This window comes from Procambarus clarkii, chromosome 76 (genome assembly GCF_040958095.1).
Source record: "Procambarus clarkii isolate CNS0578487 chromosome 76, FALCON_Pclarkii_2.0, whole genome shotgun sequence".
NCBI classification, from domain to species: Eukaryota; Metazoa; Arthropoda; class Malacostraca; order Decapoda; family Cambaridae; genus Procambarus; species Procambarus clarkii.
The window spans coordinates 3,677,398-3,749,486 of NC_091225.1; the positions used below are offsets into that span (position 1 = coordinate 3,677,398).

General features: G+C 46.5%; 2 protein-coding genes across 2 annotated transcripts; both read left to right on the forward strand.

Annotated features, from left to right (window-relative positions):
* The first annotated feature begins 4,480 nt into the window (after window positions 1-4,480).
* Window positions 4,481-28,238, forward strand: LOC123771519 (uncharacterized). The gene is made up of 5 exons (XM_069313775.1): window positions 4,481-4,582; window positions 6,264-6,380; window positions 19,778-20,001; window positions 20,112-20,240; window positions 28,082-28,238. Exons 1-5 carry the CDS (start codon window positions 4,481-4,483, stop codon window positions 28,236-28,238), a joined length of 729 nt encoding a protein of 242 aa, XP_069169876.1.
* A 1,397-nt stretch (window positions 28,239-29,635) lies between these two features.
* Window positions 29,636-54,417, forward strand: LOC123771520 (fap1 adhesin-like). Its single transcript, XM_069313777.1, has 3 exons — window positions 29,636-29,677; window positions 41,249-42,787; window positions 54,412-54,417. The coding sequence occupies exons 1-3, from the start codon at window positions 29,636-29,638 to the stop codon at window positions 54,415-54,417; spliced, it is 1,587 nt and encodes a 528-aa protein (XP_069169878.1).
* The last annotated feature ends 17,672 nt before the right edge of the window (window positions 54,418-72,089 follow it).

A 72,089-nucleotide genomic window follows, 5' to 3' on the forward strand; every position in this document is an offset into this window, starting at 1 on the left:
GATGGGCCACCACTGGGGCCCCAGGGGAGTGATGGTGAAGGGCCACCACTGGAGCCCCAGGGGTGTGATGGTGAAGGGCCACCACTGGGGCCCCAGGGGTGTGATGGTGATGGGCCACCACTGGGGCCCCAGGGGTGTGATGGTGATGGGCCACCACTGGGGCCCCAGGGGAGTGATGGTGAAGGGCCACCACTGGAGCCCCAGGGGTGTGATGGTGATGGGCCACCACTGGGGCCCCAGGGGAGTGATGGTGAAGGGCCACCACTGGAGCCCCAGGGGAGTGATGGTGAAGGGCCACCACTGGAGCCCCAGGGGTGTGATGGTGATGGGCCACCACTGGAGCCCCAGGGGTGTGATGGTGATGGGCCACCACTGGAGCCCCAGGGGAGTGATGGTGAAGGGCCACCACTGGAGCCCCAGGGGTGTGATGGTGATGGGCCACCACTGGGGCCCCAGGGGAGTGATGGTGAAGGGCCACCACTGGAGCCCCAGGGGTGTGATGGTGATGGGCCACCACTGGAGCCCCAGGGGTGTGATGGTGATGGGCCACCACTGGAGCCCCAGGGGAGTGATGGTGATGGGCCACCACTGGAGCCCCAGGGGTGTGATGGTGATGGGCCACCACTGGAGCCCCAGGGGAGTGATGGTGATGGGCCACCACTGGGGCCCCAGGGGTGTGATGGTGATGGGCCACCACTGGGGCCCCAGGGGTGTGATAGTGATGGGCCACCACTGGGGCCCCAGGGGTGTGATGGTGATGGGCCACCACTGGGGCCCCAGAGGAGTGATGGTGATGGGCCACCACTGGGGCCCCAGGGGAGTGATGGTGATGGGCCACCACTGGGGCCCCAGGGGTGTGATGGTGATGGGCCACCACTGGAGCCCCAGGGGTGTGATGGTGATGGGCCACCACTGGGGCCCCAGGGGTGTGATGGTGATGGGCCACCACTGGAGCCCCAGGGGTGTGATGGTGATGGGCCACCACTGGGGCCCCAGGGGAGTGATGGTGATGGGCCACCACTGGAGCCCCAGGGGTGTGATGGTGATGGGCCACCACTGGAGCCCCAGGGGAGTGATGGTGATGGGCGACCACTGGAGCCCCAGGGGAGTGATGGTGATGGGCCACCACTGGAGCCCCAGGGGTGTGATGGTGATGGGCCACCACTGGAGCCCCAGGGGTGTGATGGTGATGGGCCACCACTGGAGCCCCAGGGGTGTGATGGTGATGGGCCACCACTGGAGCCCTAGGGGTGTGATGGTGATGGGCCACCACTGGAGCCCCAGGGGTGTGATGGTGATGGGCCACCACTGGGGCCCCAGGGGAGTGATGGTGATGGGCCACCACTGGGGCCCCAGGGGTGTGATGGTGATGGGCCACCACTGGAGCCCCAGGGGTGTGATGGTGATGGGCCACCACTGGGGCCCCAGGGGAGTGATGGTGATGGGCCACCACTGGGGCCCCAGGGGTGTGATGGTGATGGGCCACCACTGGGGCCCCAGGGGAGTGATGGTGATGGGCCACCACTGGGGCCCCAGGGGAGTGATGGTGATGGGCCACCACTGGGGCCCCAGGGGAGTGATGGTGATGGGCCACCATTGGGGCCACAGGGGAGTGATGGTGATGGGCCACCACTGGGGCCCCAGGGGTGTGATGGTGATGGGCCGCCATTGGGGCCACAGGGGAGTGATGGTGATGGGCCACCACTGGGGCCCCAGGGAAGTGATGGTGATGGGCCACCACTGGGGCCCCAGGCGAGTGATGGTGATGGGCCATCACTGGGGTCCCAGGGGAGTGATGGTGATGGGCCACCACTGGAACCCCAAGGGTAGTGATGGTGATGGGCCACCACTGGAACCCCAAGGGTAGTGATGGGCCAAACTGGTGGGACAGGGAAGGGGGCCATTGTAGCAGTTCGATTCCCTGTGAGCTATAAAATTGTAAGAACATCTCAGTTCAGGAGTAAAAAGAACAATTGCCTACGTCACACCCTTGGTGGAGAAGTTGTTAGTGCGTAGTTTTCAATGTTACTTAGATACAGCCAGCTCTCCTGAAGTGCCTGGACGATAACAATGGAAACGGGTGTTTTGCGCCATATTTTATCACAGTTAAGTGCCAGGCATCTCCCAACTGTGCGGCCCCACGACCTCTCCTGCCCCAGGCCAGTTCACCCTCTCCCACCACCGGTCAGCCCCTCTCAGTGTGTGTATATATGTGTACATGTATGTGTACATATATATGTGTGTGTGTGTGTATGTATATGTATGTGTATAAAGTACATATCGAAGCTGATCAGAATTACATTTCACCTTTGTAAATGCACATTAATGACACTATGTAAAAGACACATCGAACACTTTATGTAGGGCAAACGTAAATCTTTGTATCAATGTATTTACGTATGTAAGTTAGCTTAGCATTTTAAAAGCACCGAATCACCTTCTGTGGTTGATTGTTCAATAAACCCTTGAACAATATGTTTAACACATCTCTAACCCTGTCCATGGAGGACCGGAGAAAATGTATATATGCTGGTTAGCATTGTAAATGTGTGGCCACGTCTGTGGTAGAAAATTAAAAAAAAAAAAAAAAAAAAAAGCCCCTCCCACCACCGGTCAGCCCCTCCCACCACCCGTCAGCCTCTCCCACCACCGGTCAGAATCTCCAGTAGAGGAAAGTGTGCATTATCGTTGCAGTTTTGCTTTTTACGACTGCAGGGATATGGTACAATAGTTTTTAGTTACCCCAGTGATATTCGACTGCAACGATATGGCTCTATGTTTTTTCGTTACCCCAGTGAGATTAAACGGCTTCGATCTGGCATACTGATTTTTCGCTACCCCCAGTGAGATTAAACGGCTTCGATCTGGCATACTGATTTTTCGCTACCCACAGTGAGATTAAACGGCCGCGATATGGCTCCATGTTTTTTCGTTGCCTCAGTGGGTGATTGCTCGTCTCCAGGTCTTAGCATTTCATTCAAGGGAATTAAAAACCCGAGGCCAGATTCACGAAAGCACTTACGAACCTGTCCATCTTTTCTCAATTTTTGGCGGCTTTGTTTCCAATTCTTAAACAGTTAATGATCTCCGAAGCACCAGGAGGCTGTTTATAACAATAACAACAGTTGAATGGGAAATTCTCATGCTTGTAACTGTTTAATAAATGTAACCAAAGCCGTCAAAGATTGAGGAAAGATGTACACGTTCGTAAGTGCTTTCATGAATCCGGCCCCCGGTCTATGAGTCGTGTGTTTGGCGTTACAACAGTGACCCTGAAACCTAATGTCGAATAACATCATCCCTGATCTACTTTAAATCTCCTATTTACTTCCAATCTATGTTAAGCAGAACATCAACTCTGTTAGGGCAACGAGCCGTAAAGTACAGTTACGTTACAGAAGTGAAGGAAGGAGAATGGAAGTGAGGGAGAGATACTGAAAGAGACAAAGACCCAGGAACTGGAGGGTAATAAATCTGAAAAAGAGACAATCTACCTGTTTGTCTGATAAAGATTGGAGGGTAATTATCAGGAGAAAGTGCTAAGCCATTACAACTATATAGCATGTGGAAGGGATGGGGATAAGGATTTAGGATTAGGAAATAATAGTGCCCAACCACTTGGATGGTCGGGGACTGAACTCCGACCTTCCAACATTGGAAGCCAGATTCTTTGAGATATCTGGTGTTTTTTGGAGTCTCGTTGTGTAGGCGGGGTAAGCCTCTTAGCCTCCTTTCAGGAGAATTGGCCTACGGACCTACTTCACGAAGAGTCTAGCATTCGTTGAAATATTAATGTTTTCAGATATTGCCATGCAGAAGTAATGTCCAGATGGCAGATCTGCGTTCTGCGAACACCATTTTAATTACAGTGATGTAGATAGTGTGTAGAAAACATGTTCACGTCATTAGGGGGATGGTCAGAGTTTGCGTGAGTGAAGACGGGGAAGGTGTGTGTAAGTGGTATAGTTTAAGCAAGCTTACAGTGACGACATTGTGTTGTGAAAATAGCTAGAGTGATGTGGCGAGGCGGTGAAGGTGAGTTGAGGGAAGGAAGGGCTGACAGAGAGGTGTGTGTTATGAGGGAGACATGGAGAGGGGGAAGTCAGGAGACCTGGGAGCGTGTGTCATGAGGGACATTAGGAGGGAGACCTGGGATAATGTGTGTGATTGGGAAGAGGACCTGGGAGGATGTGTGATGGGGGAGACAGGGTGAGAGACTTGGGAGTAAGTGAGAGACCTGGGCACAGGGTCGCCCTGTTCACCACCGGAGGAGCCATCTAGTTGTTTCATAAATAATACCTTCAAAAGGTATTTCAGTTACATATATTTCTAGTTTCAGACGCCAGGAATCATCCCAAACATTCATATAAAATGACTCGTTTAATAGTTTCTGTAATGGAGGAAATGGTACCGAACGGAGCGGCTGTCTGAAGTTCAAGAAGTAAGGACGACCTTGAAGGAGGTAGCCGGGAGAACAGTCATGACGCCGCTGGTCGTGCTGCTGGTCGCGCTGGCAGCCACCGCCTTCGCTTCACTATTCTCTGCTCGCCTTCATGGTAAGACAGACTCGTACATTACATCGGTAAGACAAGCGCTTGTAATACAATGGTAAGACAGGCTCTTGTCTTACCAATGAGTAGGCTGACTGAGCAGTTCAGCTCAGGTTTCATTTAAAAGATCGAAACTCTCTCTAAAATCTTCAGTTCAAGGCAAGACCAACTCTTTAGGCAAAGATATAATGTTAAACAATATTTTTTCCTTCGTGTATCTAAGAGCATTTCGAATTGTTAGGCCTGAGTTCTTAAGACTTGAGAGCATGAAAATATTGATTCTACTGTGTTCAAGCTTTGCTATCCACTAAGTTTCCTGGAGGCGTGTCATAGCTAAGCTCAACATGTTGTCACGGGGGAAGATAAAGGGCAGAGCTTCGTCGAGCTCCATCAGGAACACTCCGTCACTGCTCTCACTACAGTGATCTTAAAGTCGACCCTGTACTCCCTTTCCCTCGTGCTCAAGTCGGCGCTTAACCCCTGTGTACACCAGCCTCCAAAACACAGGGACCTCAAATCACCTCCGGGGACTCACTAGACTACTTTCTGTCCCTAGAGTGTGGGGGGAGGGGGGGGGAGTAGAGCAGTAGGTGTCAAGGAGTGACAGGTGTCTACCTCGGACACCTGGTTATCCAGCTACTTCTGTGATCATCAGGGTTCTCACCTGCGCCCAGCGCGGAATAAATGACTTCAAATCTCTGCTCTAGTCCTTTTGAACACGAGACTACGTTCCCCAATTTCATTTAATCTTTATTCCTGTACCCAGTGGCTAGTACCCAACTGTCAGGCTTTCACACACACACATTTTATATATATATATATATATATATATATATATATATATATATATATATATATATATATATATATATATATATATATATATATATATATATATATATATATATAGATAGATACTTTACAAATTTAAATAATTATCAGAATATGGAGCTGAGCCAGTACATCAGTATAGGACTTGGATGGGACACGAGGACAGGGAGCTGGATATCGAGCATGGAGTGTAGGAACGAAGCGTACATTAACACAAAATTCAAGTTATTTCTACCCAGCAGGAACTACGGAAACGTTACCTGTAGCAGGAAAGGTTGTGGAAGGCGTGCTGAAGAATGTACCAGAACCAAAGTGCTTTTTTGTGTTCATCACTCATGACAGTACCCATCTGGCGAATTTCTTTGAGGTGAGTGAATGTTATTACAGAAGAATGATTTTTTTATTTTGTCTTCAAGTGAAACTCCTCCTAATGTTACATGTTATACAAAGATATACATAAATGGTGAAAGGTAAATATATGATTTACATGTCAGACAATCATATGAAAATATTAACATAGCTTTAATGACGAATAAAAGAAAGCGGTTTATTCTTAACTCTAAAATAGTTTTTAACAATTTTATGGTATTCGAGTAAGTGGTTTATAAGATAAGAGAAGTTGTTTCTTAACGATGCTATTCGAAGTGTTTATAGCTTGGAGAGAATGAAGCTCTTCATGACTCATACCATCAAACATGCTCAAGTGGAAAGATAAATAATTAAATAATTTGACTAATAAATTGTAAATCTATAGGCCTATTAGTTTCATGATAGTATTTTAATCTGATGTATTTTAAGCTGTTGGATTTCAATCTGTTGTATTTTAAACTGTTGTACACTCGTCATATGTAGCTGTAACTTGAAGACCTTACTCTGCTTCAGGAAGGAAACAGCCTTCGAGTTCCTTTTGGTTTAGTGATGATGGAGGTGTCAGCGGAGGGTCAAGACGCTAACGTGACGCTGACGCAGCTCTCCCGGGTGGCAGCCGAGGCTCGGCGGGTAGGTCACTCTCACATTACTGCTGGTGCTGGTAGGTCACTCTCACATTACTGCTGATGCTGGTAGGTCACTCTCACATTACTGCTGATGCTGGTAGGTCACTCTCACATTACTTGGTTGATACCTGGTTGATGGGGTTCTGGGAGTTCTTCTACTCCCCAAGCCCGGCCCGAGGCCAGGCTTGACTTGTGAGAGTTTGGTCCACCAGGCTGTTGCTTGGAGCGGCCCGCAGGCCCACATACCCACCACAGCCCGGTTGGTCCGGCACTCCTTGCAGGAATAAATCTAGTTTCCTCTTGAAGATGTCCACGGTTGTTCCGGCAATATTTCTTATGCTTGCTGGGAGGACGTTGAACAACCGCGGACCTCTGATGTTTATACAGTGTTCTCTGATTGTGCCTATGGCACCTCTGCTGTTCACTGGTTCTGTTCTGCATTTTCTTCCATATCGTTCACTCCAGTACGTTGTTATTTTACTGTGTAGATTTGGTACTTGGCCCTCCAGTATCTTCCAGGTGTATATTATTTGATATTTCTCTCGTCATTACTGCTCATAGTGGTAGGTCACTCTCACATTACTGCTGATGCTGGTAGGTCACACTCACATTACTGCTGATGCTGGTAGGACACTCCCACATTACTGCTGACGCTGGTAGGTCACTCTCACATTACTGCTGATGCTGGTAGGTCACTCTCACATTACTGCTGACGCTGGTAGGTCACTCTCACATTACTGCTGGTACTGGTAGGTCACTCTCACATTACTGCGGATGCTGGTAGATCACTCTCACATTACTGCTGATGCTGGTAGGTCACTCTAACATTACTGCTGACGCTGGTAGGTCACTCTCACATTACTGCTGACGCTGGTAGGTCACTCTCACATTACTGCTGGTACTGGTAGGTCACACTCACATTACTGCTGATGCTGGTAGGACACTCTCACATTACTGCTGACGCTGGTAGGTCACTCTCACATTACTGCTGATGCTGGTAGGTCACTCTCACATTACTGCTGGTGCTGGTAGGTTACTCTCACATTATTGCTGATGCTGGTAGGTCACTCTCACATTACTGCTGACGCTGGTAGGTCACTCTCACATTACTGCTGATGCTGGTAGGTCACTCTCACATTACTGTTGGTGCTGGTAGGTCACTCTCACATTACTGCTGATGCTGGTAGGTCACTCTCACATTACTGCTGATGCTGGTAGGTCACTCTCACATTACTGCTGGTACTGGTAGGTCACTCTCACATTACTGCTGATGCTGGTAGGTCACTCTCACATTACTGCTGATGCTGGTAGGTCACTTTCACATTACTGCTGACGCTGGTAGGTCACTCTCACATTACTGCTGATGCTGGTAGGTCACTCTCACATTACTGTTGGTGCTGGTAGGTCACTCTCACATTACTGTTGATGCTGGTAGGTCACTCTCACATTACTGCTGATGCTGGTAGGTCACTCTCACATTACTGCTGGTACTGTTAGGTCACTCTCACATTACTGCTGATGCTGGTAGGTCACTCTCACATTACTGCTGATGCTGGTAGGTCACTCTCACATTACTGCTGACGCTGGTAGGTCACTCTCACATTACTGCTGATGCTGGTAGGTCACTCTCACATTACTGCTGGTGCTGGTAGGTCACTCTCACATTACTGCTGTTGCTGGTAGGTCACTCTCACATTACTGCTGATGCTGGTAGGTCACTCTCACATTACTGTTGATGCTGGTAGGTCACTCTCACGTTACTGCTCATAGTGATAGGTCACTCTCACATTACTGCTGATGCTGGTAGGTTACTCTCACATTACTGTTGGTGCTGGTAGGTCACTCACACATTACTGCTGGTACTGGTAGGTTACTCTCACATTACTGCTGGTGCTGGTAGGTTACTCTCACATTACTGTTGGTGCTGGTAGGTCACTCTCACATTACTGCTGATGCTGGTAGGTCACTCTCACATTACTGCTGACGCTAGTAAGTCACTCTCACATTACTGCTGGTGCTGGTAGGTTACTCTCATATTACTGCTCATGGTGGTAGGTCACTCTCACATTACTGCTGATGCTGGTAGGTCACTCTCACATTACTGCTGGTGCTGGTAGGTCACTCTCACATTACTGCTGATGCTGGTAGGTCACTCTCACATTACTGCTGATGCTGATAGGTCACTCTCACATTACTGCTGACGCTGGTAGGTCACTCTCACATCACTGCTGGTGCTGGTAGGTCACTCTCACATTACTGCTGATGCTGATAGGTCACTGTCACATTGCTGCTGATGCTGATAGGTCACTCTCACATTACTGCTGATGCTGATAGGTCACTCTCACATTACTGCTGATGCTGATAGGTCACTCTCACATTACTGCTGATGCTGATAGGTCACTCTCACATTACTGCTGATGCTGATAGGTCACTCTCACATTACTGCTGATGCTGATTGTGGGAACCGACCTGTGAGATTTATATTTATTTAATTTATATGAATTTATATTTACGTTAATTTATATACTTCGATAGCAATTTGTATAATGATAAGTGGACTGTATTTCTGCAATAATCTCTTAATCTCACAAAACGATCCTCTACACATTAGGGGGGTTTATATTTATATATATGCAGCCAATCAAACTACAGTAACTACATACATTGAAAAGGTTCCTTATCTTATAGTACAGCAGGTTAGTCCACCAGGTATAACTAGGGTGTAGACACCAAATTATCCTCTTTGAGGTAGCTTCCATATCACCCAGTAACTGGTGCACAAATCTTGCATCCTCGTCTTGACCTGTCAAAAGTGCGCTAGCTGTGAAGCCAGATACCTATATATGACAAGTATATCAGAGAAAACAGTACATGGAACATGAAGACCTGGCTTAATTACCTTTAGTTTGAGGCTTCCATGTGATCTAACCGGGTCACCCTATATAATGACATTAATGGCCACTAATGATAAATAATGGGTTTCGGAAAGAACACTTAACTTGATTTGTTGACAGCGTGTTGACAGATGGTACACCTTTGGTATCCATAACACTACGTCCAAGTAAAATTAACAGGAGCCGAATTTGCTCCCGTGTGAGCCTCTGGTCTCGTATAACAACAATGGCTGCCCTCCTTCCTCACTCTGACGCCTGGCTTACATTGTCCACATTTCAGAAAGTGATAGAAGGGTCACATTTACTCTACTTTAATATTGATAATTAAGTTTATTTATATAAGATGTTTGTATGATGGTAAAGTCCAAAGACTAATGTATTTAAGAATAATTCCCAGCAGAATAGCTGGTGAATTATAATAGTATGTGGTGATGATATCCCGTTTTCTTTAGACGGTAATTCCACTACAAGTTACGTTTTCTATGGGTAACTTGTTTATACAACACAGCTCTTATCTGTCTGTATGATTATTAAATGGTGTCGGATTTTCCGACATAATTCCCCAGGGGGCTGCTCACGGGTCGAAGTCCTATTTAGAACAGACGAACACCGATACTCCTCCTTCGGATTATTAGATTAATTTGATGTTAGTAGTTAGTAATCACACATTTATGTGTCTGTTCGTACAGGACGGATGTCCCGTACTAGAGTTGCAGGGGTTAGAAGTCTAGTGCGATTTCATTTCCCTGTCAACTCTTGAAAGGCTAATATTCAAGCCTTATTACATATTATTTAACCCAGAAGACTGGATGTGATCAAGTACTACAGTCAAGTATGATTCAGGGACTGCAGTGAGATCAGTGACATTAGATATAACTTGAAGTTTCTTCAGGTAACTGGTCACTGATATATAAACACTGAGGCCCATGGAATACATCTTGATTAAATAATAAATGTATCAAATCAGTCATCAGATTTATTAGGGTTTAATTTAGCTAATTGATTCAGAGGATTGAATAGCTCATCATTAAAGTAAAGTATGGTTCTGAGACTGCAGTGGGTTCAGTGACATTGGTCGCAGTGACTTGTAGCTGTTTTAGGCTACTGTTCACTGATTTGCCACTGAGGCCTCATGAACTCATCTCCAGCTTTAAATGATGATACTAACTCAACCTCTGTTGGTATAGTCAGCTGTAATCTCCTTAGTATAATGCTACTGGAGAAATATAATCAGCTGACAAATTTAAATTTCTACTGGTATTGTTTATCTGCAGTCATAGGTCTCCTCAGGCTTGATACTGGGCCTGAGAGTAATTTACCTCCTGCAGAGTTTAACATGGTTATGCCCTGATATTTAGTAGGGCTACCGATGAATCGATGACAATAGTCTGTCCCTACAAGGAGACCGAAGTCGGTGAGGTGATCAGACTTAATATTATCTGCCAATTTTATTCCTCTATTTCTCAGGAATTTGGCTGTTGCTCTCAGACCTTGAACTTGTAGGTCTACTGGTATTTTGTCCACCACAATGGCTTGTACTCGACAGACGTACCTGCCTAAACGTACTGATGGTTGTACCACCTGGTAGACTTGAGGTCCTGCATCTGTTACAAACCCTGAGATGTTGAATGACGTCTGGGCTACAGGCCTTAATTGTAATTCATCTGCCAGCTTTTTAGTGATATATGTTCTCTGGGATCCTTGGTCAAACAACCCACGGGTATGGACCTTGGCCCTCTTATTCAGGATGGTAATTTGGGCAGTAGGCAAAGTCGTATTACCTTTAGACTTTGCCGATTGGACACTCTTTGTTTGTTGCACCTTGCAGTACTGTACTGTGGTGGGAATGCTATCTTCCACCTTGGGGTTTGGAGACGTTGTTTTGGTGTCTCTGCACAATGCTGCATGGTGCTGACCTTTGTTACACCTATTACAGGTATGTAATTGGGTATCACAGTCGTTGATGTTATGTTTCCTGAGGCACCTCGTGCAATGTTGCAAATCTTTGAGTCGCTCAACACGGGCGTCACTATCAGGAAAATTAGAGCAGTGGTACATTGAATGTTTCTCATTGCAGAACAAACATGTTCCATAGCTTCCAGTACCCTTTGGTGTCACGTTCTTGGGTGACACAGTAACTATAGGCTTGGAGGGTCCCACTGCATATACGCCCACACTGCCACTGTTCCACTTTGGTGTTGAATTATATTGTCTAGATTGATTTGGAGTACCTTTGGTACTCTGTGGTTTACTATTATTGGTTTCTGAGGGTTTACTTGGTGGTTTTAATTTGTCATGTGTTCGTAATTGATGAACTACTGACTTTAAACCTTCAGATATTTCATTCATGGATAAGATGCTTTTATTGTAATGAGCACTCATTTGTCTCAATATGTCCCTAGGTATTTTCTCCTGGACAATTATTTTCAAGACCCACTCAGCCCCGTTTGTATCTGCTGTCAGGCTGAGGGCATTGATCAATGATTCTACCTCCAGCTTGAAGACTTGGAGTGAATCAGCTGAAGCCTCCGGTGGGGGTAAATGCAACAGCTCATGAACTAAATGTGATGTTCTTACTTCTGGATCAGCATAATTATCCTTGAGGAGTTTTACTGCCAGATCATAGCCGTCATTAGTTAATCTCAGATGGGATACTACTGTTTTAGCCTCACCTGATAATTGGCCTTGCAAATAAGAGAATTTACTACTCTTTGGTAAAGATTGTTTTGAGTCTACAAGGTCAACGAATTTGTTCCAAAATTCATCCCAATCTTCCTCATCCTTTCCTGAGAAAGTGGGTAAATTAATTGGAGGGAGTCGAGCTTCTGCTTGACTCGTATTAGATGCAACTGTTGATGTTGTTGTTGCCTTGTTCTGGGCAATTAATTTGACATAAGGCTGTAACGTGGCTTGAGTCTGATCTTCATAATTCGCAAGATCAACCATAATGTCGTCTATTTCTGTTTCTGATAAATTGGTATTGGCAAGTTCAGCCACATATGTTGCTATTTGACATTTGATTTGCTCAAATTTACCTGCAGCTGCTTGATAATAGCTTTCCAGGTCAGCATAATCAACTGTTGATTGTTGTGACAAATCTTCACATTTCTTGATCTGTCTTGTTAAGTGGCCTTTAAGACCTGCAAGGGTTCTTTTCATTCTCCCTGCATTATCCATACTGGCTCGTTGGTGAAGCCTTGTGGGGCTTGTATTTGGGCTGCTCATAATACTGAACAAGCACTGATGGTAGCCTAGGGTTAAATTCTGCACTCACTAGGCAATAATCCTACCTCTACTAGAGGTTAGCACTTAAAATTAATACACATTATATATATACAATCATACACACTAATGATTTGAGTGATAAACCAGTGTCATGGAAGTACCTATAGGTTAGCTCTTCTATATCACCCTAGGATGGTAGAGACACTAATTAATCACTCAAAGGTGTAATGATCATAAGTAAATTATTATATATACAACTCAATTCGAGTTGATAAAAATTACACCCAAAATAGGGTCTGGACCATTCATTAATGGTGTTAGGTTGATCAATATAGTACAACTGACTATGGTAATAATGGGACTAGGATGAGCAATAATAGTTCAACTAGTCATATCCTACCCTGTTGTGGGTTGGCAATTAGTAAATATTATACTGTGATCACTAGTGCAATATATATTAAATAATTCTCTATTTTGGAGAAATAATATACACAATTATTGATAATAGCCTCTTAATTAGCCTCTATGAAACTTCTAATATTATCTAGAAGTATTAAATATTATTAGTGACCTCGCGAAATAAAGTCCACAAAATTCGTAGATAATCTCTCGCAAAATGTAACACCACGAAATCCGTGAACAATCTCGCGAAGACACAGTCACTAATTTGGCTGGATTCTATATTAGCGCTGTCATTTCACGAAATAACACGCCACCAAATATCTGTGGGTGTGCATGAAACCGCTGACGAAGCTGAACTCGGCTGAGGGAGGCTCCTGAGCTCCCACGAGGCTTCGCCGCTGTCTTTGACTGGCTGGCCTTGTTTAAATAACACTGCACTAGTATATTTAATGAATCCACTGGATAACTGGTTCATCCGGTACTAAGATGACCAAATGTGGGTTCATAGGATCAAATAATCCGTCATCCGGTTCGAAGATGACCTATTAATGTGGGTACCGACCTGTGAGATTTATATTTATTTAATTTATATGAATTTATATTTACGTTAATTTATATACTTCGATAGCAATTTGTATAATGATAAGTGGACTGTATTTCTGCAATAATCTCTTAATCTCACAAAACGATCCTCTACACATTAGGGGGGTTTATATTTATATATATGCAGCCAATCAAACTACAGTAACTACATACATTGAAAAGGTTCCTTATCTTATAGTACAGCAGGTTAGTCCACCAGGTATAACTAGGGTGTAGACACCAAATTATCCTCTTTGAGGTAGCTTCCATATCACCCAGTAACTGGTGCACAAATCTTGCATCCTCGTCTTGACCTGTCAAAAGTGCGCTAGCTGTGAAGCCAGATACCTATATATGACAAGTATATCAGAGAAAACAGTACATGGAACATGAAGACCTGGCTTAATTACCTTTAGTTTGAGGCTTCCATGTGATCTAACCGGGTCACCCTATATAATGACATTAATGGCCACTAATGATAAATAATGGGTTTCGGAAAGAACACTTAACTTGATTTGTTGACAGCGTGTTGACAGATGGTACACCTTTGGTATCCATAACACTACGTCCAAGTAAAATTAACAGGAGCCGAATTTGCTCCCGTGTGAGCCTCTGGTCTCGTATAACAACAATGGCTGCCCTCCTTCCTCACTCTGACGCCTGGCTTACATTGTCCACATTTCAGAAAGTGATAGAAGGGTCACATTTACTCTACTTTAATATTGATAATTAAGTTAATTTATATAAGATGTTTGTATGATGGTAAAGTCCAAAGACTAATGTATTTAAGAATAATTCCCAGCAGAATAGCTGGTGAATTATAATAGTATGTGGTGATGATATCCCGTTTTCTTTAGATGGTAATTCCACTACAAGTTACGTTTTCTATGGGTAACTTGTTTATACAACACAGCTCTTATCTGTCTGTATGATTATTAAATGGTGTCGGATTTTCCGACACTGATAGGTCACTCTCACATTACTGCTGATGCTGGTAGGTCACTCTCACATTACTGCTGGTACTGGTAGGTCACTCTCACATTACTGCTCATGGTGGTAGGTCACTCTCACATTACTGCTCATGGTGGTAGGTCACTCTCACATTACCGCTGATGCTGGTAGGTCACTCTCACATTACTGCTGGTACTGGTAGGTCACTCTCACATTACTGCTGATGCTGGTAGGTCACTCTCACATTACTGCTGACGCTGGTAAGTCACTCTCACATTACTGCTGGTACTGGTAGGTCACTCTCACATTACTGCTGATGCTGGTAGGTCACTCTCACATTACTGCTGATGCTGGTAGGTCACTCTCACATTACTGCTGATGCTGGTAGGTCACTCTCGCATTACTGCTGATGCTGGTAGGTCACACTCACATTACTGCTGATGCTGGTAGGTCACTCTCACATTACTGCTGATGCTGGTAGGTCACTCTCGCATTACTGCTGATGCTGGTAGGTCACTCTCACATTACTGCTCATGGTGGTAGGTCACTCTCACATTACTGTTGATGCTGGTAGGTCACTCCCACATTACTGCTGGTAGTGGTAGGTCACTCTCACATTACTGCTGGTACTGGTAGGTCACTCTCACATTACTACTGATGCTGGTAGGTCACTCTCACATTACTGCTGATGCTGGTAGGTCACTCTCGCATTACTGCTGATGCTGGTAGGTCACTCTCACATTACTGCTGATGCTGGTAGGTCACTCTCACATTACTGCTGACGCTGGTAGGTCACTCTCACATTACTGCTGGTGCTGGTAGGTCACTCTCACATTACTGCTGATGCTGGTAGGTCACTCTCACATTACTGCTGATGCTGGTAGGTCACTCTCGCATTACTGCTGATGCTGGTAGGTCACTCTCACATTACTGCTCATGGGGGTAGGTCACTCTCACATTACTGTTGATGCTGGTAGGTCACTCTCACATTACTGCTGGTAGTGGTAGGTCACTCTCACATTACTGCTGGTACTGGTAGGTCACTCTCACATTACTACTGATGCTGGTAGGTCACTCTCGCATTACTGCTGATGCTGGTAGGTCACTCTCACATTACTGCTCATGGGGGTAGGTCACTCTCACATTACTGCTGATGCTGGTAGGTCACTCTCACATTACTGCTCATGGGGGTAGGTCACTCTCACATTACTGCTGATGCTGATAGGTCACTCTCACATTACTGTTGATGCTGATAGGTCACTCTCACATTACTGCTGATGCTGATAGGTCACTCTCACATTACTGCTGATGCTGATAGGTCACTCTCACATTACTGCTGATACTGATAGGTCACTCTCACATTACTGCTGATGCTGGTAGGTCACTCTCACATTACTGCTGGTACTGGTAGGTCACTCTCACATTACTGCTCATGGTGGTAGGTCACTCTCACATTACTGCTCATGGTGGTAGGTCACTCTCACATTACCGCTTATGCTTGTAGGTCACTCTCACATTACTGCTGGTACTGGTAGGTCACTCGCACATTACTGCTGATGCTGGTAGGTCACTCTCACATTACTGCTGACGCTGGTAAGTCACTCTCACATTACTGCTGGTACTGGTAGGTCACTCTCACATTACTGCTGATGCTGGTAGGTCACTCTCACATTACTGCTGATGCTGGTAGGTCACTCTCACATTACTGCTGATGCTGGTAGGTCACTCTCGCATTACTGCTGATGCTGGTAGGTCACTCTCACATTACTGCTGATGCTGGTAGGTCACTCTCACATTACTGCTGATGCTGGTAGGTCACTCTCGCATTACTGCTGATGCTGGTAGGTCACTCTCACATTACTGCTGATGCTGGTAGGTCACTCTCACATTACTGCTGATGCTGGTAGGTCACTCTCGCATTACTGCTGATGCTGGTAGGTCACTCTCACATTACTGCTCATGGTGGTAGGTCACTCTCATATTACTGTTGATGCTGGTAGGTCACTCTCACATTACTGCTGGTAGTGGTAGGTCACTCTCACATTACTGCTGGTACTGGTAGGTCACTCTCACATTACTACTGATGCTGGTAGGTCACTCTCACATTACTGCTGATGCTGGTAGGTCACTCTCGCATTACTGCTGATGCTGGTAGGTCACTCTCACATTACTGCTGATGCTGGTAGGTCACTCTCACATTACTGCTGACGCTGGTAGGTCACTCTCACATTACTGCTGGTGCTGGTAGGTCACTCTCACATTACTGCTGATGCTGGTAGGTCACTCTCACATTACTGCTGATGCTGGTAGGTCACTCTCACATTACTGCTGGTACTGGTAGGTCACTCTCACACTACTCAGACTCTGTTGCAAGTACACCTATGTCTTGATGCACCTTGCAATACTGTACAGATTTAATTTTTTTAGAATTCTAATAAGGATTAGTTGACCTTGAATGATCATTACCATTGAAAATGGGAATAAATATGCAATTATAGAAAATGGACAGATAAAGGGAAGATGAAGACTAGCTGATCAACGACGTCATAAAACATTAGAAATTGCTGGAGCCACTCGTACTGTCTGGGTATCTAAATTTAGGGATGGCAGAAGGGTGCTGTTTAATCTCCTTGGTGAAATAATGTGTATCAGAAGGAAGCCTTTAAATCTCGTTTGGAAAAATATATTTAGCGGTAGAGTACTGTCGAGGTTGATGTAAAACATTACTAAGAGAAATCGGAGCCATGGAGTTTCATGGGGGAAGAATTTTTTCTATGCCTACAAGGAATAATTGCGATTCATGGAAAATTTAACTATTCCTATGAGGATTAACTGTGGTCCAAGAAAATTTTACTATGCCTATGAAGAAAACTGTGATTCATAAGGGAAAAATATTGATTAGGCCTACGAGGAATGACTGTGGTTCATGGTAAACCTATTTCACTAAGCCTATAAACAATAAATGATTCATGAGAAATTTCACTATGCCATCGAAGAATAATCGAAAAAAACTAAAATAAATCCTCGGAGGCATACTCCCCACTACTACTAATGACGCGGGTAGGTCACTTTCGCATCACTACTAAGGCAGGTAGGTCACTCTCACATCACTACTGAGGTGGGTAGGTCACTCTCACATCACTAGTGAGGTGGGTAGGTCACTCTCTCATCACTACTGAGGCGGGTAGGTCACTCTCACATCACTACTGAGGCGGGTAGGTCACTCTCACATCACTACTAAGGCAGGTAGGTCACTCTCTCATCACTAGTGAGGCGGGTAGGTCACTCTCACATCACTACTGAGGCGGGTAGGTCACTCTCACATCACTACTAAGGCAGGTAGGTCACTCTCTCATCACTAGTGAGGCGGGTAGGTCACTCTCACATCACTAGTGAGGCGGGTAGGTCACTCTCACATCACTAGTGAGGCGGGTAGGTTACTTACGCATCACTACTCACATCACTAGTGAGGCGGGTAGGTCACTCTCACATCACTACTGAGGCGGGTAGGTCACTTTCGCATCACTAGTGAGGCGGGTAGGTCACTTTCGCATCACTACTAAGGCGGGTAGGTCACTCTCACATCACTACTGAGGTGGGTAGGTCACTCTCACATCACTAGTGAGGTGGGTAGGTCACTCTCTCATCACTACTGAGGCGGGTAGGTCACTCTCACATCACTACTAAGGCAGGTAGGTCACTCTCTCATCACTAGTGAGGCGGGTAGGTCACTCTCACATCACTACTGAGGCGGGTAGGTCACTCTCACATCACTAGTGAGGCGGGTAGGTCACTCTCACATTACTGCTGAGGCGGGTAGGTCACTCTCACATCACTACTGAGGCGGGAAGGTCACTCTCACATCACTAGTGAGGCGGGTAGGTCACTCTCACCTCACTACTGAGGCGGGAAGGTCACTCTCACATCACTAGTGAGGCGGGTAGGTCACTCTCACCTCACTACTGAGGCGGGAAGGTCACTCTCACATCACTAGTGAGGTGGGTAGGTCACTCTCACATCACTAGTGAGGTGGGTAGGTCACTCTCACATCACTAGTGAGGTGGGTAGGTCACTCTCTCATCACTAGTGATGCGGGTAGGTCACTCTCACATCACTACTGAGGTGGGTAGGTCACTCTCACATCACTAGTGAGGCGGGTAGGTCACTCTCACATCACTAGTGAGGCGGGTAGGTCACTCTCACATCACTAGTGAGGCGGGTAGGTCACTCTCACATCACTAGTGAGGCAGGTAGGTCACTCTCGCATCACTACTGAGGCGGGTAGGTCACTCTCACATCACTACTGAGGCGGGTAGGTCACTCTCACATCACTAGTGAGGCGGGTAGGTCACTCTCACCTCACTACTGAGGCGGGAAGGTCACTCTCACATCACTACTGAGGCGGGTAGGTCACTCTCGCATCACTACTAAGGCAAGTAGGTCACTCTCACCTCACTACTGAGGCGGGAAGGTCACTCTCACCTCACTACTGAGGCGGGAAGGTCACTCTCACATCACTACTGAGGTGGGTAGGTCACTCTCACATCACTCCTGAGGCGGGTAGGTCACTCTCACATCACTACTGAGGCGGGTAGGTCACTCACACATCACTACTGAGGCGGGTAGGTCACTCTCACATCACTACTGAGGCGGGTAGGTCACTCTCACATCACTACTGAGGCGGGTAGGTCACTCTCACATCACTACTGAGGCGGGAAGGTCACTCTCACATCACTACTGAGGTGGGAAGGTCACTCTCACATCACTACTGAGGCGGGTAGGTCACTCTCGCATCACTACTAAGGCAAGTAGGTCACTCTCACATCACTAGTGAGGCGGGTAGGTCACTCTCACCTCACTAGTGAGGCGGGTAGGTCACTCTCACCTCACTACTGAGGCGGGAAGGTCACTCTCACATCACTACTGAGGCGGGTAGGTCACTCTCGCATCACTACTAAGGCAAGTAGGTCACTCTCACCTCACTACTGAGGCGGGAAGGTCACTCTCACCTCACTACTGAGGCGGGTAGGTCACTCTCACATCACTACTGAGGCGGGTAGGTCACTCTCACATCACTACTGAGGCAGGTAGGTCACTCACACATCACTACTGAGGCGGGTAGGTCACTCTCACATCACTACTGAGGCGGGTAGGTCACTCTCACATCACTACTGAGGCGGGTAGGTCACTCTCACATCACTACTGAGGCGGGTAGGTCACTCTCACATCACTACTGAGGCGGGTAGGTCACTCTAACATCACTACTGAGGCGGGTAGGTCACTCTCACATCACTACTGAGGCGGGTAGGTCACTCTCACATAACGTCTACCATGTTGACGTCAACAGGTGCGGCAGGTGTCATGGTGCGTGACGGTGGTGGTGGTGAGCGACGACCTCGCCTTCCTCACCGCCTTCGCCCAGTTGTCCCTCAAGGGCCGCCTCCTGGTGTGGTCGACGAGGCTCCTGGTCGTCACCCGCCTCCCGCTCCACCACCTGCTGGTCCTCCGCGAATTGCTCTCCGTGACCAACTCTATGCTGCTCGTGGTAGAAAATGACTCGAAAAGTCAACGGTAAATATTATTGTCGTGCTCTGAATGATGATAATGTTAAAACTTAAAATGAAACATGTTAGTACGTGCTCAAGGAATATTTATAATATCGAACGTCGGTTGCTGTATAGGTGCAGTGTGTACATCCAGCTGCCATTCAGTCCCAGGGAAGCCCAGGCGCTGAAGGTGGCCTCCTGGACGCTCCACAGTGGCTTCGCCCTCACCTCCAGCCTCCCGTTCTTCCCTGACAAGTTCTCCAGGTGAGTACAGTAAAGTTTCCACGAAGTCTAATCCCAGAAGGTAGCGTCCTGGACCAAGGCCTTCTCACCCCCTCTCCCTTGTTATCACTAGTACTTCAGTTTATTAAATTTAATTGGTACAAGCACACACACACACACACACACACATGCAGTTTCATCGTTGGCCAGCTCATTCAACCAAATTTCTCTCTCTCGCTCTCGCTCTCTCTCTCTCTCTCTCTCTCTCTCTCTCTCTCTCTCTCTCTCTCTCTCTCTCTCTCTCTCTCTCTCTCTCCCTCACTCTCTCTCTCTCTCTCTCTGTCTCTCTCTTTTTCTCTCTCTCGAAATTCGTAAGAGGATTTGCGTCTCTACAACCGTAAATTATTCACACCAAATATAACTCAAACTGGGTCAGAGAGAGAGAGAGAGAGAGAGAGAGAGAGAGAGAGAGAGAGAGAGAGAGAGAGAGAGAGAGAGAGAGAGAGAGAGAGAGAGAGAGAGAGAAAGCAAAGAAAGAAAGAGAGAGAGGAGAGAGGGGCAGAGAGAGGAGGGGAAAGAGAGAGTTGGGAGAGGGGGGAAAGATAGGGAGGGAGAGGGAGAGAGGAAGGGGGAGAGAGAGGGAGTCTGATCTGGCACTCTGGATTAGAAGTAAGTAATTATCAAAAGAAGGCACCAAACCGGGAAGGATATGTAGCACCCTCAAATGTGCGGAATAATCAGAGGGCGCTAAATATCACCAAGGATGCCAATACGAGAACAAAAACGCATAAGGCGAACGATATCATAAAGTATCCGAGTCACCAAGAATTCTATTGAGGGACAAGCGACCGCGAGGGGCGGTCGGAAAGCAAAACACACGCTCGTCCTGGAAGTCAGGACATTCAAGAAGGACATGCACGACCGTAAGAGGAACAATGCAATTAGGACAATAAGGAGCAGGGCGGCGCTCCATAAAGTGACCATGGGTTAAGCGAGTATGACCAATACGCAACCTCGCCAGAGCTGTTTCCGATCGCCGGTTATGGTGGTAGGAGGACGGCCACGAGGAAACACAACATTTAAGAGTACGTAGTTTGTTACCAGTAACAGACGACCAAGAAGCCTGCCAATGGGTAAGGATAGAGGAATGGATAACCGGGTAAAAGTCAGAATATGGAATACCTTTACGAGAGATGGGACAAGAGCGGACAGCTTCCTTGGCGGCAGCATCCACATGCTCATTTAAAGACACACCAATATGGCTGGGACCCCAACAAAACTCAACCAACTTAAATTTACTTTGAACAAGAAACACCCAATGCTGGATCTCGACCACTACTGGATGAACCGGATTAAAGGACCTGAGAGCCATGAGGATACTTCGCGAGTCAACAACAACTACAAAGGAAGATTGACAACGAGAAAGCAGGAGACGAAGAGCATAGAGAATAGCATAAAGCTCCGCTGTAAAGATGCTAGTCTCTAGAGGTAAGTGACACATATAATTGCGATCAAGAAAAACAACAGAGTAGCCAACACTATCCGCAAACTTAGACCCATCGGTGAAGACAGAAACGGAGCGGGAGTGAGAAGAAAAGTGCTCAAGGAAACGGCGTTTTAGAACTGTACGAGGGGTAAAAGCTTTAGTGATGCAGGTCAAGGATGTACACAACTGCGGAAAGGGGACTCTCCACGGGGGCAAAGAAGGAACAACACGAGGAGAAACTTTAGAAACACGAACGGAAAGAGAATCCTGTATGCGAGATAACCGGACAGAAAGAGGTAGGTGGTGAAGAGGAACAGGAACCGCAGGAGGGGTAAAAGTTAAAGCAGGACAGAGGCGAGAGGAAGGATGTTGTAAGGACCGCACAAGATAGCGAAGACAGTAGCGATCACGGCAGTCCTGGAGAGACAGGAAGCCAGTGTCAACATACAAGCTAAGGACGGGAGTCAAACGAAAGGCACCAGAATTGAGGTGCAACCCAGTATGGTGCAAAGCATCAAGACGGCGAAGAGTAGAAGGAGAATCAGACGAGTAAGCAGGGCAACCATAATCGAGCTTAGACAGGACGAGAGAGGAATGTAAAGCAAGGAGAGTGCGCCTATCCGTTCCCCAAGAAGTATGGGACAAGACCCGAAGAAGGGTAAGGGCCTTAGAGCACTCAACACGGAGGTAAGAGATATGGGGAGACCAAGACAAACGAGTGTCAAGGAATAACCCCAAAAGCTTCGCAGAATCTTTGTACTCAAGGGGATGACCATAGAGTGACAAAAAGGGACGAAGAACGACCCGTTTCCGAGTAAAAGACATGGCACAAGTCTTAGAAGTAGAGAACTTGAAACTATGATCGATGGCCCAAGATGACACGGCATCAATCGCAAGTTGAAGCCGGTGCTGAAGGAGAGGCGAATCACCACCCTGACAGCAAAGGGTAAGATCATCGACATAGAGAACAGAGAAGATACCTGAAGGAAAAGAGGAAAGAAGACCATTGAGGGCAACCAGAAAAAGAGTAGTGCTCAGAACACTACCCTGGGGCACACCTTCGTACTGCTGAAAAGAGGCAGAGAGAGCGGTACCAATGAGCGCCCGAAAGGAACGACGAAAGAGGAAGCTGCGGAGAAAGAGAGGGAGATGACCACGAAGGCCAAAAGAATGAAGCTGGGATAGAATATGATATCGCCAAGTGGTGTCGTAAGCTTTTTCCAGGTCAAAAAGGACGGCAACAACGGAGGTCCTCGCAGCAAAAGCAGTACGAATATAGACCTCCAAGTTCACCAGGACATCTGTCATGCTGCGGCACTTGCGGAAACCAAATTGAGAAGGGGAGAGGAGGTGATGGTGTTCCAGGAACCACATCAGACGAACGTAACCATACGTTCAAAGAGTTTGCAGACAACTTGTGAGGGCAATAGGGCGAAAGTCCTTAGGGGAAGTACCCAGAGACCCCGGTTTGCGAACAGGGAGGACAATGACATCGAGCCAGTCCTCAGGGACTGGCGACGACTCCCAGATACGATTATACAGACTCAGTAAATACTGAGACGTGCACGGAGGGAGATGGCGAAGCATCTCATAATGAATACCATCGGAGCCGGCCGACGTAGAACCGCAGAGGGCCAGGGCAGAACGAAGTTCAGAGAGAGAGAAGGGATCATTATAGGGAAGCCGAAGACAAGTGCAGAAATCTAAAGGACGAGACTCAAGAACAGGTTTATGAAGAAGGAAAGATTGGGGAAGATGAAGACCAGAGCTAACAGAAGAAAAGTGGGAACCCAGTTCGGAAGCGACCTGCAACGGGTCCGCCACAAGAATACCATGGAGGTGAAGGACCGGTGAAACATCTGGAACGGACTTACCCGCTATCTTGCGGATACGCTTCCAGATCTGTGGCAGAGGAGTTTCGGACGTAATTGTGGAGACATAAGATGCCCAACATTCACGCTTAGCTATACGGATGACCCTACGGGCCACTGCACTCGCTTTCCGAAAGAAAAGAAAAGGATCAGCCGTCTGCCGACGGCGGTGCCTCTTCCAGGCTGCACGCTTACAGTGGACAGCCCGAGCACAGTCCGCATTCCACCAGGGAACGCACTTCCCTGGACCCCGAGAGGAAGAGCAAGGAATAGAGTGGAGGGCAGCGTCGAAGACAGTGTCATGAAAAAGGAGAAGAGCACGAGAGGCAGAAGGGAGAGGTTAGAGAGAGCAGCACTCAGGGTAAATAGGTTCCAGTCCGCCTTAGCAAACTGCCACCTAGGGAAGGAGAGGGAAGGGTGAAAAGAGAAAAAGGAAACAAGGATGGGGAAATGGTCACTGCCATGGAGGTCATCAAGAACCTGCCACGTGAAATCTAAGTAAAGAGAAGAAGAGCAGTGAGAAAGATCAAGACAGGAAAGGGTGCGAGTCCGAGAGTCCAAATGAGTGGGCTCACCAGAATTCAGAAGAGACAGGGAAGAAGAGAGGATAAACGGCTCAAGAAGGCGACCTCGGGTATTCGTCAGAACATCACCCCAAAGAGAATGACGACAATCGAAATCACCTAGCTGGGGCACAGGCTCTGGCAAGAAGTCCAGGAGGTGTTTCAAATCAGGAAGAGAAAGCGGGACACTCGGGGGGGAGATAAATGGAACAAACTGTGTACAATTTCCCCACAGAGATACGAGCAGCAGAACAATGGAGAGGCAAAGGAAAAAGTAAGGGAACATAGGGGACATGAGTGCGAATCAAGAGAGCAGAAGAATTAGGAGCCCCAGCAACGTCTGGGGGGGGGGAGAAATTAATAGTCACGAAAACGACCAGGACGAGCACCAAGCATCGGCTCCTGGAGACAGACACAAAGGGGCGAAAATCGCGAAATCAGAAGTTGGAGTTCGAGGAAATTGGCGTAATAACCTCGAACGTTCCATTGAAGAATAGACATCGACGAGAAAAGAAAGGACAACAACAGAGAACAAGGAAGAAATAAAGGCGAAAGAGCAACATAGCACGTTAAAGAATATCAGGGTCAGCAAAGTCAGGGTTAGAGGGCATGGGTAAACTGAGCAAAGACGGAGGGAAGGAAGCGGGAGAACAGACCAGAGGTGGGCGGGCGGGGTCCGGAGGAGGAGGAAGAGGAAGAGACAACGGAGAGGAGCAGTCAAGGACAGCAGCAGGAAGAGGGGGAGTAGAAAGAGGGGAGCTCACCTTAGCAAGGGCAGCAACCGAGAGGGAAGCAGGGGCCAAAGAAACCTCCATAGCAGGAACAGGGGGCGCAACCACTGAAATGAGAAGGGAAGGAGCAATAGAGCCAGTAGTAGGGGCCGAGGAAGAAAGCGAAGTTTTCTTACCCGCCGCGGAGGAGGAAGAGAAGGAGTCAGGCTTACACTTCTGACGTAAAGAGACCGGTGTCCCAGCAACTACGTACTGGGCAACGGATTCCAGCGTCCCAACAGGAGAAGCTTAACGAGAGCACACACGACGGCCGTTAGGAGAGCGATGGACATCCGCCTGCACCGACAGGCGGTGGGGAGAGTCAGTAGATGGAGGAGAAGGATGGGAAGGAGGATCGGAGGGAGATGAGGAAGAAGACACAGGAGACATGACAGATCGGGTAGAAAGAAGGGGAACCCCAGACAGAGGACCAGGAGGGGGACCCTTCGGGACAGAATTCAAAGGAACAGAGGAGGGGGCAATGAGCGTATCAGGGTCCAAGGCCCAGAAACGGTTCAGAATCTGAGGAAGGTGGGAAGGACGAGGAGAGGACGAGCGCAACACGCGAGCATAAGAGACGTTAGCATAAGGCGGGAGCCGGCGAACCTGGCACCTCGCCTCGGGAAAAGATAAACGCTTCCGGTGCTTCAAGTTGAGGACGGCTGCCTCAAGCTTCTAATGGATACAGGTACGGGAGAAGGTAGGATGGGCCTCACCGCAGTTGAGGCAGCGAGCTTGAGGAGACGTGCACTCCGACTTAGAGTGACCTTCACCCCCACACAAAGGACAGAGAGAGTCCCAGAGCAGCGGAGGGCACCATGCCCAAACCTCCAGCACTTGTTACAAAGCCGAGGAGAAGGAATATACTCCTGGCCAGAGCACCTGGCACCAGCAAGAATGACAGAGGATGGAAGGGTCCTACCATCAGAGGTGATCTTCACAACTCGAAGGGGGTTGACGGCGACGACCACGAGGAGGACGAGTAAACGAGTGTACCTGGAAGACAGAATGGCCATGGGCATCAAGGATATGCCGAATGTCTTCGTGGCACTCCTGCAGATTCCGAACACTGGTTGCAACATGGGGCAGGAGGAGAATAGTGCCAACACTGGCATTCAACTGAGCGTTCTTGGAGACCCGAACAGGGATCTCGCCAAGGCAGGATAAGACAGCCAAGCGGGAAGCTGCATCCTGAGAAGGAGCAGCAACGACACGTGTACCGCGACGAGTGGGGTTGAAAGTAACAGACGCATCCACGGAATCAACGAGATGCCGATGGAGGGAGAAATCGTCAGGAGGCGCAGAATCAAGAGGGAGGAGATCAAAGTATTTGGCCCACGAAGCAGGACCAAACAAGGCCTGATACGCATCAGTACAGGAAGGAAACGAGCGAGTGCGGCCGTGGCGCTGACAGCGTTGAGAACCCCCAGAGAGAGTGGGGTCAAAAAGCGCAGTAGTCACAACGAGAGACGTAGCCGCACCAGGGGACGAAGTAGTCACCATTTGGGGCTTGAGGCTCGACCCAACCACAGAGGAGGGAGGGGAGCTGGGGGAAGAAGTCAGGATGGTCAAAGGAGGAGCAAGGTCGGGGCCCAATGCAGCGGGGGCTACAGAGCCCGGTCTTCCAATACAGGCTGACTCGGGGGCTTGGTCGCCCACCCACGAGCCTGAGAGGGTACAACAGAAACATTCAACGACATATAGACGAAGAGAAAGAAATTCATCCACGAATGTGCCCCCATACCCACCATGGAGCCACAATTAGAGGCAGGATACCCAACAGGATGCTATTGCCGATCATGCCAGGGCCCCCCTAGGGGTGCGTCGTGAGTATACGCCCCACAAACAAGAGTATGTTTGGTGCAAGAGTATGTATGGTGCAAGAGTATGCCTCCTCAAGCACCCGGGCGTCAAAATAGAAGAAGTCCAAAGGAATAAGCAAAAGGTCGGCAGGAAATGACAAGCAGATAGGAGAAGAGGGGGAGAAAAACAAAACAAAAGGAAAAGGAAAAGCGATCTGGCACAATTAGAGAAGACAGCAGCAGGAGTGCAAGGCCACAAAAGGACAGAGGACTGTCCCTCGGAGCATCACACTCCAGCAGCCGTCCACTAAGCCCCCTCACGGCGCCAACGAGCCGGATGGGGAGGGGGTCTGGATTAGAAGTAATGCATCAATCACTAGACTTCCCGGGCTCCATCTTAAGAGTTAATAAAAGCCCACCCTCAAAATCGAATTCTAAGGGTAGCTCTCAATATAGCAGAATCATATGTTACATACATGCTAATATGGGCTAATATTAAATGCAATGAGCTCAGGCACTGATGTTATAATAAAATAATTACTGATTGTAGAGGGACTTTGTGTTATTTTCAGGCATGGTGTGAGACTGGTGTACTCGAGTACTGACACGGGACACATGGCACACGCCTCATGTGACTCGAGTTCTGTGCAGCTTAGATGATTGGGAAATTCAGTCAGAGAAAGTTGATAGTCAAGACATATATGTATCTATTTACCATGATAATTGTTATATTTTTATATATAATTAAAACAAGAAAACCAAAGTTTATTACATATTATGTTTTGTTGATTGTTTATATGTTTCTGAGTAAAGATTAAGCAGATAGACATTGTATTAACTATACTATAGTTTAAGTACAGTAACTAAGATACAAAAAGAGTGAAAAATATTAAAAAGGAATTTAACATAAAATTGGCTAAGAGACAGGGATAATGTATACGTATGTATACGTAATGTTATGTATAATGTATGACTGAGATTTAGCAATACCCAGTAAGCCAAGAAAGTACAAACTTTATTAGTATGGGGGCATGGTTTCGCTCCACTAAGGATATTGTTCACAAAATCCTAGGCATGCCTGTGTGTGCAATGAGGTTCAGAGATTTTGAAGGGCGTCAGAATTCCTCAGGGCCACATCCCAAGGGACCAAACGTTCTATTTACGTGTGTGTTGTTACGTACGACTTAGGAGGTAACATTGACTTAGGAGGTACTAAATCCAGCTCATTGCATAAACTAAACTGGCCGTCCAGTTCCAGAGGGAAGGACCCATACTAAGACGAGTTTAAGCAAATTAAAGATTTTCGCCACTGTGTGGAGAGGTATAGTGCTGGAAACATGAACACAGGATAAGGTAAGTGCCATCACGTGACAGCATCCGTTTTCTTACAGACTGTTAAATGGGCCAAAGTTTGTGGTTGTGGCAGAGGAATTCGAACCTCACATTGCCATGGTGAAAGTTGAGGACAAGAGATCTACTTCCTTGTCCTTCAAAGGTCCGTTGGTCAACTTACTCGAGATACTCGCCAGCACTATGAATTTCTCGTAAGTTTCCTTTATCTAATATGATCTGTGTTGGATAACTATTCCGAAATTTTGTTTCATTTAAACTGCCTAGTACAGAAACGTATACCTAGTTACAACAAAAGTAATATTGAAGATATTACCATTTTTGTTTATATTATTCAATAATTTTTTGTTTAAATTTTTAGTTAATTTTCCATTGAACAATTTTAAAGTTACAAGTTCATGATTGGAGTTAATGGTTAAAAGGCTGTGAAGCTCTTGGAGCTCCTTACCGTCGAGACACGAACCAAGGACATAACCGGCGATCCTTTCTGAATCAGCACCCCGTGGTAGTAAAGTAGGAAACTGGCAGCTCTTGGGTCCTTGGTAGTGTCAATGAGTTCAGAACCTAATTCTCTGAGAAAGCTCACAGCACTTGCCCTATGGACCCAAGGGACTCAGATGCTATGGTAATAAATGTCTACGTATGTTCCACTTCCCTGTACTTGTTTGATTTTACTGCTTCTCTATGGTTAGCTACACCACATGTTCCCCCAACACTGAATGAGATATAGGTGTCAGCCAGGGTATCTTGTTCCACACCAACTGTCTCATTCTTCCTTGGGTTATATCAAGATATCATCTGGACGAAACGCGGGACTATCGGTATTTGGGCCTGAAGAAATCAAGGTTCTCTCTCTGCTGGGCACTAGAATGTGGCAAGGTTCTTCGTAATTATATTATTAATTTCATTGTGCTTTTCATTACAACTCTTAGAACCACTGCATTGTAGACCATGCTAACCATGTTGCAAATACAATTGTCAGTGTGAATTGTAGCACCAAGGGGAAAGGGTCACCGAAATATAGACGTTATATGGGTCTAGAGAAATCCCTGTTGTAGATATAGATACTAATTAAAAAAAAAACTTGGATATGCAATACAAACGGGTCTAAGGCAAGCTACCTCCTAATTCTAATATTCCTGCATGGAATATTTGAATTCCAGACGAGTCATTCCAACATTGGAATGTGTCAGTTGGACTCAGTTTATGCTTTTGTTAGGTCTGCTCCGGGGGCTGGGCCTGCAGGAGCATTCCTTTGATCAGACTGTCACTGAAGGCGTGATCGTGATCACTGTCGAATCGACAATGTTCTGAATAGATTTGTTTTACAAGATCATTTAATGCAGAAAAGGATAAAAGGATGGCTGGCCAAGCAATCTCAAAGGCTGTGCGAACACCAAGGACACCGACTCTGATGGGAAGAGTAGCTTGTTACCACTGAGTGAACAAGAGAAAAGTCGAAGACTTTTACTACGATAAACATCATAAGGGGTACCATATTCACTTCATTTTGTTCAATTTTAGGATGGAGAACACCTCAGACACAAAGGTACCTTTGATAGAGATATTCATCATGTTAGGAGCTATAAAGCATCATGAGCATATATTTTGTTAATTCTTTTATTAATTCTTCTAAGGTTAGTAATTTTTGCATCTAGGATCTCCTTAGCTACAGGGAAAATCAAGGGAGGCACTTAAGAAGATGCAATCTACTGGTGCAATTATGTGGATATCAGGCAGAACATCATTTGCTTACCCACTTACATGTGAATTAGAAAATCCTATTTCACACATAAATGCAATTCTGAATAAGACTTGGATATAAATATGATCAATGCCCTAAAATTTTTCTAATATTTTCCAGGGGGTACCAGGATACCAATAGGAGTGCTATCAAACCTCTATATTATTATTATTATTATATATATATATATATATATATATATATATATATATATATATATATATATATATATATATATATATATATATATATATATATATATATGTCGTACCTAGTAGCCAGAACGCACTTCTCAGCCTACTATGCAAGGCCCGATTTGCCTAATGAGCCAAATTTTCCAGAATTAATATATTTTCTCTAATATTTTTTCTTATGAAATGATAAAGCTGCCCATTTCTTTATGTATGAGGTCAATTATTTTTTATTGGAGTTAAAATTAACGTAGATATATGACCGAACCTAACCAACCCTACTTAACCTAACCAAACTTTTTCGGCTACCTAACCTAACCTTTATAGGTTAGGTTTGGTTAGGTAGCCGAAAAAGTTAGGTTAGGTTAGGTTAGGTAGGTTAGGTAGTCGAAAAAAACATTAATTCATGAAAACTTGGCTTATTAGGCAAATCGGACCTTGCATATGTTATGATCTCAGCCTACAGGAGAAACGAGTCTCCCTCCTTGAGAGTTATTCGTCAAGCCTGACCTGATTAGAAGGTCTAGCAAATATTGAGGTGATAACCCATATGAAAAATGGCTGGTTGGATATGTAAAACAATTTAAGATTATGGGCAGTAAGTAAGGAAATAGATAAATGACTGGCTAGGAGATGTGGACACTTTGCTGGAGGCGTGAGGCTCGCTTCCGGAGGACCTTGACCTCACTTGAGTGCCAGACATCGCAGGGGGAAGCCGCGCTCCATTTGAGCTCCCGCCAGAAGGGAACCCCTAGTGATATATCTCGAAGAGAAGAGAAGTGTGCGGACGCACCAGCTGTGGAATCGAGCTGGGAACGTTGTGGTCTCAAGTCCTGGTCGACGAGCAGATATTAAATCGCCCAGAAGCATTATTGTGGGCTGTGTGGAGCGCCCTGACCAGACGCCGTCAGAGGAAAAGCGCCCTCGATCAGTTAATCTGTGGTAAGCACGATATACGCCAGTTCATAGTGATCGCTTGTAGTTTGGTCGTGTGCCCAGCGACAGTAGCAATGTTTATTTATAAGTTAGACATGTTTTAATAAGGCAGAAGGCCTGAAATAAGAGAGTGGAGAGGGAGGAACACGGAGCGACGTCCGCCCCCTCTGAGCGCTGGCGGAAGACTGAGGGAGCCTGGCTCTTGACGGAGGAAGACCCTCCCAGTGAGTGAGGTCCGCCGCCAGGCGAGGTGGAGTATGGACCCGCCCAAAACGGGGGAGTCCACTCTCACTGTATGTAGAGAACAGATAGAGGTTTGAGGCAAGCATATTGTGTGGTTATTTTTGTTTATGTGTTAAAGGGGAACATTTTATTGGAACGTCGATGGGTTGCAGGTTTGTCTTTGGGGAAGAAGTTGCTGAGAACTTCGAAGCCAGCAGATGATGTAGCTGATGAGACTCCAAGGTAGTGGAGCAGAGGACCTCGAGCTGTGAGGAGAAGCAGCAGTGAAGAGGGGTGTCACGTGCTTCTGTAGAGGTGGTGTAGCAGCCAAGAGAGCTGTGGAAGAACCTAACAGAAGGGTGAAGCACCGTAGTTGCACAAGGAAACTTCATGATAGCAGCCTGGAGGAGCTGCAGAGGATCCTGGTAGTGAAGCCCGGAAGAACCTAAGGATATTAGGGTTGTGAACTTCCAGAGGTGGAAGGGGAAGTTCTGGTGGATTACTTATAGGGAGTTGATAGTGTTTGGTTGTCAGTAGCGTGCAAGACGCAGTGAGAGGAGTGACTGTTGGCATTCTTATGTCAAGGAGTTTTTATATTGAAGTATCAATGAACATTTATACTGGTATATGTTATTGCATTCAAATGCTGGTTTTCTATATATATATGTTATCTTGCTGATGGTGCAACAGTGTGTAGGCTTGACCAACTTGAGGAGGTTAATAGTATCAGGTGGTGAACCAGGAGATAGGATACCACCTGATAAGCTGATAATAGAGTTCTGATGGTATTGGAGTGCAACCTGATTGTGATATTATAGAGTATAGGATTCATTATTATTATATGTGTGTATGTATCGTGTATGTGCTTTGTCCAGTAAATGTGTCACAATTTGCTGGTGTTTGCCCTTGTCCTAGTGAGGCTTCCCAGGAGGTAGTAAAGAAGGAGAGAGAGAGAGGAAGAACCAAGAACCACTGCTCTGGACAGGGTAAGAGGTAATACTAGTAAGTCCTAGGGGATTGAGGAGATCATATCTCATAAGGAGAGAGTGGGGAGTCACAGCGGCTCGAGTGGGTGTGTGCACGTGACAACGAGGCTAAGTGTTGGAGCCGCATCCCCTAAACGTGTGACGTTGAGCCCCTCTCCAAGAGCCAGAAGCGCCAAGGGTGATCTCCTAGTATAAGCACTCTGCCGAGTTGTGGGTCGGGTTGTCCATAGAGAAGGATCGACGACGACAACACCAACCAACCCACAGTCTATAATAAATTGGGGGCCCGTCCGGGAGAGTGAACTGACACACCCACACCCTGTCCAAGAGTGGATTTGTACACCCCTGCTGAGATAAACTGTGTGACCGCAGGTGTATACTCTCTCTCTTGGGAAGACTCACAGGACAAAGATGGATAAGGTGCAAGCATTTGTGGAGTCAGGCAAGCCTGAGGACTTGGAAGGTTGCACGAGGGATCAATTGAAACAAATAGCAGAAAAATGTGGCATCAGGTTGAAAGCATCTAAAGTAGCTGGGATGAAGGATGAGATCCTGAGGCAGTTAAGAGCCAAAAATGAAGCGGCAGAGCAAGGAGCCCAAAAAGGAGCTGAAAGTGGAAAGGAGGATGATGGGCAGGATGAAGTGAGATCCCAGGGATCGAGTAGGAGCAGCAAGAGTAGCCGCAGTAGTAGGAGTAGCCGAAATAGGAGCTTGGAGAGATTCCAGTTAGAGCTCCAGATCCAACAACAGCGTGAGGAGAGACAGTTCCAGCTGGAAAAGATGAAGTTAGAACTCCAGATGAAAAATGAAGCAGAGAAGGAAAAAGAAAAAACCAGGCTGGAAGTAGAAAAAGAAAAAACCAGGCTGGAAGTAGAAAAAGAGAAAACCAGACTGGAAGTAGAAAAAGAGAAAACCAGAGTAAGAGAACTGGAGTTGGAACAGGAGAAAGAAAAAGAGAAAGCAAGACTAGAGGTCGAAAAAGAAAAAGCCCAGGTCGAAAAAGAAAAAGAGAGAACAAAACAAATGCAGATAGAAGCGAATAGAACCTTGGCTGAGCAGAGGATTGAACATGGGTTGCCAGAGAGCACCACCCAGGTATCACACCCACCAGATGTTAGGGTTAGGGAGAAGGACATTCCCTTGTTTGTGCCCGAAGAGGCAGAGAGCTTCTTCGAGCATTTTGAGAAAGTAGCCAGTATCAAGGAGTGGCCACAGGAGGAATGGGCCCAGCTGGTCCAGTTAAGATTGACCGGTGCAGCCAGGGAGGCATACACCCAATTGTCACTGGAAGAGTGCCAGGATTACGCCACAGTAAAGAGCAGCATATTGCGCTCGTTTCAGTTAACCTCAGAAGCTTATAGGAAGCGCTTCAGAGAGATGGTGAAAGTTGGAGCGTGTACGTTTGCTGAGACAGCAAGAGATCTGGAAAGACGATTCCAGAAGTGGATTGAGGCTGCTGGAGTTGGATCTTATGCTGACCTGAAGCAACTGATGGTCATGGAGAAGTTCTTGGAGATGATGCATCCCGAAACAAAGTTCAAGATCCAAGAAGCAGGGATAAAGGAGGTGAAAGATGCCGCAGATAGGGCAGATATGATTACTGAAGCATACAAGAGCTTAAGGGAGAACAGAGTAAGAAGCGAGGCGAGACGCAGCAATGGCAGACCCAATGGAGTCTGGGGAGGAAGAAATTATGAGAGACCCAGAAGAGTCTGGGGTGAGAAAAATTTTGATAAATGGGTAGATAAAAGTAAGTACCCTAAAGCTCAGAAGAGTAGGTCGCGCACTTCATCTGAAAGTGAGGATGGAGGAGCTAAACGAGAAACTGATCGTTATCCAGGAAATCAAGGGTCCAGTAAAGCTCCACAGAGTGCGAGTAGTACGTCTGGCCCGAGGAAGTCCAATACGAGTGGGCAGAGTCAGAGCTACTCTGGTACATATAGAAGAGATTTTTCACAGATGAGATGTTACCAATGTAACGGATTGGGTCACGTGATGCGAGATTGTCGGCAGGGCAAGAGAGTTGTGACCCTGGCCGTGTGTGACCCCCGAGGTAAATATACTAATGGGTTCCAAGACAAACCACAGAGAGCGAACTTAGTGAACGAGAGGTATAGGCCGTTCATGAGCAAAGGTTGGATCAGTGTAGGAGGCCAACCTGAGGTAGAAGTTGGTATTTTAAGGGATACCGGAGCTAATCAGAGCTTGATTGCGAGAAGCCTGATTGGGAATGGTCGACGGTTAGCTGGCAGTGGGAAGATGAAAGTATATGGGTTATTGTCGGAGAGTGACATGCCCATTTGTACTGTCCAGCTAAGGTCGGAATATGTGTCGGCAGAGGTGATGTTGGGAGTATGCCCCGACATACCTGTTCCAGGAGTCCAAGTGATCCTGGGGAATGACTTGTGCGGGACAAAGGTGTTGCCAAGAGTCATAGCGGAGACTGTGCCAGAGGAGTGCCCAGAAGGCCATGGCACGGGTGGGACACCTGAGAGTGTGAACCTGACTGACATCCGAGGAGATGAGTCAGGAGACCGCCAAGCCATTGAAAACCCTGTCTCGGTAGTGAGGAAGGCAGAGGTGGCCGACAAGGAAGACACTGGAGAAGATGATACAGTGTCGATTCAACCAGTGGAAGATATCGATGTAGATATAGCATGGCTGTTTGACGAAGGTCCAGCCCAGAAAAATGAAGTCTCGGTGAGGTCAAAAGTGAAGATGGCCCAGCCGAAGAAGAATCATGTGAAGAGAGCGGACCTGAGTAGAGCCCAGACTGCTGAAATTAAGAGTCGGAAGGTGAATGCAACTGTGCTGAGTAGGAATGAGGAAAGATGTGGACAGACTGAGGACGAGAGTAGAGCATCAAATTGTCCACGAGCACAGAGGCATATGGATAGTGGAGTTAAGTTGTTTGAGATGTCAAGAGTTGACATGTTTCACAGAAAACGTAGAGGAGAGATAGTGAAGAAGAGTAATAGCCGGGAAAATGAAAGGAGAAGAGACAGTATGTGTGGAGAGATGCCTACGAGCACTCTAGGAGAGGTAAAGCGATATGTACGGTCGAGTGCTGTTGGATGTAGTACAGCGCTCGAAGAAACTTTTAGGGAACGAAGAAGAGTTGAAGGAGAAGAAATGGAGTTGCATAGAGGTGAGAAGTGTGGGAAGAGGATGATGATGCAAGCATGGAGGAATAGAAGAAAGCCGAGGACTCGATGGAGGTCAAACAAGACGATGTCTTGGACAAATGGGGAGACGAAAGGGAGGATAGTTGGTGAAGACGAGGGAGTGAAGTATGATGACAGGAGGCGGAAGTATAATGGCAGTAGATGGAAGTATGAAGACGACAGAGGAGGTACAGACAGTAGATGTCTGACTCTGGATGTGAAGAGAAGAAGACGAGGAAACGGAGGGTGGAGACAATAAGTAGAGTGGGCCAATGGATTGCAGGCGTCCAAGGAGGACAGCCTAGCCAAGAGGTGCCAGAGAAGTCAAATCGTTTGTGAGAAGACCATGTTTCTGGAGAGTTGTGAGCCGGATGTTGCAAGGAGCAACGAACTAATTGTAGACTCCTAAGAGAGTATATCGGGTGAAGAACGAGACAGTGTGGTGGCGGATGTATTATCCCGAGCTTTGCCACTGGAATAACTCTCAAAAATAAGGGGAGGGGAGTGTTATGATCTCAGCCTACAGGAGAAACGAGTCTCCCTCCTTGAGAGTTATTCGTCAAGCCTGACCTGATTAGAAGGTCTAGCAAATATTGAGGTGATAACCCATATGAAAAATGGCTGGTTGGATATGTAAAACAATTTAAGATTATGGGCAGTAAGTAAGGAAATAGATAAATGACTGGCTAGGAGATGTGGACACTTTGCTGGAGGCGTGAGGCTCGCTTCCGGAGGACCTTGACCTCACTTGAGTGCCAGACATCGCAGGGGGAAGCCGCGCTCCATTTGAGCTCCCGCCAGAAGGGAACCCCTAGTGATATATCTCGAAGAGAAGAGAAGTGTGCGGACGCACCAGCTGTGGAATCGAGCTGGGAACGTTGTGGTCTCAAGTCCTGGTCGACGAGCAGATATTAAATCGCCCAGAAGCATTATTGTGGGCTGTGTGGAGCGCCCTGACCAGACGCCGTCAGAGGAAAAGCGCCCTCGATCAGTTAATCTGTGGTAAGCACGATATACGCCAGTTCATAGTGATCGCTTGTAGTTTGGTCGTGTGCCCAGCGACAGTAGCAATGTTTATTTATAAGTTAGACATGTTTTAATAAGGCAGAAGGCCTGAAATAAGAGAGTGGAGAGGGAGGAACACGGAGCGACGTCCGCCCCCTCTGAGCGCTGGCGGAAGACTGAGGGAGCCTGGCTCTTGACGGAGGAAGACCCTCCCAGTGAGTGAGGTCCGCCGCCAGGCGAGGTGGAGTATGGACCCGCCCAAAACGGGGGAGTCCACTCTCACTGTATGTAGAGAACAGATAGAGGTTTGAGGCAAGCATATTGTGTGGTTATTTTTGTTTATGTGTTAAAGGGGAACATTTTATTGGAACGTCGATGGGTTGCAGGTTTGTCTTTGGGGAAGAAGTTGCTGAGAACTTCGAAGCCAGCAGATGATGTAGCTGATGAGACTCCAAGGTAGTGGAGCAGAGGACCTCGAGCTGTGAGGAGAAGCAGCAGTGAAGAGGGGTGTCACGTGCTTCTGTAGAGGTGGTGTAGCAGCCAAGAGAGCTGTGGAAGAACCTAACAGAAGGGTGAAGCACCGTAGTTGCACAAGGAAACTTCATGATAGCAGCCTGGAGGAGCTGCAGAGGATCCTGGTAGTGAAGCCCGGAAGAACCTAAGGATATTAGGGTTGTGAACTTCCAGAGGTGGAAGGGGAAGTTCTGGTGGATTACTTATAGGGAGTTGATAGTGTTTGGTTGTCAGTAGCGTGCAAGACGCAGTGAGAGGAGTGACTGTTGGCATTCTTATGTCAAGGAGTTTTTATATTGAAGTATCAATGAACATTTATACTGGTATATGTTATTGCATTCAAATGCTGGTTTTCTATATATATATATGTTATCTTGCTGATGGTGCAACAGTGTGTAGGCTTGACCAACTTGAGGAGGTTAATAGTATCAGGTGGTGAACCAGGAGATAGGATACCACCTGATAAGCTGATAATAGAGTTCTGATGGTATTGGAGTGCAACCTGATTGTGATATTATAGAGTATAGGATTCATTATTATTATATGTGTGTATGTATCGTGTATGTGCTTTGTCCAGTAAATGTGTCACAATTTGCTGGTGTTTGCCCTTGTCCTAGTGAGGCTTCCCAGGAGGTAGTAAAGAAGGAGAGAGAGAGAGGAAGAACCAAGAACCACTGCTCTGGACAGGGTAAGAGGTAATACTAGTAAGTCCTAGGGGATTGAGGAGATCATATCTCATAAGGAGAGAGTGGGGAGTCACAGCGGCTCGAGTGGGTGTGTGCACGTGACAACGAGGCTAAGTGTTGGAGCCGCATCCCCTAAACGTGTGACGTTGAGCCCCTCTCCAAGAGCCAGAAGCGCCAAGGGTGATCTCCTAGTATAAGCACTCTGCCGAGTTGTGGGTCGGGTTGTCCATAGAGAAGGATCGACGACGACAACACCAACCAACCCACAGTCTATAACAAATAGTAGGCCGAGAAGTGCGTTCTGGCTACTAGGTACGACATATATATATATCTATATATATATATATATATATATATATATATATATATATATATATATATATATATATATATATATATATATATATATATATATATTATTAAATATGACCAAAAAAGTAAGATTAATAATTCTAACACGAATTTTCTCAATCTTTCGTACATTACGCTTCACTGTTGGAGGTAAATCAAAAATCACTTCTCCAAAATTCATTTTTATTTCTAGTCTGACGCGACATGGGCGCGTTTCGTAAAACTTATTACATTTTCAAAGACTTCACAAATACACAACTGATTAGAACGTATCTCTGATTTTATATCTACATTTGAGTGAGGTGGGAGGGGTGATGTGGCATTAACACAAGACAGAACAAGAGGGGATATTAATAGGGTATTAAAAGTATCAACACAAGACAGAACAGAAACAATGGGTATTGAATAGAAGTGTTTGTAGAAAGCCTATTGGTCCATATTTCTTGATGCTTCTATATTGGAGCGGAGTCTTGAGGTGGGTAGAATATAGTTGTGCAATAATTGGCTGTTGATTGCTGGTGTTGACTTCTTGATGTGTAGTGCCTCGCAAACGTCAAGCCGCCTGCTATCGCTGTATCTATCGATGATTTCTGTGTTGTTTACTAGGATTTCTCTGGCGATGGTTTGGTTATGGGAAGAGATTATATGTTCCTTAATGGAGCCCTGTTGCTTATGCATCGTTAAACGCCTAGAAAGAGATGTTGTTGTCTTGCCTATATACTGGGTTTTTTGGAGCTTACAGTCCCCAAGTGGGCATTTGAAGGCATAGACGACATTAGTCTCTTTTAAAGAGTTCTGTTTTGTGTCTGGAGAGTTTCTCATGAGTAGGCTGGCCGTTTTTCTGGTTTTATAGTAAATCGTCAGTTGTATCCTCTGATTTTTGTCTGTAGGGATAACGTTTCTATTAACAATATCTTTCAGGACCCTTTCCTCCGTTTTATGAGCTGTGGAAAAGAAGTTCCTGTAAAATAGTCTAATAGGGGGTATAGGTGTTGTGTTAGTTGTCTCTTCAGAGGTTGCATGGCTTTTCACTTTCCTTCTTATGATGTCTTCGATGAAACCATTGGAGAAGCCGTTATTGACTAGGACCTGCCTTACCCTACAGAGTTCTTCGTCGACTTGCTTCCATTCTGAGCTGTGGCTGAGAGCACGGTCGACGTATGCGTTAACAACACTCCTCTTGTACCTGTCAGGGCAGTCGCTGTTGGCATTTAGGCACATTCCTATGTTTGTTTCCTTAGTGTAGACTGCAGTGTGGAAACCTCCGCCCTTTTCCATGACTGTTACATCTAGAAAAGGCAGCTTCCCATCCTTTTCCGTCTCGTAAGTGAAACGCAGCACGGAACTCTGCTCAAATGCCTCCTTCAGCTCCTGCAGATGTCTGACATCAGGTACCTGTGTAAAAATGTCGTCAACATACCTGCAGTATATGGCCGGTTTCAAGTTCATGTCGACTAAGACTTTTTGCTCGATGGTACCCATGTAGAAGTTTGCAAACAGGACACCTAGGGGAGAACCCATGGCGACCCCATCTACTTGCTTATACATGTGCCCATCCGGGCTCAAGAAGGGTGCCTCTTTAGTACAAGCTTGGAGTAGTTTCCTCAGAATACTTTCTGGCATGTCAAGAGGAGTACAGGCTGGATCACGATACACTCTGTCGGCTATCATTCCGATTGTCTCGTCCACAGGTACGTTGGTAAACTGCGATTCTACGTCCAACGAGGCTCTTATCCCTGTGGCCCGTGTGCCCCGCAGTAAGTCCACAAATTCCTTTGGAGACTTCAGGCTGAAGGCGCAAGGAACATAAGGAGTCAGCAGGCCGTTGAGTCGCTTTGCCAGTCTGTACGTGGGTGTGGGTATCTGGCTAATGATTGGCCGAAGTGGGTTTCCAGGCTTGTGCGTCTTGACATTTCCATACGCATATCCAGGTTTATATTCCCCAATGATCTTTGGCAGGTGGAGTCCGGATTTCTTGGCGTTCACAGTTTCGATCAGTTTGTTGACCTTTGCTTTTAATTCGGCTGTAGTGTCCTTCGTTACCCTTTGGAACTTAGTTTGGTCAGAGAGTATGATGTTCATTTTCGCCAGATATTCGTCTTTTTTAAGAATGACATATATTGGCGACTTGTCACCTCTCCTGACAACTATCTCCTTGTTCTCACGAAGGCTTTTAGCTGCCGCTTTAAGCTCGGGGGACAGTATGGTGCTTCTGTAGTTGCCTCGATTCTTTCAATAACGGCTTCTCCAATGGTTTCATCGAAGACATCATAAGAAGGAAAGTGAAAAGCCATGCAACCTCTGAAGAGACAACTAACACAACACCTATACCCCCTATTAGACTATTTTACAGGAACTTCTTTTCCACAGCTCATAAAACGGAGGAAAGGGTCCTGAAAGATATTGTTAATAGAAACGTTATCCCTACAGACAAAAATCAGAGGATACAACTGACGATTTACTATAAAACCAGAAAAACGGCCAGCCTACTCATGAGAAACTCTCCAGACACAAAACAGAACTCTTTAAAAGAGACTAATGTCGTCTATGCCTTCAAATGCCCACTTGGGGACTGTAAGCTCCAAAAAACCCAGTATATAGGCAAGACAACAACATCTCTTTCTAGGCGTTTAACGATGCATAAGCAACAGGGCTCCATTAAGGAACATATAATCTCTTCCCATAACCAAACCATCGCCAGAGAAATCCTAGTAAACAACACAGAAATCATCGATAGATACAGCGATAGCAGGCGGCTTGACGTTTGCGAGGCACTACACATCAAGAAGTCAACACCAGCAATCAACAGCCAATTATTGCACAACTATATTCTACCCACCTCAAGACTCCGCTCCAATATAGAAGCATCAAGAAATATGGACCAATAGGCTTTCTACAAACACTTCTATTCAATACCCATTGTTTCTGTTCTGTCTTGTGTTGATACTTTTAATACCCTATTAATATCCCCTCTTGTTCTGTCTTGTGTTAATGCCACATCACCCCTCCCACCTCACTCAAATGTAGATATAAAATCAGAGATACGTTCTAATCAGTTGTGTATTTGTGAAGTCTTTGAAAATGTAATAAGTTTTACGAAACGCGCCCGTGTCGCGTCAGACTAGAAATAAAAATGAATTTTGGAGAAGTGATTTTTGATTTACCTCCAACAGTGAAGCGAAAGATTGAGAAAATTCGTGTTAGAATTATTAATCTTACTTTTTCGGTCATATTTAATAATATATGTCTACAGGAAAGACTGCTACCAAAATATACTAATATATATATATATATATATATATATATATATATATATATATATATATATATATATATATATATATATATACCTGGGGTACAGGTGTCCTTGACCTTTGGGAGCAAGCCATCAACATCTGGGCCGTTTGCAGAAGTACGGCGAGTGCATCACTGCGGCCTCGAGCGAGTGCATCACTGCCGCCTCGGGCGAGTGCATCACTGCGGCCTCGAGCGAGTGCTTCACTGCGGCCTCGGGCGAGTGCATCACTGCGGCCTCGAGCGAGTGCATCACTGCGGCCTCGGGCGAGTGCATCACTGCGGCCTCGAGCGAGTGCATCACTGCCTCCTCGGGCGAGTGCATCATTGTGGCCTCGAGCGAGTGCATCACTGCGGCCTCGGGCGAGTGTATCACTGCGGCCTCGAGCGAGTGCATCACTGCCGCCTCGAGCGAGTGCATCACTGATGCCTCGGGCGAGAGCATCACTGCGGCCTCGAGCGAGTGCATCACTGTGGCCTCGGGCGAGTGCATCACTGCGGCCTCGGGCGAGTGCATCACTGCGGCCTCGGGCGAGTGCATCACTGCGGCCTCGAGCGAGTGCATCACTGCGGCCTCGGGCGAGTGCATCACTGCGGCCTCGGGCGAGTGCATCACTGCCGCCTCGAGCGAGTGCATCACTGCCGCCTCGGGCGAGTGCATCACTGCGGCCTCGAGCGAGTGCATCACTGCGGCCTCGGGTGAGTGCATCACTGCGGCCTCGGGCGAGTGCATCACTGCGGCCTCGGGCGAGTGCATCACTGCGGCCTTGGGCGAGTGCATCACTGCGGCCTCGGGCGAGTGCATCACTGCGGCCTCGGGCGAGTGCATCACTGCGGCCTCGGGCGAGTGCATCACTGCGGCCTCGGGCGAGTGCATCACTGCGGCCTCGGGCGAGTGCATCACTGCGGCCTCGGGCGAGTGCATCACTGCCGCCTCGGGCGAGTGCATCGCTGCGGCCTCGGGCGAGTGCATCACTGCCGCCTCGGGCGAGTGCATCACTGCGGCCTCGGGCGAGTGCATCACTGCGGCCTCGGGCGAGTGCATCACTGCGGCCTCGAGCGAGTGCATCACTGCGGCCTCGGGCGAGTGCATCACTGCGGCCTCGGGCGAGTGCATCACTGCGGCCTCGGGCGAGTGCATCACTGCGGCCTTGGGCGAGTGCATCACTGCGGCCTCGGGCGAGTGCATCACTGCGGCCTCGGGCGAGTGCATCACTGCGGCCTCGGGCGAGTGCATCACTGCGGCCTCGGGCGAGTGCATCACTGCGGCCTCGGGCGAGTGCATCACTGCCGCCTCGGGCGAGTGCATCACTGCCGCCTCGGGCGAGTGCATCGCTGCGGCCTCGGGCGAGTGCATCACTGCCGCCTCGGGCGAGTGCATCACTGCGGCCTCGGGCGAGTGCATCACTGCGGCCTCGGGCGAGTGCATCACTGCATCGAAATCACTTGCCACAGCACGGGCCCTGCAAAGCAAGCATCCTTCCAGAGCCCCTCAAGGCGACAACATCGTTCCGCCACCAGCCGACACCATTTCAGACCCATTAACCGTTGGTGAATCTGAGGTCTACAAAGCAGCTCTTTCTTTTCCATCTGGGTCAGCAGGCGGCTTTACAGGATTAAAACCTCAACACATCAAGCAAATGTTAAATCCTGCGGTTGGTGATGCTGCACAAGATCTTCTTATGGAACTCACAAGGTTCGTCAACATGTGCCTGGCTGGTGATATACCTGAGGTCATCAGGCCTCTCTTTTTTGGTGCCTCCCTCTGTGCTCTCAAAAAGAAGGACGAAGGAATCAGGCCAATCGCTGTTGGCAACACTCTCCGACGCCTGATTGCCAAGGTTGCTACGAGGGTATAGTCAGCCAGCAAGCGGCTGAATTGCTGAAACCAATCCAGCTAGGATTTGGAATCCCCCAAGGCTGTGAAGCGGCTGCCCATGCAGCACGAGCATACATCACCAACATTTCTGATGAAAAGGCCCTGCTTAAACTGGACTTTAAGAATGCCTTCAACATGGTCAGAAGAGAGGCAGTACTTTGTGCCGTACATCGCCATTTCCGGCCCCTCTACCCGTTCATACTGTCGTGCTACAATGGTGAGTCAAAACTGCTCTTTCGTGAATACGAAATCTGATCATGTGAAGGTGTTCGGCAAGGTGATCCTCTTGCTCCCCTTTTTTTCGGCTTAGACTTAAAAGAAATCACCGAAAGCTTGTCCAGCGAGTTCAACATCTGGTTTTTTTATTTTTGGATGATGGCACCTCTTGGAAAATATCAGGAAAATAAGGGAGCAGGAAGTAAGCCTGGGTCTCTTCCTGAACCCTTCCAAGTGTGAAGTAGTCTCCTCCAACCCAGACATCGTAGCTAGAATAAGGTCTGCTTTGCCTGGAGCCCATGTCATTAGGGCCGAGAACAGCACCCTCCTCTTATGAGGGTACTGTGTCAAAGACTTTCTGACAATCCAAGAAAATACAGTCCGCCCAGCGTTCTCTTTCTTGCTTTACCTTTGTCACCTGGTCGTAGGTGTGTGTGTATACTCACCTAGTTGTGCTTGCGGGGGTTGAGTTTTAGCTCTTTGGTCCCGCCTCTCAACCGTCAATCAACAGGTGTACAGGTTCCTGAGCCTATTGGGCTCTATCATATCTACACTTGAAACTCTGTATGGAGTCAGCCTCCACCACATTACTTCCTAATGCATTCCATTTGTCAAACACTCTGACACTAAAAAAGTTCTTTCTAATATCTCTGTGGCTCATTTGGGCACTCAGTTTCCACCAGTGTCCCCTAGTGCGTATGCCCCTTGTGTTAAATAGCCTGTCTTTATCAACCCTGTCGATTCCCTTGAGAATCTTGAATGTGGTGATCATGTCCCCCCCAACTCTTCTGTCTTCCAACGAAGTGAGGTTCAATTCCCGTAGTCTCTCCTCGTAGCTCATACCTCTCAGCTCGGGTACTAGTCTGGTGGCAAACCTTTGAACCTTTTCCAGTTTAGTCTTATGCTTGACTAGATATGAACTCCATGCTGGAGCCGCATACGCCAGGATTAGTCTGACATATGTGGTATATAATGTTCTGAAAGATTCCTTACACAAGTTTCTAAAGGCCGTTCTTATGTTAGCCAACCTGGCATATGCTGCTGATGTTATCCTCTTGATATGAGCTTCAGGGGACACGTCTGGCGTGATATCAACCCCCAGGTCATTCTCTCTCTCTGACTCTTGAAGTATTTCATCTCCCAAGTGATACCTTGTATCTGGTCTCCTGCTTCCTACCCTTATCTTCATTACATTAAATTTGCTTGGGTTAAACTCTAACAGCCATTTGTTCGACCATTCCTGCAGCTTGTCCAGGTCTTCTTGAAGACTCAAGCTGTCCTCCTCTGTCTTAATCCTTCTCATAATTTTGGCGTCGTCAGCAAACATTGAGAGGATTGAGTCTATACCCTCTGGGAGATCATTTACGTATATCAGAAACAGGATAGGTCCAAGCACAGAGCACTGTGGGACTCCACTGGTGACTTCACGCCATTTTGAGGTCTCACCTCTCACTATAACTCTCTGCTTCCTATTGCTTAGGTACTCCCTTATCCACTGGAGCGCCCTACCAGTTACTCCTGCCTGTTTCTCCAGCTTATGCATCAACCTTTTACGGGGTACTGTGTCAAAGGCTTTCCGACAGTCCAAAAAAATGCAGTCCGCCCATCCTTCTCTTTCTTGCTTAATCTTTGTCACCTGATCGTAGAATTCTATCAAGCCTGTAAGGCAAGATTTACCCTCCCTGAACCCATGTTGATGGGTTGTCACGAAGTCTCTTCTCTCCAGATGTGTTACTAGCTTTTTTCTCACAATCTTCTCCATCACCTTGCATGGTATATAAGTAAAGGACACTGGCATGTAGTTCAGTGCCTCTTGTCTGTCACACTTTTTAAATATTGGTACTACATTAGCAGTCTTCCATATTTCTGGTAGGTCTCCCGTTTCCAGTGACCTACTATACACTATGGAGAGTGGCAAGCAAAGTGCCCCTGCACACTCTTTCAATACCCATGGTGAGATTCCATCCGGCCCAACAGCTTTTCTCACATCCAGCTCCAATAGGTGCTTCTTGACCTCATCTCTTGTAATTTCGAACTCTTCCAAGGTCACCTGGTTTGCTGCCTCCTCTCCTAGCGCCGTGACTTCTCCCTGTTCTGTTGTAAAGACCTCCTGGAACCTTTTGTTGAGTTCTTCACACACCTCTTTGTCATTCTCTGTGTACCTGTCCTCACCCACCCTAAGTTTCATCACCTGTTCCTTCACTGTTGTCTTCCTCCTGATGTGACTGTGTAGTAGCTTTGGTTCGATCTTGGCTTTATTAGCTATATCATTTTCATACCCTTTCTCAGCTGCTCTTCTCACACTAACATACTCGTTCCTGGTTCTCTGGTATCTCTCTCTACTTTCTGGTGTTCTGTTATTACAGAAGTTCCTCCATGCCCTTTTGTTCAGCTCCTTTGCTTTCATACATTCCCTATTAAACCACGGATTCTTCCTTTGCTTCTCTGTTTTTTTCCTGTTGGGCTGGGACAAACCTGCTTACAGCCTCCTGACATTTTTGGGTGACATAGTCCATCATGTCATGTACGGACTTGGTTCCAAGTTCTGTGCCCCAATGTATATCCCATAGGAATTTATTCATCTCCTCATAGTTTCCCTTTCAGTACGCCAGCCCTTTGCTTCCCAGTTCTTTTTGGGGGTGATAAATCCTAGCTCAACCAGGTACTCAAAGCTCAATACACTATGATCACTCATTCCCAAGGGGGCTTCCAACTTAACTTCCCCTATATCCGACTCATTTAGGGTAAATATCAGATCAAGCAAGGCTGGTTCATCCCCTCCTCTCGTTCTTGTCGGTCCCTTGACGTGTTGACTTAGAAAGTTTCTTGTTGCCACATCCAGCAGCTTAGCTCTCCATGTGTCTGGGCCTCCATGTGGGTCTCTGTTTCCCCAATCTATCTTTCCATGGTTGAAATCTCCCATGATTAGTAGCCTAGATCTGTTCCTGCTAGTCACAGAAGCTGCTCTCTCTATTATATTGATGGTGGCCAAGTTGTTTCTATCATATTCCTGTCTGGGTCTTCTGTCATTCGGTGGGGGGTTATATATGACTACGACTATAATTTTCTGTCCTCCAGTTGCTATGGTGCCTGATATGTAGTCTCTGAAACCTTCACAGTTCTGAATTACCATCCCTTCGAAACTCTAACCTTCTCTTAGTAGCAAAGCTACACCACCTCCTCTCCCATCTCTTTCTTTCCTCACTACATAGTAGCCCTGTGGAAACACTGTATTTGTTATGGTGTTTGTTAGCTTTGTTTCTGTGAGTGCTATTATGTCTGGGTTTTCTTCTAGTGCCCATTCTCCGAGTTCACTTGTTTTATTTGTAATCCCATCTATGTTAGTGTACATTGCCTTGAAGCTCACTTTCTTCAGTTCATTTTCTTGTCCCTTTCTTGGTGAGCATTCTGCTGGTGTGGGAAGCTTTTCCGTGGGTGAGAAGATCTGTGAGGTGGTTTGTAGGGTCTCAGAGGAGTTTGGGGTGAGGGGTGGGGGTTTCTGGGAAGGGGGGACAGGTAGGGTGTGGGTTAATGAGATAGGAGGGACATGGAGGATACAGGGTGAGTGGGGAGGAAGGATAGGGAGGGTATGGGATGAAGGGGGAGAGGGGACAGGGGAGGAAAGATGGGAGGAGGGACATGATGGGAATGGGGAAGGGGTGACAGGGTAAGAATGGGGCGGGGGGGGGGAGGGAGGGTTGGGTGGTGGCAGGTAGGGAGAGGGGTGGCAGGTAGGGTGTGTGTGTGTGTGTGTGTGTGTGTGTGTGTGTGTGTGTGTGTGTGTGTGTGTGTGTGTGTGTGTGTGCGTGTGTGTGTGTGTGTGTGTGTGTGTGTGTGTGTGTGTGTGTGTGTGTGTGTACACCACCTAGTTGTACTCATCTAGTTGTGCTTGCGGGGGTTGAGCTCTGGTCGTAGAATTCAATTAATCCTGTGAGGCAGGAGTTGCCATCCCTGAACCCATGTTGATGCTGTGTTACAAAGTTCTTTCGCTCTAAATGTTCCACTAGCTTTTTTTCGCACAATCTTCTCCATCAGCTTGTATGGTATTCAGGTTAGGGACATTTGCCTGATTTCCCTTATGTCGGAGTCGATCAGAGGGAAGACTAGGTCAAGTCTCGCTGGTTCATCGTATCCTGTCATTCTCGTGGATTCCTTGACATGCTGGCTTAAGAAGTTTCTTGTCGCCACCTCCAATTGTTAAGCTCTCCATGAGTCAGGGGTATTATGACCCCAGGACCCCAGGGGTGTCTCCCACCCCCCCTTCCCCTCCACATGTCCACACTATCACCCCTCCCTCCCTCCCTCTCCCTCTCCACATATCCACACTATCACCGCTGTGTGTGTGTGTATGTGTGTGTGTGTGTGTGTGTGTGTGTGTGTGTGTGTGTGTGTGTGTGTGTGTGTACTCACCTATTTGTACTCACCTATTTGTGCTTGCAGGATCGAGCATTGACTCTTGGATCCCGCCTTTCCAGCTATCGGTTGTTTACAGCAATGACTCCTGTCCCATTTCCCTATCATACCTAGTTTTAAAAGTATGAATAGTATTTGCTTCCACAACCTGTTCCCCAAGTGCATTCCATTTTTCCACTACTCTCACGCTAAAAGAAAACTTCCTAACATCTCTGTGACTCATCTGAGTTTCCAGTTTCCACCTATGTCCCCTCGTTCTGTTATTATGACGTGTGAACATTTCATCTATTTCCACTTTGTCAATTCCCCTGAGTATTTTATATGTTCCTATCATATCTCCTCTTTCCCTTTTTTTCTCTAGTGTCGTAAGGTTCAGTTCCCTCAGACGCTCTTCCTATCCCATCCCTCGTAACTCTGGGACAAGCCTCGTCGCAAACCTCTGAACCTTCTCCAGTTTCTTTATGTGTTTCTTCAGGTGGGGGCTCCATGATGGCGCGGCATACTCTAAGACGGGTCTCACGTAGGCAGTGTAAAGCGCCCTAAAAGCCTCCTCATTTAGGTTTCTGAATGAAGTTCTAATTTTCGCCAGTGTAGAGTACGCTGCTGTCGTTATCCTATTTATATGTGCCTCAGGAGTTAGATTAGGTGTCACATCCACTCCCAGGTCTCTTTCTCGAATCGTTACAGGTAGGCTGTTCCCCTTCATTGTGTACTGTCCCTTTGGTCTCCTGTCACCTGATCCCATTTCAATAACTTTACATTTACTAGTGTTAAACTCCAGTAGCCATTTCCCTGACCATGTCTGCAACCTGTTTAAGTCCTCTTGGAGGATCCTACAATCCTCGTCTGTCACAACTCTTCTCATTAATTTTGCGTCATCCGCAAACATCGACATGTATGATTCCACTCCTGTAAACATATCATTTACGTAAATTAGAAAGAGGATTGGTCCCAGCACCGATCCTTGAGGTACTCCACTTGTTACTGTTCGCCAGTCCGACTTCTCGCCCCTTACCACTACCCTCTGGCTCCTTCCTGTTAGGTAGTTCTTCACCCATACTAGGGCCTTTCCGTTTACTCCTGCCTGCCTCTCAAGTTTGTATAGCAGTCTCATGTGCGGTACTGTATCAAAGGCCTTTTTGCAGTCAAGAAATATGCAGTCTGCCCAGCCTTCTCTGTCCTGCCTTATCCTTGACTCTTGGATCCCGCCTTTCCAGCTATCGGTTGTTTACAGCATTACCATTACCCTCTGGCTCCTTCCTGTTAGGTAGTTCTTCACCCATACAAGGGCCTTGTGTGTGTGTGTGTGTGTGTGTGTGTGTGTGTGTGTGTGTGTGTGTGTGTGTGTGTGTGTGTGTGAGTGTGTGTGTGTGTGTGTGTGTGTGTGTGTGTGTGTGTGTTGTATAGTGTAAAAATACATAGCCCTTGCTTCATGCTTCAAACATTATCATAAAAATACCAAGGATGGCTATTTTTGTCAAGGTTTAAAATTGAGTGTGATGTGTAGAGCGAAAACATATGAGTGTGTACTCACCTAGTTGTACTCACCTAGTTGTGTTTGCGGGGGTTGAGTTCTGGCTCTTTGGTCCCGCCTCTCAACCGTCAATCAACAGGTGTACAGATTCCTGAGCCTATTGGGCTCTATCATATCTACACTTGAAACTGTGTATGGAGTCAGCCTCCACCACATCACTTCCTAATGCATTCCATTTGTCAACCACTCTGACACTAAAAAAGTTCCTTCTAATATCTCTGTGGAAGTTTGTGTGTGTGTGTGTGTGTGTATGTGTGTGTGTGTGTGTGTGTGTGTGTGTGTGTGTGTGTGTGTGTGTGTGTGTGTGTGTGTGTGTGTGTGTCTCTCTCTCTCCCTCCCCCCTCCACAGATATACCTATGTGAACTCTCCCGACGGAACGTGGGGGGTGAAGCAGGATGATGGCTCCTGGACGGGCATGGTTGGCGTCGTAGTAAGAGGGGTAAGTTCCCTTGCAATGAATATATACATTAAGTGGATTGGGTAACCGGCTTTGCCCGAGTCTCTCTTCCATCTCTCCTTCCACACTCTCTCTTTTCTTCCACCCCTCTATCCCAGTTTCCCGTCCCTCTCACCTCTGTTCCACTCTCCTCTTCCTGTCCTATACCTTCAAACTTTCTTTCCCTCTCATTAGTCTCGTCGTCTGCCTTTATCTCTCTTCCTATCTCTCTCCCCCCTTTTTCTCTCTTTCCCTCTCTCCCTCTCTCTCTCTCTCTCTCTCTCTTGCTCTCTCTCTCTCTCTCTCTCTCTCTCTCTCTCTCTCTCTCTCTCTCTTGCTCTCTCTCTCTCTCTCTCTCTCTCTCTCTCTCTCTCTCTCTCTCTCTCTCTCTCTCTCTCCCTCTCTCTCTCTCTCTCTCTCTCTCTCTCTCTCTCTCTCTCTCTCTCTCTCTCTCTCTCTCTCTCTCCCTCTCTCTCCCTCTCTCTCCCTCTCTCTCTCTCACTCTCTCTCTGTCTCTCTCTTTCTCTCTCTCTCTCTCTCTCTCTGTTGTAATACTGACACTCAGTATTTTGATCTCTCTCTCCCTCTGAAGTGTAATACTGACAGTATTGTGATCTCTCTCTCCCTCTGAAGTGTAATACTGACACTCAGTATTGTAAAGTACATTACTGATTGTACAATCATCAATTTCACAATCATCAATTTCGACTCAACCATAACATGCGGCACGGGAAAATGCTGGGAGTAAGAACCAATACTGTACGGAAAATACCACCCCCGATTTTAATACATCCTTCATAAAATTCCCGATATTTCTTAATGCATGGCACTGGGGCCGTACACGCCTGGTTTGTGGCACCTCTATGTCACTTTTGTGACACTGCTTCACACTACAAAGCTGGGTGAGACTGATCCCAAGCATCTGTCCTCCACTCTCGGTCAGACAGACATATTCTTTTATACATATTGATAGGTAATTTGCTTTGTAGATTTTGGCAACAGTATGTTGGTATGTTTAGCTTCTATATATAAGTTTGTTTTCATTACTCAGTATACTGTACATTACGTTTGGAACCTTTTTGGAGTTCTAGAGTTTCGAGGTTCCAAGGGTTGTTATAGCCGGGGGGGAAGGGTTGTAGAGATAAGATCCCACAGCCTGTAAAGTGCCCCTGATGGCGTGCGTCTCAAATAGCCTCTGACAACCAAGTCCAGCTCCTGGCCTGCGCGTGTGGCTTAGCCTCTAGGCCTGGCGGAACTGCTTCTACCAACAGGAGAAGGGGCGAAGGCGGGTGAAAGGAAACGCCATGCTTGCCATGTGTCTGATGCATGCCATTCCATCCCAGGTCAACTTCTTCGAATTCAACATGCGGGTCTACTATGCAGAACAACCTCACACCTGTTTTCCGTGTGGTGCACCCGGGCATCTGGTGGTGGGGTGCTGATGGAAGCAACCCCTGGCGCCTTAAAACCAGTTGCTTCGGGCAGATGTGACTCGTTAGCCTGGAAAGGCAGCTCATCTAGGGAAAGGAAAACCCCGAATTCAAACCTCTGCTGTCTTGTGGCTAAACCCACTCATGGGAAAGACTTCGGGAGTCAACCCTGAGGAAAAATCCGGAGTCGGAGTCCCTAAGGCAGTTTGCAGCTGTTTACAGCTACATTCTGGCAACTCCTGCGACGACACTGGTGCCAAGCGTATCGGCGCCTGCCCTTCCCTTGGATCACATCGGTGGCGTGGAGAGGGTGGATCTGCTGCATGGGCAACAGCTGGTCCTCCATAATTACTCCCCAGGCCTGTGCCCTGGAGAGGACACTCCAGCATCGCCTTGGCGATGGCTCAACACAGGAAGTGACAGTTACCGGTGATAAGCCTACCACTCAATTGGCGTAGAGTAAGGCGCCAGGGGTTGCTTCCATCGGTGGGAGAAATCATCCGATTTCATAGGACAGCTACCGCCCGCCTCAAGCTGGGCAGCCCCCAGCCAATAAGGTGCTGTCCCGCCACGGTCCGCCTGCTCCACTGGGTGCGTGGGGCTTAGGCCACAATCCAATAAGCGGATCGTCAACCCATGCACTAGGCAAAAGAAAACAAACACCGAGCCACCCAGCTCTCAAACTGGGCACATGGAATGTAAGGACCATGACACCGGGTCTCTCGGAAGATCTACTGGAAGTGAACGATGCCCGCAAGACAGCTGTGATCAACAATGAACTGCGCAGGCTCCAGATGGACATAGTCGCCCTGCAGGAGACACATCTGATCGCTACCGGCAGCATATAGGAGATGGACTTAACCTTCCTCTGGCAGGGCAAACCACCAGAAGAGGTTAAGTAAAGAAGCATGGCGTTGGCTTTGCCATCAGGAACAGGTTGTTAGGGTCCATAGTACCGCCTATGGAGGGGTCTGCAAGGATCATCAAGCTTCAGCTTCATACAGCAGTAGGAATGGTCAGCCTCATCAATGCCTATGCACCAACACTGACCTTCTCTACCGAAGCGAAGGAGAAGTTCTATGATGACCTCGGCCTAGCTCTCAGAGACATACTTCAACATGAGCCAGTCTTCCTCCTGGGAGATTTTAATGCAAGAGTTTGTTCTGATCACAGGTCTTGGCCTTCCTGCCTGGGCCAGTTTGGATTTGGGAAGATGAATGAGAGTGGGCAGCGCCTCCTGGAGTTCTGCTGGCGTCATGATCTCTGCATCACCAATTCCTTCTTCGACACCAAGCCCCAGCATAAGGTTTCCTGGAGACATCCCAGGTCTAAGCATTGGCACCAACTCGACCTGGTGCTTACAGGGCGTAACAATCTGAGAAATGTCAAACTGACCCACAGCTTCCAGAGTACAGATTGCGACACCGACCACTCTCTCGTCGTTTGCAGAGTAAAGTTCCAGCCCCAGAAAATCCACAGAGCAAAGAAGGAGGGAAGACCATGCATTAACGTAAACAAGACCCGTAACCTTCACAAGGTGGAGGAATTCACTGCGGCGCTGGTAAATGCCCTTCCTGTACCACCCTGCGATAGTGCAAGTGAGAGGTGGTTACATCTCAAGGGCACTATTTTCAACACTGCCATGTCCACCTTCGGTAAGAGGCAGAACAAGTCAGCAGATTGGTTCGAGGCCAGTGCAGAGGAACTGTTACCCCTTGTAGAGGAAAAGAGACGAGCTTTCTCATCCTACAAGAACCTGCCCTCAGCAAGGAACCTACAGGTCTTCCGTACTGCCCGCAGTAGAGTTCAACAAACTGCGAGGCGTTGTGCTAACGATTACTGGCTTCGACTCTGTTCCAGCATCAAGACTGTGGCCACTGTCGGCAACATAATTGGCATGTACGAAGGGATCAAACAGGCAACAGGCCCTACACAAAACCGGACGGCTCCTCTAAAGTCAGCCACTGGAGAGATCATTAAAGACCGTGATCAACAGATGAATCGCTGGGTGGAACATTACTCCGAACTCTACTCCAGAGAGAACTTGGTCAGCGTAGAGGCTTTTGATGTAATTGAATGCCTGCCCATCATGGAAGAACTTGATCTTGAACCAACTGTGGAAGAAGTTGAGAAAGCTGTGGATTCACTTTCCTCAGGGAAGGCCCCATGAGACGACGGGATTCCGCCTGAAGTTCTCAAGTGCGCTCGTGGAACACTTAAATCTGAGCTTCATGAACTTTTATGCCAGTGCTGGAGGGAGGGCTTGGTGCCACAAGACATGAGAGATGAAAACATCATCACTCTGCAAAAATAAAGGTGACAGAAGCGATGTAAACAACTATAGCGGCATATCCCTCCTCAGCGTCGTTGGCAAACTCTTCGCTAGGGTCGTTTTGGTCAGGCTTCAGATTCTTGCCGAAAATGTGTACCCCGAGCCACAGTGTGGTTTCCGAGCAGAGAGGTCGACCACTGACATGGTGTTCTCCCTGAGACAGCTTCAAGAAAAGTGCACGGAGCAGAGAAAAGCCTTGTACATTGCCTTCATTGACCTTACAAAGGCCTTCGACCTCGTGAGTAGGGACGGACTCTTCAAGATCTTGGCCAAAATTGGCTGTCCACCCACCCTACTCAGCATGATACAATCGTTCCACAAGGACATGAAGGGGACTGGCGTGTACGACGGCTCAACTTCTGAACCATTCAACATTAACAGTGGTGTTAAACAGGGGTGTGTTCTTGCTCCAACCCTGTTCGGCATCTTCTTCACGATCCTCGTCAAGCATGCCTTTGGAACAACCACAGAAGGCATCTATCTCCGTACAAGATCTGAGGGAAAGCTCTATAATCTATCCAGACTCCGAGCAAAGACAAAAGTACAGATGCGAATCCTCAGGGAGTTCCTCTTCGCCGACGACGCAGCGATCACCACACACACAGCAGAAGGCCTGCAGCAGCTACTCAACCGCTTTGCCGCAGCCTGTTCCGCATTCAGCCTGACAATCAGCCTGAAGAAGACACAGGTGATGGGACAAGATGTCCCATCATTAATAATTGTCAAATACAATTAGAAATACATTGAAAAAATGCAATAATTACAATACTGAAAATGATTAGTATAATCACACAAATTGTGATTTCCTGTATTCTGTTGTTGCGACACACAAGATCTGGCCACAACTCATATTCATAACATTGGCCAAATGTTCATTAAAAAAAGTAACCGCCCTTACTGTTTATGGATGAAAAACTCACATGATTCATACAAATCATCTTTTAACCATGTTCGTCCAACGTTCGGCATTTGGTAATTTCAACATACGGCAAAAGACTGTTTTATGATAATGTACACTTTATTATTGTGTATCGTTAGGCATAGGAGAGGCTGGGGTTCTTGGATCTGTTGGAAATTATTTAAGTTGCAGTAATTGGGTGAGCCAGCTTCATGCTGTGTTCTCGTAAGCTGCGGGAGAATGGGAGGGGGGAAGGGTGTCTACTTCAACGTGCTGGATTCGCTGCTTACCCACCGGGAGAGGGGGGGGGGGGTTTAGTCGCTGCGCCTGCGCTCCTCAGTTTTCGTCTAGCGCCTGGTGTGAGTCGTTCGCTACTGGTGGTGTGTGGTGTGCCTGCTGGCCATGTGGGTTGCTGGCAGTATGGCGTTGTCTGTGACGCCGATTCGGCATGTCGACTCCATGGGCCTGGAGTTTTCAGATGCTGCAGATTGGTCAGTTATGGAGGTGGCCCTTCTGGACGTCTTCAGGGTGGACCTGGCTTCTGTCTATGGTCTTGAAAAAGTCTCGGACCTGTGTGTGGTGCACAAGTTTACTTCATCTGCTCCATATCAGTGCTTCGTGGATGCTTTTGTTGGCTGCACTATAAAGCTACCTAGTACCGCGGGTACTGTTCTGGTACCGGAACAGTGTGTGCCCCCGGTGTACGTAAGCGTGCTTGGGGTGTTTCTCTTGAGTTTCCTCAGAGTGTTCTTCGATCCTCCTCCGTGAAGTTTAGGATTGTGTTCACCCACTGGGTGACTTGTCTATGCTCTGGACAGTTGGCAGGTATGCGAACTGGTGTTTGGATGGTTGGCAGGTATGCGAACTGGTGTTCGGACGGTTGGCAGGTATGCGAACTGGTGTTTGGACGGTTTGCAGGTATGCGAACTGGTGTTTGGACGGTTGGCAGGTATGCGAACTGGTGTTTGGACGGTTGGCAGGTATGCGAACTGGTGTTTGGATGGTTGGCAGGTATGCGAACTGGTGTTTGGATGGTTGGCAGGTATGCGAACTGGTGTTCGGACGGTTGGCAGGTATGCGAACTGGTGTTTGGACGGTTGGCAGGTATGCGAACTGGTGTTTGGACAGTTGGCAGGTATGCGAATTGGTGTTCCGACGGTTGGCAGGTATACAAACTGTCATTCCGGATGCTTGCCACGTGTCTGATGCATGCCATTCCATCCCAGGTCAACTTCTTCGAATTCAACATGCGGGTCTACTATGCAGAACAACCTCACACCTGTTTTCCGTGTGGTGCACCCGGGCATCTGGTGGCAGGGTGCCGTGCTACGGCACCCCCGCCACCAGATGGGGGGGGGGCGTCCCTCTTTCGGCAGAGTGACTTTCCCACCTTGGAGATCAGTGCGGCAGAGCCTGGGATTCTGGGGGCTGTGGATGTGCTACCTGCCAGCCCCACGCTTAATATCCCCCTCTGGTGCGACTGGTCCTGTTCCTCCTACTCAGCTGGATGGCCTGCCTGCCCTGATCCTTCTGTGGTGGCTCCGGGTGCTGTGGAGGTGGTTACTGCGAAGGTTCATCGGGTTTCTCCTGGGGGCCAACGTCGGGGTGGGTGCTCCTGTGGCGAGGGTGCTGGAGTGTGTAGATGGAGGCGACGTCCTTTCGGTGTTCCCGTGTGATTATACTCCCCCTGTCTGGCATCGTCATGTCTGGCGAGGCTGTTGCTGCTCCAGGGGCGTTGCACTCTTCTCATGAGGGGCCTTCCCCTAAGGAGGCGCTGGCTCCTCCTCATCACAAGAGAGACGCGAGGGTGCTTTCTAAGGACAGGGGCACTCTCATCAAGAGGGTGGGGTCCTTGCCTGAGGTTGCCTTGGATCACGGGGATCACCCTGATCTCCCAGTTGGCCGTCTGGCGTCTGAGAATGACGTGATATGCCGTGTGGACGTCAGGTCCCCACCGGACGAGATGGAGGCTGCACAGTGGGAGGTGTCTGCTGGAGAGGAGGATGCTCATGTGGGTGAGGTTCCCCCTCTACTGATCCGGAAAATGTCCGGGGGCTCCAGTCTCTGAGAGGACCTCTACGGGGTTGCAGGGTGGTGGGCCGAGCGTTGCTGCTGCCTTTCCCCTGTGGAGAGTACTTGTGTGACTCAGCCGGGCCCTGAGGGGTTAGAGGGGTCTTGATTTCTCCTCCCGACGACGCCCTCTTTAGCCTATGCTAGACTGAATGTGCGTGGGTTGCGTGAGTTTGCTGTGCAGATGGGTCTGGTGTCTGTGCTTCGGGAGTAGTGGATGGATGTGGCTTTTATTCAGGAACATAATGTTCGAGACGTGGCTGTTTTGCATGGGTTGACCGTGGACTTTCATGTGGTGCTTAATCCACCGAGGTTGTCCTTTGGGGGCACGTTGATGCTTTTTTCCCGGAGGGCGTCCATTTCTCTGCTTCACACAGAGATGGATGAGGATGAGCAAGTGCTCTTTGTTCGGGTGGCATATTTAGGGGTAGAGATTCCCTTATTGACCGTGTACGCTCCTTTGGGGGGGGGGGGTGGCACGGTGCCAGGAAATGGAGGAGTTTTTGAGGTGTGGGCTTTTGCACTATTTGCATCATGACACGCGTGATATGGTCATCGGTGGTAATTTCAACTGCGTCACCCCATGTGCGGGATTGCAATAATGCTCACCCAAATAATGTTTTTGGGGTGTTGGTCTCAACTCTTTGTAGTTGAGGGTTCCGCTATGCTGCGGTCATGTGTAGGGGTGATTTGAAGTTTACCTTTGCTGTGCGTAGGGTGTTGCTTGGTCCAGGCTTGTTCATTTTTATGTTCATGGGCGAGAGGGCTCTGTTTTCGCGTTCTTCATGGTTCTCGTTGCTTTTTCCGTCCATTGTTTAGTGGTGGGGCATGTTGCTGTTCATAGTCAGGTGCAGGCGAGTTTGGGTTGGTAGAAGTTGAATTGTAGGCTGGTGCGTTGTCCCAGGGTGAATGCCCAGTTTCGGGAGTGATGGGCCGGGTTTGTTGCCTGGAAGTGTGGCTTTCCGTCTGTCTCTGATTGGTGGGAGTGGTGCAAGACGAAATGTCGGAGTTTCTTTCTCGTGGTTGCGAGAAGGGAGGCAGCAGGGAAGTTTAGGTTGCTGAGGCTTCTTCAAGCTAGGTTGACTCGTTCGTATGTGCGGCTTAATTGGAAGGGGGGGGGTGTCGATTGTTTTGCGGATATCTCTGTGTGCAAGGAGCGTATTTGTGGTTTGTGGGAGGAGTTGGCGGAAGGGGATCGGAGTGGGCTCGGGTGGAGGAGCACATGGCTGGAGAACGGCTTTCTCCCTTTCTTCTGTAGAGGGAGAAGACACTTTGGGACTCTGTTCTTTTCACTGGCCTCCATCGTCCGGATGGTTCCATGGTCTCGAACACAAATGGAGTCTTGTTGCTTGTGCAGAAGGAGTTGGGGGCATTGTATGAGGTGGATGAGGGGCTTGCTGCTTCCTTTTTACGTCATTGCTCGCCAGGGTTGTTGGCTGCAGATTGTTCTGCTCTGGTGGTGGGGGACGTCTCGTTGGCAGAGCTTGTGGGTGTGGTGTGGTCTTTTCAGTCCGGGAGGGTGCCCGGTTCGGATGAGGTACCTGTGGAGTTTTTATGTTACCTTTTGTGAAGTGCTTGGTGGGGCTTTTTTGGAGGTGGTGCATTCCTGTTTATTTTTGGCTGGGCTGTATTTTGCCTGCGTCCAACTATGCTGGGATGGTGCAGTTGCTCCTGAAGCCCTGTGATTTGCGCTGTCTGTCCAATTGGAGGCCAATCACTTTGTTGAATGTTGACTGTATGATTGTGTCAAAGATGTTGGCGGGTCGCTGTTGGGATGTTATTGGTTCTGTGGTTTCTGTTGAGCTGTTTTGTGGTGTTCCGGGTAGGTCTCTCCTTCATTGCAATTCTCTTTTTCATGATGTGATTGTCAATGCCTCTGAGCTTCGCCTGCCTGCTGCGATGGTCAGCTTGGATTGGTCTAAGGCATTCGACTGTGAGTCGATCGGTTTTGTGTTGCAGGCCAGGGTGCGTTTTGTGATCCTCCGTTGTTTGTTGGTTGGGTTCACATGTTATATGTTCGCTGTTGTAGTTGTGTTTGTATTAATGGGTTCTTTAGTGCTCCCTTTGCCGTTCGTCAGTCAGTGTGGCAGGGATGTCCCTTGTCCTTGCTTCTTTATGTTCTTTCCCAGGAGCCTTTTTTCATGCAATCAAAGCCTTTGCCTTGGTTGTTCCTCCGCAGTTGCCCTCTGGTTTCTATTTGAAGATTTGTGGATATGCTGATGATACGGTACTTTTCGTGGCCACCGAGGGTTCTGTTGGTGCGTTTCAGGGCCTCATTTGACGGTTTGATCTGGCCACGGGGGCCCTCGTCAATAGGGATAAGTCCTGTTTGATGGGGGCTTGGCTGCTGGACCTCCCGTTCTGTGTGGGCGGGATTGTAGTTTCCGGTGGTCCAGTCATTTCAGGTTCTCGGGCTTACTTCGTTTAGCTTGTATGAACAATCTTTGGCGTGGAATTGGGACGCTGTGTCTCAGCTGGTTGGGTTGTTGTCGTCGTGCTTGTTGACATTTTATCTGTGGGCGCGTGTTGTTACTTGTAACGTTCTTTCGAAGGTGTGGTTTGTTGTTCGGTGCTTCCCCTTAGATCGGCAGCGGGTTCGTGGTTTGGAGTGTAGTGAATATCGTTGTATGTGGTGTGAGAGGTACCATCCAATTCGTCGTTCTTCCTTGGTTTTGTGGGTGGAGGAGGGGTGTGTTGGCATCCCAAATGTCTTTACCAAAGTTTTGGCCTTGTTTTGGGTCACGTTGCGTCAGGGGCTGGTGTTGGGAGGGGTTCTTAATGTGCTTAATGTTTACTTTTGCTCAGTGCGGTTCAGTTATTTGGTGGAGTTGGGGGCTTGTAGCGAGGTGTTTTTTTGCATGACTTACATATTCGTGGGCAGTGGGGATCCTGAGGACCCTCTGTCATGTCTCAGGTTTATGTCTCTCTTGAATCGGGGAGTTTATGATGCTCTCCTTCGTCGAGAGCACCATCGTGTGGAGGGCTTGTTTCCGTGCTCGGATTGGGGCGGGGGGATTAGATCGGCTATGGGTGGGCAGCATCAGGCGCCGCGGCAGAGGAAGCTTCTCTTTCGTATGCTGCAAGAGTCGTTGCCGATCAATAATGGTTTGTGTATACTTGGGTTGCTTGCTTTGTGGAGTGTGTGCATTGTGGGTTGTGTGAGACGCAATTACAAGTTTTATTTTTGTGTGTGTGTTCAAGATTTGGTTGCTTGGTTGCGGGATATGATTGAGGTGTTTTGTGGGCCAGAGTATCTCAGTGACATTTTGCGGTTTCTGTTCCTTTCATTTCCTCCGGGCTCACGGTAGCTTCGGAACGCCCTGGGTGTCTTGATGACGGATTACGTGTTTTGTGTGAGAGTTGGGCAGTTGGAGGGCTATGGGGTTCGTCGGATTTTGGGTTTTCTGTTGGGGCGGCTGCGGTTCACCTGGTGGTTGTTGTGGCGTCCTTTTCTGATTTTGATGGTTGGTTCACAAATGCTTATGTTTGGGGTGATGTTTTGAGGTTGGTGGGGGAGTCAGCGGTGGTGATTGGGGTCTTGGTGTGGTTGGGGTGTGCTTGGGGCGTGGGTCGTTAGGTCGTTAGGTCGTTGGTTTGTGGTGTGGGTGGGTTTTCCTTCCCCCCCCCCTTCTCCCCTCATGGGGGCCTCCTCGGTGGTGTGTGGTGTAGGTTGCATGCGTGTTGCATTCTTGTGCTGCTCCATGTATGTGCGTGCATTTTTCGTGTGGTTGTGTTTTGCTCCTCCCAGTTCCTATGTGTTCCGGTGTTTGTGTTTGTGTGTGCGTGCGTGTGGGTGGGTTTCCTTTTTCCCGGTTCCTGCACGTTCAGTCGTTGTCTTCTTGCGTATGTGATTGTGTTCCTCCCAGTTCCTGCATGTTCCAGTGTTTAATCCTGTGTGTGTGTTTGGTTGCAGTTTGTTTCCCAGTTCCTGTTCATTTCGGTGTTTTGTTCCTGTGTGTGTACTAGGGTGTTTATGTTTTATCTTACCCAGCTCCAGCGTGTACCAGTGTTGTGTTTCGTGTGTACTCACCTAATTGTTCTTACCTCATTGTGCTTGCGGGGGTTGACCTCTGGCTCTTTGGTCCCGCCTCTCAACTGTCAATCAACTGATGTACAGTTTCCTGAGCCTACTGGGCTCTATCATATCTATGATAGAGCCTATGAAACTGTGTATGGAGTCAGCCTCCACCACATCACTGTCTAATGCATTTCACCTGTTAACTACTCTAACACTGAAAAAGTTATTTCTGACGTCCCTGTGGTTCATTTGGGTACTCAGTTTCCACCTGTGTCCCCTTGTTCGCGTCCTACCGGTGTTAAATAGTTTATCTTTATCTCTTTATCTACCCTGTCAATTCTTCTGAGAATTTTGTAGGTAGTGATCATGTCTCTCCTTACTCTTCTGTCTTCTAGTGTCGTGAGGTGCGTTTCTCGCAGCCTTTCTTCATAACTCATGCCTCTTAGTTCTGGGACTAGCCTAGTAGCATATCTCTGAACTTTTTCAAACTTCGCCTTGTGCTTGACAAGTTACAGGCTTTATGCTGGGGCCGCATACTGCAGGATCAGTCTTACATATGTGGTATACAAGGTTCTGAATGATTCCTTACACAGGTTCCTGAAGGCAGTTCTGATGTTAGTCAGCCTCGCATACGCCGCAGATGTTATTCTTTTGATGTGGGCGTCAGGAGACAGGATTGGTGTGATAAATCCCTAAATCCTTTTCTCTGTCCGTTTCATGAAGGACTTCTCCCATTCTGTATCCTGTGTCTGGCCTCCTGTTTCCTCTGCCTAGTTTCATTACCTTACATTTACTCGGGTTGAACTTTAGTAGCCATTTGTTGAACCATTCATGCAGTCAGTCTAGGTCATCTTGTAGTCTCATACTGTCTTCCTCCGTCTTAATCCTCTTCATAATTTTTGCATCATTTGGAAACAGTGAGAGGAATGATTCTATACCATCTGGAAGATCATTTACATATATAAGAAACAGTATGGGCCCAAGGACTGAATCGTGCAGGACCCCACTGGTGACGTCTCGCCAATCTGACACCTCACCCCGCACAGTGACTCGCTGCCATCTGTGTGTGTGTTTACTAGTTGTGTTTACTAGTTGTGTTTTTGCGGGGGTTGAGCTTTGCTCTTTCAGCCCGCCTCTCAACTGTCAATCAACTGTTTACTAACTACCTTTTTTTTTTTTTCCACCACACACACACACACACACCAGGAAGCAGCCCGTGACAGCTGACTAACTCCTAGGTACCTATTTACTGCTAGGTAACAGGGGCACTTAGGGTGAAAGAAACTTTGCCCATTTGTTTCTGCCTCGTGCGGGAATCGAACCCGCGCCACAGAATTACGAGTCCTGCGCGCTATCCACCAGGCTACGAGGCCCCATACACACACGAGGTGTGTGTATGTGTGTGTGTGTGTGTGTGTGTGTGTGTGTGTGTGTGTGTGTGTGTGTGTGTGTGTGTGTATTCACCTAACTGCATTCACCTAGTTGTGCTTGCGGGGATTGAGCTCTGCTCTTTCGGCCCGCCTGTCAACTGTCAATCAACTGTTACTACTATTTTTTTCACACACACACACACACACACACACACACACACACACACACACACACACACACACACAAGGGGCCTCGTAGCCTGGTGGATAGCGCGCAGGAGTCGTAATTCTGTGTCGCGGGTTCGATTCCCGCACGAGACAGAAACAAATTGGCAAAGTTTCTTTCACCGTGAATGTTCCTGTTACCTAGCAGTAAATAGGTATCTGGGAGTTAGTCAGCTGTCACGGGGTGTGTGTGTGGGGTGTGAAAAAAAAGTAGTTAGTAAACAGTTGATTGACAGTTAAGAGGCGGGCCGAAAGAGCAAAGCTCAACCCCCACAAAACACAACTAGGTGAATACACACACACACACACACACACACACACACGGGAAGCAGCCCGCAACGGCTGTTTAACTCTCAGGTACCTATTTACTGCTAGGTAACAGAAGCATCAAGGTGAAAGAAACTCTGCCCATTGTTTGTCGCCGGCGGCGGGAATCGATCCCAGGCCACAGGATTACATGGCCAGCATGCTATCCACACAGCCACCCGCGCCCCAATGTGTGTGTGTGTGTGTGTGTGTGTGTGTGTGTGTGTGTGTGTGTGTGTGTGTAGTTTTTTTCTGTCCTTCCTGGTTCCTGTGTGTTCCGGTGCTTTATTTTTGTATGCGTTGGGTTTTTGTAATATCCAAGTGGCCCTTATAGTTTGCCTTGTCCCATGTTCTCTATATAAATTATCAGGTTTCCATTTGTTAGTTATCATGTTTTCTTTCATGTCTATGGTTATGTTCCTGTGTATAAATCTTGTGTTTTTTGTTTCCGTTCTGAGTTTATGTTCATGTACCATGTTTATTGTTCAATATTTGTAGCCCAGGTTTGGGGTTTTGTTTTTGTTCTCTTGTCACGATATTTCTTATTGTATTTATTGTATTTACTTTTATAAATAAACAAATCTTCAACGTTGTGTGGAACAACCATACCACGGGCATATCAAATTTTCTTCAAATTTAAATAATTTCATACAACATTTTTGTTATAGGTAAGGCAATGATACGTTGGGTTATTTAGATTTTGGTGGCAATTGTATAGGAAATAAAGAAGTGAAACCTTTTTTTTATTAATACACAGTAGAATTTGCAGTTGCATTAACAAACATTCGGTAATTATTTTCTGAGGGCGGGTTAGACTCAACTGATTTCTTTAGAAATCATCTGTCAGCCCGAGCTGTAACTCACAAACTTGTATATTTTTTACCGTTAGGTTATATATTTTGCTCTGTATAATTATAGAGCATTTTACGCAAATAATATTATATATTGTGGGTTACACATAGTTAGGTCTAAGTATGGTTAGGTAAATTGTTCTCGCTGTGTTGATTTAAAAAGTGTTAATAGACAATACTAAAAGTGAAAGAATCATAGTCAAGATATCAATCAAATAATCACGAATGACAAAATTAATATGGTTTTATTTAAATTATAGGTTGTAAAACCGACGACCATTTGGTTTCATAAAGATCTTTTACCTTCAACTATTTCTCAAACAATTCAAACAATGCCTAAAATTTGAACTTCGTATGATAATGCAAAAAGTAATTATTGTGCTGTAATTTGTTGACTTATATAACTTTTAAACAATTGTTTTACAGATATGTTAGTTTTTGATGTAAAGATTGTTTAAGCTATTTAAAATCAAATCTGCTAAAACATTGTTTTCAGCCAATACCAAACAGTTGGCCAACTTTTATGTTAACATTTGTGCATGTTTTACTTTCTTTATTAACCAGTTTTCTCTAAGTAAAAGATTTATATCCTTTACATTCATATTAATTCTAAGCTTGTTCTTATTCTAAACTTGATGCAGGAAGCAGATATCGGTCTCGGACCATTCGACGTGACTGAGCGTCGGGCCGAGGCAGTGGACTACCCGAGGGCGATAATAACAGAGACTGGGAGGGTGATGGGGAGTCGCGGGGTGCCTGAGGTTGACGCATGGGGGTTTGTGATGACCCTCTCGCCTACTGTGTGGACGGCCACCCTGACGGCGCTCCTCCTGGTCCCCACCACAGTCCTCCTCCTGTCTTCCTGCTCTGGTCTCAAGACAAACAGCAACAACAACACGTCTTCCAGAATGTTCTTCGGATATATACGAATATTTCTGCAACAAGGTACACATACCTCTCTGCAGTCAGTCATTATAGTATGTATATTCCATCTCTTAACCAGTTTGGAATCATAATATCCAGAACTGCATTACTTGGCCTACTCCACCACTAATAATATTAACATATGATATTGTCAACCTTAACTTCAACCAAGTTAAACCTACGTTTGGCAGAGTTGTTAAGTAACAGGCACATTTGAATAGGTCATGTTTCAAATACTTGTAACTCAAAATAAACTAAAATCCTATTACGTATATTATAAGAAAAAAATGTAATTCCATAAGCACTCTTATGTTCTTTTGTTAAAGCTTAACGTTTATGAAACTGCGCCCTGTCACGTTGGTCTAGCAAATGGATACTAAAGTTCAAGTCAGGAAAATGTAAAATAATGAAATTAGGCGAAGGGGGCAGAAGGCCGAACTCAAGGTACCGTCTGGGAGGTGAAATCCTGCATGTGTCAAATAGAGAGAAAGACCTGGGGGTGTATATCACATCGAAGGTGTTCCCAGAAGCCCACATCAAGAGGATATCATCAGCGGCATATGTTAAACTGAGCAACATAAGAACTGCCTTTAGGAACTTGTGTAAGTAATCGTTCAGGGCCCTGTATACCACTTATGTCAGACCAATCATGGAATATGCAGTACATACCTAGTTGAACACAAGACAAAGTTAGAGAAGGATCAGCAATATGCCACCAGACTCGTCTCGGAACTGAGAGGTATGAGCTACCAGGAAAGGCTAAAGGAGCTGAAACTCACATCCCTGGAAGACAGAAGAGTAAGGGGAGCCATGATAACCACCTACAACATTCTCAAGGGAATTGACAGGGTGGACAAACTCTTCAGCACGGGTGGAACACGAGCAAGGGGACACAGGTGGAAGCTTAGTACCCAAATGAGCCACAGAGGCATTAGAAAGAACTTTTTTAGTGTCAGAGTAGTTAATAACAGGTGGACTGCATTAGGCAGTGAAGTGGTGGAGGCTGACTCCATACACAGTTTCAAATGTAGATATGATAGAACCCAGTAGGCTCAGGAATTTGTACACCAGTTGATTGACAGTTCGGAGGCGGGGCGAAAAAGCCAAAGCTCAACCCCTGCAAACATAAATAGGTGAGTACACCCAAGGAAGCAGCCCGTAGCAGCTGTCTAATTCCCAGGTACCTATTTACTGCTAGGTAAGAGGGTGAGGGAAACTCTGCCCATTTGTTTTTCCGGAGGTGCCGGGGTATCGAGCCCCGGTCCCTAGGTCCACGAGTCTAGAGCGCTGTCCGCTCAGCAACCGCCCACCATGTGTGTACTCAGCTATTTGAACTCACTTAATTGTGCTTGCGGGGGTTGAACTCTGGCTCTTTGGTCCCGCCTCTAACCGTCAATCAACAGGTGTACAGATTCCTGAGCCTACTGGGCTCTATCATATCTACACTTGAAGCTGTGTATGGAGTCAGCCTCCACCACATCACTTCCTAATGCATTCCATTTGTCTACTACTCTGACACTGAAAAAATTCTATCTAACGTCTCTATGGCTCATTTGGGCACTACATTTCCACCTGTGTCCCATAGTGCGTGTGCCCCTTGTGGTAAATAGTCTGTCTTTTGTCTTTGTCTACCCTATCAATTCCTCTGAGAATCTTGTATGTGGTGATCATGTCCCCTCTAATTCTTCTGTCTCCCAGTGACGTGAGGTTTAATTCCCATAGTCTCTCCTCGTAGCTCATACCCCTCAGTTCGGGTACTAGTCTGGTGGCAAACCTTTGAACCTTCTCCAGTTTAGACTTATGCTTGATTAGATATGGACTCCATGCTGCAGCCGCATACTCCAGGATTGGTCTGACATATGTGGTATACAAAGTTCTGAAAGATTCTTACACAAATTTCTAAAAGCTATGCTTATGTTAGCCAACCTGGCATATGCCGCTGATGTTATCTTCTTGATATGAGCTTCGGGGGACAGGTTTGGCGTGATATCAATCCCAGGTCTTTCTCTCTCCCTGACTCTTGAAGTATTTCATCTCCCAGATGATACCTTGTATCTGATCTCCTGCTTCCTGTACCTATCTTCATTACTTTGTATTTGCTAGGATTAAACTCTAACAAATATTTGTTTGACCATTCTTGCAGCTTGTCCAGGTCTTCTTGAAGCCTTAAGCGGTCCTCCTCTGTCTTAATCCTTTTCATAATTTTGGCGTCGTCAGCAAACATCGAGGGGAATGAGTCTATACTATCTGGGAGATCATTTATGTATATCAGAAACAGGATAGTTCCGAGTACAGAGCCCTGTGGGACTCCACTGGTAACTTCACGCCAATCTAAGGTCTCACCCCCTCACTGTAACTCTCTGCTTCCTTTTGCAAAGGTACTCCCTTATCCACTGAAGCGCCCTACCAGTTATTCCTGGATATTAGATAATTATTAGATATTCGTCAGATATATATCGCCAGATATATCGTCAGATATTTCGCCAGATATATATGTCATTCTTAAAAAAGACGAATATCTGGCGAAAATGAACATCATACTCTCTGACCAAACTAAGTTCCAAAGGGTAACGAAGGACACTACAGCCGAATTAAAAGCAAAGGTTAACAAACTGATCAAAACTGTGAACGCCAAGAAATCCGGACTCCACCTGCCAAAGATCATTGGGGAATATAAACCTGGATATGCGTATGGAAATGTCAAGACACACAAGCCTGGAAACCCACTTCGGCCAATCATTAGCCAGATACCCACACCCACGTACAGACTGGCGAAGCGACTCAACGGCCTGCTGACTCCTTATGTTCCCTGCGCCTTCAGCCTGAAGTCTCCAAAGGAATTTGTTGACTTACTGCGGGGAACACGGGCCACAGGGATAAGAGCCTCGTTGAACGTAGAATCGCTGTTTACCAACGTACCTGTGGACGAGACAATCGGGATGATAGCCGACAGAGTGTATCGTGATCCAGCCTGTACTCCTCCTGACATACCAGAAAATATTCTGAGGAAACTACTCCAAGCTTGTACTAAAGAGGCACCCTTCTTGAGCCCGGATGGGCACATGTATAAGCAAGTAGATGGGGTCGCCATGGGTTCTCCCCTAGGTGTCCTGTTTGCAAACTTCTACATGGGTACCATCGAGCAAAAAGTCTTAGTCGACATGAACTTGAAACCGGCCATATACTGCAGGTATGTTGACGACATTTATACACAGGTACCTGATGTCAGACATATGCAGGAGCTGAAGGAGGCTTTTGAGCAGAGTTCCGTGCTGCGTTTCACTTACGAGATGGAAAAGGATGGGAAGCTGCCCTTTCTAGATGTAACAGTCATGGAAAAGAGCGGAGGTTTCCACACTGCAGTCTACACTAAGGAAACGAACATAGGAATGTGCCTAAATGCCAACAGCGACTGCCCAGACAGGTACAAGAGGAGTGTTGTTAACGCATATGTCGACCGTGCTCTCAGCCACAGCTCAGAATGGAAGCAAGTCGACGAAGAACTCTGTAGGGTAAGGCAGGTCCAAGTCAACAACGGCTTCTCCAATGGTTTCGTCGAAGACATCATAAGAAGGAAAGTGAAACGCCATGCAACCTCTGAAGAGACAACTAACACAACACCTATACCCCCTATTAGACTATTTTACAGGAACTTCTTTTCCACAGCTCATAAAACGGAGGAAAGGGTCCTGAAAGATATTGTTAATAGAAACGTTATCCCTACAGACAAAAATCAGTGGATACAACTGACGATTTACTATAAAACCAGAAAAACGGCCAGCCTACTCATGAGAAACTCTCCAGACACAAAACAGAACGCTTTAAAAGAGACTAACGTCGTCTATGCCTTCAAATGCCCTCTTGGGGACTGTAAGCTCCGAAAAAACCAGTATATAGGCAAGACAACAACATCTCTTTCTAGGCGTTTAACGACGCATAAGCAACAGGGCTCCATTAAGGAACATATAATCTCTTCCCACAACCAAACCATCGCCAGAGAAATCCTAGTAAACAACACAGAAATCATCGATAGATACTGCGATAGCAGGCGGCTTGACGTTTGCGAGGCACTACACATCAAGAAGTCAACACCAGCAATCAACAGCCAATTAATGCACAACTATATTCTACCCACCTCAAGACTCCGCTCCAATATAGAAGCATCAAGAAATATGGACCAATAGGCTTTCTACAAACACTTCTATTCAATACCCATTGTTTCGTGTTCTGTCTTGTGTTGATGAAATTAATACCCTATTAATGCCACCTCTTGTTCTGTCTTGTGTTGATGAAATTAATACCCTATTAATGCCACCTCACCCCATCCACCTCACTCAAATGTAGATATAAACTCGGAGATGCGTACGTTCTATTCAGTTGTGTATTTGTAAACTAAAGTCTTTGAAAATGTAATAAGTTTTACGAAACGCGCTCGTGTCGCGTCAGACTAGAAATAAAAATGAATTTTGGAGAATTGATTTTTGATTTATCTCCAACAGTGAAAAGAAATGTACGAAAGATTGAGAAAATTCGTGTTAGAATTATTAATCTTACTTTTTCGGTCATATTTAATAATATATGTCTACAGGAAAGACTGCTACCAAAATATACTAATATATATATATATATATATATATATATATATATATATATATATATATATATATATATATATATATATATATAAGGCACAACTATCCTAAAGACGAGAGTGAAGTATACAACTTAACCAACATAGACACAGTGTTCTCCCATATTAACAGGGACTTGATGAAAAAACGTAAAAATGACCCCTCACTTGCTCTAGTGCTCTTGGGAGGTGGTGGTCTTTGGAGTGTTAAATACTCCGAAATTACCATCTCTTTTAAGGGTCTGAGCAGGTGGTGGAGTGGGTTAAGGCGTACCTGTTATGCCAGTTGCTGGAAGGCTTCTGTGCTGGCTAGGGTTAGAGTCTCCTGGTGGGAAAGTGTTTCTAAAGTTGTGTATATATATATATATATATATATATATATATATATATATATATATATATATATATATATATATATATATATATATATATATATATATATATATATATTAGTATATTTTGGTTGCAGTCTTTCTTGTAAACATATGTTGTTAAATTTAACCGAAAAAGTAAGATTAATAATTCTAACACGAATTTTCTCAATATTTCTTATGTTTCTTTTTACTGTCAATAATAATTGAAAAATCTATTCTCCAAAATTCCTTTTTATTTCTAGTTTGACGCGACGCTTGAACGCATTTCGTAATAACTTATTACATTTTCAAAGACTTTAGTTTACACACACAACTGTAACCTGTAAAAACGCAAAATACGTCCATACTTATACTCGCATTTGTGTGAGGTGATATGGTATAAAAGTTTTGGGTGAAGTGATTGACATTTACACATGACAGAACACGAACCAATGGGTAAAAAAACCATAAGAATGGAAGCAACTGCAGGAGGCCTCTTGGCCCATGGCATCAACACTTCCTCTTGGTGCTTCTATATTGGTTCGGAGTCTTAAAGTGAGTAGAATATAGTTGTGCGTTAATTGGCTGACTACCCACTTCAAGACTCTGAACCAATATAGAATCATCCATATGAGATGGATGAGTGTGGTCTAGTTGTTAAGGTACCAGGTATGCCAGGGTGGGTAGCGCTCCTGGTTGTCTGGGTTCGAATCCTTCAGGGGTGTTGAGTTTTAAGTTATATATTATATATTATATATATATATATATATATATATATATATATATATATATATATATATATATATATATATATATATATATATATGCAAACAAGCCTGAATGGTCCCCAGGACTATATACAACTGAAAACTCACACCCCAGAAGTGACTCGAACCCATACTCCCACAACTGGTATGTACAGGGACGCCTTAATCCGCTTGACCATCACGACCGGACATAAGGAAGTGATAGCCGAGGCTATATGAACCACTTCCCCGCCGGCACTCGGATGGTAATCTTGGGCATAGCATTTTATCAAATCACCTCATTCTTTGGGGCACACGTGAGGAACACAAATGCAAACAAGCCTGAATGGTCCCCAGGACTATATACAACTGAAAACTCCATTTGTGTTCCTCAACTGCATTTGTGTTCCTCACGTGTGCCCCAAAGAATGAGGTGATTTGATAAAATGCTATGCCCAAGATTACCATCCGAGTGCCGGCGGGGAAGTGGTTCATATAGCCTCGGCTATCACTTCCTTATGTCCGGTCGTGATGGTCAAGCGGATTAAGGCGTCCCTGTACATACCAGTTGTGGGAGTATGGGTTCGAGTCACTTCTGGGGTGTGAGTTTTCAGTTGTATATAGTCCTGGGGACCATTCAGGCTTGTTTGCATTTGTGTTCCTCACGTGTGCCCCAAAGAATGAGGTGATTTGATAAAATGCTATGCCCAAGATTACCATCCGAGTGCCGGCGGGGAAGTGGTTCATATAGCCTCGGCTATCACTTCCTTATGTCCGGTCGTGATGGTCAAGCGGATTAAGGCGTCCCTGTACATACCAGTTGTGGGAGTATGGGTTCGAGTCACTTCTGGGGTGTGAGTTTTCAGTTATATATATATATATATATATATATATATATATATATATATATATATATATATATATATATATATATATATATATATATATATGTCATACCTAGTAGCCAGATCGCACTTCTCAGCCTACTATGCAAGGCCCGATTTGCCTAATAAGCCAAGTTTTTCATGAATTAATTGTTTTTCGACAACCTAACCTAACTTTTTCGGCTACCTTACCTAACCTAACCTATAAATATAGGTTAGGTAGGGTTGGTTAGGTTCGGTCATATATCTACGTTAATTTTACCTCCAATAAAAAAAAATGACTTCATACATAATGAAATGGGTAGCTTTATCATTTCATCAGAAAAAAATTAGAGAGAATATATTAATTCAGTAAAACTTGGCTTATTAGGCAAATCGGGCCTTGCATAGTAGGCTGAGAAGTGCATTCTGGCTACTAGGTACGACATATATATATATATATATATATATATATATATATATATATATATATATATATATATATATATATATATATATATATATATATATATAAATATATATATATATATATATATATAAATTATTAAATATGACCGAAAAAGTAAGATTAATAATTCTAACACGAATTTTCTCAATCTTTCGTACATTTCTTTTCACTGTTGGAGGTAAATCAAAAATCAATTCTCCAAAATTCATTTTTATTTCTAGTCTGACGCGACACGAGCGCGTTTCGTAAAACTTATTACATTTTCAAAGACTTTAGTTTACAAATACACAACTGAATAGAACTTACGCATCTCCGATTTTATATCTACATTTGAGAGAGGTGGATGGGGTGAGGTGGCATTAATAGGGTATTAATTTCATCAACACAAGACAGAACAAGAGGTGGCATTAATAGGGTATTAATTTCATCAACACATGACAGAACACGAAACAATGGGTATTGAATAGAAGTGATTGTAGAAAGCCTATTGGTCCATATTTCTTGATGCTTCTATATTGGAGCGGAGTCTTGAGGTGGGTAGAATATAGTTGTGCATTAATTGGCTGTTGATTGCTGGTGTTGACTTCTTGATGTGTAGTGCCTCGCAAACGTCAAGCCGCCTGCTATCGCTGTATCTATCGATGATTTCTGTGTTGTTTACTAGGATTTCTCTGGCGATGGTTTGGTTGTGGGAAGAGATTATTTGTTCCTTAATGGAGCCCTGTTGCTTATGCATCGTTAAACGCATAGAAAGAGAAGTTGTTGTCTTGCCTATATACTGGGTTTTTTGGAGCTTACAGTTCCCAAGAGGGCATTTGAAGGCATAGACGACGTTAGTCTCTTTTAAAGCGTTCTGTTTTGTGTCTAGAGAGTTTCTCATGAGTAGGCTGGCTGTTTTTCTGGTTTTATAGTAAATCGTCAGTTGTATCCTCTGATTTTTGTCTGTAGGGATAACGTTTCTATTAACAATATCTTTCAGGACCCATTCCTCCG

Excerpts from the sequence above, each read along its gene's own strand:
- LOC123771519 (XM_069313775.1), top strand. The coding sequence starts at position 4,481 with ATGACGCCGCTGGTCGTGCTGCTGGTCGCGCTGGCAGCCACCGCCTTC. Across the intron at positions 20,002-20,111 it reads AATGACTCGAAAAGTCAACG|GTGCAGTGTGTACATCCAGC; the intron begins GTAAATATTATT and ends GTTGCTGTATAG. Across the intron at positions 20,241-28,081 it reads TTCCCTGACAAGTTCTCCAG|ACTGTTAAATGGGCCAAAGT; the intron begins GTGAGTACAGTA and ends GTTTTCTTACAG.
- LOC123771520 (XM_069313777.1), top strand. The coding sequence starts at position 29,636 with ATGAGCATATATTTTGTTAATTCTTTTATTAATTCTTCTAAG. Across the intron at positions 29,678-41,248 it reads CTTTTATTAATTCTTCTAAG|AAGTACGGCGAGTGCATCAC; the intron begins GTTAGTAATTTT and ends GGCCGTTTGCAG.